The sequence below is a fragment of the Danio aesculapii genome, chromosome 16 (assembly GCF_903798145.1).
Source record: "Danio aesculapii chromosome 16, fDanAes4.1, whole genome shotgun sequence".
Classification (NCBI taxonomy): domain Eukaryota; kingdom Metazoa; phylum Chordata; class Actinopteri; order Cypriniformes; family Danionidae; genus Danio; species Danio aesculapii.
The window spans coordinates 18,846,367-18,907,314 of record NC_079450.1 but is presented as its reverse complement, the minus strand read 5'-3'; the positions used below and the strand labels follow the sequence as shown (position 1 = coordinate 18,907,314).

The 60,948-nt window shown below is 37.2% G+C and overlaps 1 protein-coding gene across 1 annotated transcript; it reads right to left on the bottom strand.

Moving 5' to 3' along the window:
- Positions 1 to 1,027: 1,027 nt before the first annotated feature.
- Positions 1,028 to 55,841, bottom strand: plekho1b (pleckstrin homology domain containing, family O member 1b). Its single transcript, XM_056474850.1, has 6 exons — positions 55,479 to 55,841; positions 52,970 to 53,116; positions 32,256 to 32,396; positions 16,639 to 16,743; positions 7,239 to 7,340; positions 1,028 to 5,704 (listed from the first exon to the last, which is right to left on the bottom strand). The coding sequence occupies exons 1-6, from the start codon at positions 55,503 to 55,505 to the stop codon at positions 5,018 to 5,020; spliced, it is 1,209 nt and encodes a 402-aa protein (XP_056330825.1). The 5' UTR covers positions 55,506 to 55,841; the 3' UTR covers positions 1,028 to 5,017.
- Positions 55,842 to 60,948: the final 5,107 nt, after the last annotated feature.

The window sequence follows — 60,948 nt, the reverse complement described above, 5'->3', positions numbered from 1 at the left end:
AAAGAAGAATGTAAAAATAATAAAACATATATAATATATATTTAATATGTATATATATATATATATATATATAAATTAAAATATATTAGAAATATTGTTTTTTTTAAGATTTTTTATTTCTGTTAATGTTTATTTAGTTTATGTAATGTATTTAATTATAATAACCCTGATTTTGAGATTAGCAGGATGAAATTAACATTTTCCTTAAACAATTTTAGTAAATTTACCTTTTTTATAGCATAAGAGTCTTTATTGGAAATTTAAAAAGAAAAAATATATCATTTGTATGTGTCAGTGCAGTCATTGCCATTTATAGTTTTGGTATAAACACTGAAAAAAATGATTCAAAGATGATTCCTTGCATTTACTAAATTGTTTTTAAAACTAAGTGGTTGTAAACAATTTATTTGGGCTGAATTTAAACAAACAAATTAAGTTGAACATTACTAAATTTTTCTTTAAACACATATAAATTGTTTGTAACAATTTTTCGGAAATTATTTTTATAATAATAATACATAAAAATTTCCTAATATTAAATATGAATAAAAATTTTAATGATGACAAACAGGCAACACGGTGGCTCAGTGGTCAGCTCTGTTGCCTCACAGCAAGAAGGTTGAAGGTTCAAGTACCGGTTGGGTCAGTTGGTATTTCTGTGTGGAGTTTGCGTGTTCTCCCCATATTCGTGTGGGTTTCCTCCGGGTGCTCCGGTTTCCCCCACAGTCCAAAGACATGCACTATATGTGAATAAACTAACTATAATTGAATAAACTAAATTGTCCATAGTGTATGTGTGTGAATGAGTGTGTATGGATGTTTCACAGTACTGGGTTGCAGCTGAAAGGGCATTTGCTGTGTAAAACATGCTGGATAAGTTGGCGGTTCATTCTGCTGTGGCGACCCCTGATGAATAAAGGGACTAAGCTGAAGGAAAATGAATGAATGAATGATGGCAAACAACACAAACAACTTATTTTTGTTTTAATTTTCCAGTAAACATATGAAGACTCGTAATTCAGGGAGGTCAAATGAGGATCACTTTAATTGCACAAGTGGTTGTGTCTCAAGTACATCAGAGATTATCCTGTCCTGAGCTTACAAACAGCCACGCACAGGTTTCTGCTCTTCAAAAACCGACCACCATTTACAATTAGCTACAGAAATGTGAAATAATGTACACAGAGATTTTTACAACCGTCCATATGAACATGATTCGAAAGCGAGTATCTGAGTTGTTGACCAGCAGCTTGTAATGAACCGTCCATCTGAGAGATCGCGTGTGTTTATGTAAAACGGAATTGAAAAAATGCTGAAAACATTGAGGTTTTCAATGGCCGACTCAATGGTTTGTTCCTTTCTGATTGCATAAGACTTTTTTTTTCGCCAGTGGCAGTGTGACGCACTAGCTCACAAATGTAATGTCCCTATGCAAAATAACTAGTCTGACCACAATAACACAGAGAGATTTTCCTCTTCATTCACATTTTATCAAACGTCTGCAAGACAAAAAGAGCGGATGAACAATAGTATGGCATACATAAATAGCTGAAAAGTAAAAGCGTGAAGGAAACATCAGCTCTAAGCGATCACATAGTCAACATGAAGTAAACGTGTCGTAAATGAGCACGACTGTTGAAGTACAGGTGTAGTTTGGCTTTTGTTTCTGTTCTCCTGTGGGAAAGATTGGGTTTATGTAATCTAATACCTGACAGATGCTCGCGTAATTCGATTCACCTTCCGCTGGCGCTGTCAGAAAAATCAGATCATAACACACCAGCAGCTGACCAAACAAAAGCAGTTCATCTGATTAAACCTGAAAAGATCCCACAACAGCAGCGCTGTGTTTCAGATAAGAGCGTGCGAGGTACAGAAAACCTTTGGCATCTGCGTGGCGATAATGCGAGACAATAGAATTTCAAATGAGAGGGGTAATGAATAACATTTAAAGCGTTCACCTGTACTTAAACGAAATGACCGTCTTTGTGCTTTATTACCTTTGGAAGCGTACATGTAGTTTCCAGAAGCGAGGAAAAGTCCGGTTGTGTTTTCAGGGAAGTCAAACGTTTTAAAAGCAAAAACTCTCCTCAAAGTCTTTCTCTACAAAAACAAAAATAGCACTTTACAATAACATGTACAAAAAATATAACACTGTTTTTTTTTTTTTATCAAGTCTTCGTAACAGAACAGGTTGACCTGTACCAATAGAATTGTGCAAACACATTATTTAGCTACTAACTGTAAAACAAGGTGGTTTTTATACTGGCAAGACATACCCTTTGGTTGTTGAATGCAATAGCATACTGCACACTGCCAGCAACTCCTGATTCCTGTGGGTTTTTCAAGCTCATGTGGGGGAATCTCATGAAAGCATGTCACATTTTACTCCCGAAACTGCTAATTTTGTTTTGCATTAAGAAACTGAATTCTGCTTGACCATTATCATTAAAGCCCAATCCCAATTCTATTTTTGTACCCCTTCCCCTTGGCCCTTGAAACAGAGTGTGTAGGGGAATTGCTTCAAAATTTACCTCTAAGAAACGGGATAGCGCTATAGCAACCGCACACATCATCAAATGTCACCGCGAACTCTTGCTTCATATGAGATCGATGACGGCGACAGAAGGCAATGATATCATGTTAATATATCAATATAATGTGGCAATAAGATCGTAACTGTACTGTACTGTGCGTGACCATATTCATGTAAACACACAGAAACAACATTAACATTATACTAGACACTGTAAAAAGGTCATTCCCAGCCACTAGACATTACTGACAGGGTATCTGAGTACCATAGAGTGACAGAATGTTGTGGGACTACTATACAGGGGTTATTATTAGGGATTATAGATAGCCAAATTTAGGTAAAACACGAACACGGTTATAAGTGTATTAAAGCATGTGCTTGTTTGTTGTATAAAATCGTAATAATGACAAAAAAATACTAATTTGTTTATCTCCTGACTTGCATGTGCAGCCATGTCTCCGCTGTAGGTGGTGTATTTTCATACCCCTTGGTTTAAAGTGTGGTCCTGAAAAAATCTCTGTGTCAAGGGGTATCTAGCCCTTCCCTTTAGCCCTACGCCTTCAAGCTAAAGAGAATTGGGACACCCCTACCCCTTCATGTGAACGCGCAAAAAGAAATGGGTTAAGGGGTTAGGGCTGTGTGATTATTCGAAATCGAATCGCGATCTGAAATTTTGCGATTATCTAATCACAAGATGCTGCGATATGAAATATATAAATGTATTATTTAATTTCTCCTGCCCAGAGCAAATGCGTGACTGCTGTCTGAGCGTGACAGTCTTACTAGCCAATTGAGTGAGGACACATTCGTTCTGTCCAATCAGAATTGCGCAACCATACTAAGCGGAACACCCACAATAAAAAAAACAAACAGTAAACAGTGGGATGATGGCGTTTGCCGCTTCAGAAGCATTAATAGACGAATTCATATCAAATAAAACACGCACGTCAGTAATATAGGAATATTGTGATTTCAAAGTCACAGACATCGAACAAAAACAGGTCATTTGTAAGAGCTGCCGCAGAATTGTTGCCACATTATGAGGAAATACAACAACCAGCACCTAAAAAAGCACCACAGAGGCCTATATGAGGAGTATCTTGCTAAAAAGTCAACTGATAGTGTTGCTTATGACACTCAATCTAGTAAATGTTGGAGTAAGTTAATAAGTTTTAAGTTATTTTTTTAACGCTCACTGCAGTCAGAAGCTAGGATACATATTATTGAGCTGAATCTTGACTATCAAATTAAATCGCAATATCTGTGAGAAAAAAATCGCAATTAGATATTTTCCCCAAAATGCGCAGCTCTATAAGGGGTAGAATTGGGATTGGGCTTAAATGTCCAAAATAAATGGCATAAAAATGGAAAAAATACAATTGCATAAAAATAAAAATCCATAAAAAATAAGCTGCATTTACTTTCTTAAGGAAATATAAATTCTGTTCTTTGTAAGAAATGATGTTGTGAAGCGTTTTTGACATGTTTCATGAGATTCACCCATGCAACCTTGCATAGATCCCCCAAAGACAAAAAAATCCTGCAAAGCAAATAATAAAATCCTGCTTTGAAAGCATCTCTCGCGGTGCAGGCAACTTGTAGGCAAATTTCTGAAAATTGAAACATACAAGCGTTCATTCAGAGTCTTTGCAGAGTTTAAAATGCAGTTTGCATGTGCCCTTTTGAAAATACTCTAAGGCAGCTTTTGATTTCCAAAGATACCATCATTTTTTTTTCGGAAATACCACTTAGGTGTAAAGACTTTGAGCTACACGACCCATATTTCCCTACAGTAGATTGTCTGTTCTGCCTCTTAGGTTTGAAAAGATAGCTTGCCAGTGTCACTCTCGTTTTACAGCATTCTCCATATAGTGCAAATGTTTAATAATTATTCATCCTTTCCTTTACTGCATGGAGCCTCATCTTTAATGGCAGCTGTTTCTTCAACACTGGCACCAGACGTCATCTGTGTTCATGTTCAATGGCTTTGTTCACTATTAAGAGCCCATGTGACGAGTGCTCTTTCCGTGAGCCTTTCCGCCAATCCGCCTTTGGCTGATTGCATCTTATTATGAGCTTGGTTTGTGTTAACAGTAGAGCAAGTGTGCTGGGAGTTGTTATTATTATTATTATTACTACATACAAAAATGACCCATGGAGTAAAACAGACCTGGCCAGATCTAAACTAAGCTCCTCCAGTGTATTATGAAAACATTCACATTGCGAAAGACTGGTGATGACAACCGCCATCTGCTGTTTCTCACCCTGAAGCTTTTACAGTCCCAAGTTGACACCACTGTGAAAACTGATACAGCGCAACAGTTTGTGTTTGGTTAAAAACCCACCGGCCCTTGGATTTCTGTTGATATCAGGGAGCGGAAGAAACTAGATTTGCCCTTGAACAATTCGTACATACAGGTATAGCTCATGGTATTCGTTGATTCCAGCAATGCTAAAGCAGGAAGAGTGCATTGAAATATGACCTCACATCATGCTTTTTCGGTGGTTGGCTTGTTGAGGGCTGTTCAGTTTGCCGTTCTGTGTCGGACTGATTGTGGCAGAAGAGTCAAGCTGCTTGTATAAAGCTCGGAGTTCTTTCACTTCCTCCAGGACGTCCCGAGCCTGACCCCATGTAGACGCGGCCTCCTCTAGGAGCCGCTCGGCCTCCTTCCGCTTACCCTCGGGACTGGAGCTCTTCCCAGCCGGAGAGCCCTTTCCTTTGCCCTGCGCCCGCACCTCGGTTAGCAGCTCCTGAGTTCTCTCCAGCTTCAGTGTGATGAGGTCCTGGAGCTGGCTGATGGGCTGCACGGGTGCAGACGTGGAGCAGTGAGGAAGAGCTCGCGCCTCACAGTGCGTCAGGATCTCGTCCATGGAGGCGCAGCGGTTCTTCTCGGATGTGGCTGGTTTTTTGCGGAGCTGTGGCGTCCGGTGGTTCTCCGACCAATCGAAGGCGCTTTCGCTTTTCCGCGGTAGGCTTTGGGACTTTCCTGCTGTCTCATTGGAGGATGAGAGCTTGGAGGTGTCCGTCTTGGAGCGTTGGGAATCTGGGGAACGCCTAGATGAGGCTTTATCCACAGTATCCTCACCAGAGGCCTGACCCTGTTCTGCTGGGACGTCCTCCTCCTGGATGAGATCCAGTGTCAGCATGCCATCTGAGTTTGTGGTAGAAGCCTGAAAAGGTTGATGAGAATTTAGACAGATGTCTTTTAGAAGGTTTAATGTAGAAATCAAACCTACAGGCGTGATATGGTAAGCATAAAAATTAGGGATCCATGATATGAAAGATTTTAACCAATACCGATAACCAATTAATTAAGTCCTTCTTGTGCCCGATTCCAGTATGAATACAGATAATCAATAAGTATATTGTTCACCCATGTGCACCCATAAAAACCTAAACTGATATTTTAGCACCTTTTGGCTAAACTGTAGAGAACATCAGTCCTTACTACTTAAAAAAATACTTTAAAGATATTTGTGCTGATTTCTTATTGGATAATAATGGGAACAGGGAATATGGACTGCAAATTAGCCTTCAGTTAGAAGCCTAAATGTAGAGCATTGACTACTTGAAATTGTAGCAATGTTATACTGCATTGACACTGTTAAATAAACTAGCTAGCTCTCTGCAACTCTCACATGGTCGCCCACTGAAGCTAAGCAAGGCTGCCAGCAGAGGGAGCTCAACTTGCGGTCTGTGTGGGTCCTAACGCCCCAGTATATTGATGGGGACTCTATACTGCTCAGTGAGCGCTGTCTTTCGGATGAGACGTTAAACTGAAGTCATGGCTCTCTGTGGTCGTTAAAAATCCCAAAAAGGAAAAGAGGTTTAAAAGGTTTAACCCTGGTATCCAGGCCAAGTTTGTCCTCCTATCATCCCTATATCATAAATGGCTTCATCGTTCCTCTCCAACAATCAGCTGGTGTGTGGTGTGTGCAGTCTGGTGCAATATGGCTGCCGTCGTGTCATCCAGGTGGATGCTGCACACTGGTAATGGATGAGAAGATTCCCCCCAAAAATGTGTAAAGTGTTTTGAGTGTCCAGAGAAGCACTATATAAATGTAATGAATTATTATTATTATTAAAATCATAACCAATAATAATTTCAAAAAGTTTTATTTTGAATATGTTCAAATTCTAATTCATAATTATAATGCATCCAATACAAATAAAAATCCATTTATTCAATCTCTAGTGGATGAAAATTAGCTTAGAACTATACAAATATTACTATTTAAATATAACTACTAGAACTAATATTAGAATTAGATATGTAAACACATATTCACATACTTGTCAAATACATAAATAAAAATCTACTGACATTTTTCAACTTTGTAAACATTTATAAATAGCATATCCTCAAAAATAGAGTGCATGCTTAAAACTACATATGAATCTTGGATACGTCAGACTGATTTGTTGATCTTTCCAGCAAATGCACTTTATCAAATATTGTTATCGGGTTTTGTTTATTTCTAGAAACAATAAAAATCCCGTAACTTTTACCCATATCGCCCGATAATTTTTCTGTCTGATAAATATCACACATCCCTAATAAAAATGAAACCCTTAGAAACCTAAATTGTCTTCAAAGTGAAGAATGAGAGTATTTTCTAGGACTGTTTTGAATGTATTATTCCAGTCCTTTCCCATTTCCCAACAAGCCTTTCACATGACATCCAGAGCAAATGGACTGCTTACCACGGCCATGAGGTGCCCGCGGGTGGGCAGACGGCGAGTGTGGGGTATTTTAGCTCTGTCACGCGTCGGATGGGCCAACAAGCTGTCCTCTTCCACCGTCACCTAAAGGGGTCGAACAAAGAGAGCTGCGATGAAGCCCAACTGAACAACTCGGTCACATGGAAACTATTAACAGCTACATGTTTCACACCAGCCTACAGGAGCAGGAGTGCTATATCGATTGGCCAGTCAATGAGTCTGTGTATTATTTGTTTGTTATGAACACGCAAGCAGATCGACGTACAAGCTAGAGGAAATAATCTGAGAATTTGTTACGGTGGGAAAATAATATGATTCATCATATGTGTGAGCACAGCCTGTTGTTTACTAGAAAGCTTAAGCTGTAATGCTCAGATTCTGTTTGTTGGCCAGAAGTGTATGGCTAATCTTACTGTGTTTTTCAAGGGTTTATGGGCTAAGGGAGGGCTGCTACACAAAGCGTTTGTTTGTGTAAGTCCTTTGGTTCTGCTCCCACTACTCCATGTGCAAATCCAACCAACATCTAAACTACCTAACAAGTCTTGTCGTCTTGTTGCCTATCCAGTTATTAGTAATAACTTGACTTCTAGTTGATCATTTGTTATCAGAACTGGCTTTTATGAAAGGCAAAGGCCTCAAGATGACGCTACTTTTACCAAAATAAAATATGAACATGCCTTGATTTTCATTATTTAATTAGGACAGTAAGATTTGACTTTGCTCAGACAAAAGTCTTGTCACTTAACAGAAATAATGTCCAGTATAGAATATGAAGTCATGCTGCGGTGGAAACAGAATGAATATTGTGTATGACTGCCATGAGCTTGGAGGACTGCATTCATACATCTCTGCAATGACTCAAATCACTTATTAATAAAGTCATCTGGAATGGCAAAGAAAGCGTTCTTGCAGGACTCCCAGAGTTCATCAAGATTCTTTGGATTCATCTTCAATGCTTCCTCCATCTTACCCCAGACATGCTCAATAATGTTCATATCTGGTGACTGGGCTGGCCAATCCTAAAGCACCTTGACCTTCTTTGCTTTCAGGAACTTTGATGTGGAGGCTGAAGTATGAGAAGGAGTGCTATCCTGCTTTTCCCTCTCCTGTGGTTTGTAATGTGATGGGCAGCACAAATGTCTCGATACCTCAGGCTGTTGATGTTGCCATCCACTCTGCAGATCTCTTGGACGCCCCCATACTTAATGTAACCCCAAACTATGATTTTTGCCTCACCAAACTTGACTGATTTCTGTGAGAATCTTGGGTCCATGAGGGCTCCAATACATCTTCTGCAGTATTTGTTATGATTTGGATGCAGTTCAACAGATGATTCATCTGAAAAATCTACCTTCTGCCACTTTTCCAAATGATCAACTAGAAGTCAAGGTATTATTTGTTGCTTCAACAACTGCGATTGACACTGAGACTTTTGTCAGGTGGTGTACAACAATGAACTAAAAGTACTGACTATTGACAAACTATTGTGTCAGTCACTTGTGAGCCACTTCAGGCCATCTAAATTTGCATAACTATTAGTATCAGGCTACCAGAGGTTGGGCAGTCTACGTCGGCCATGTTTGTGGACAAATGCAAAAGTGCACAATGTAAACCAATGGAAATCACAAAAGGAAAAAAAACACCATTTTAAGTAATATCTTTTGAAAAACATCTCACAAACTCTCTGGATGAAATGGATTAACATGTATATATCTTTAGAAATGCTCTTCATGTGTCTGAGAAGCTGATAATAGGCATTTCATAACAATCAAAGAGACGAACAAGTTCATTTGTAACTGACAGGGTCTCAACAGGCTGCCGCAAGAAAACATTTTCAGAGTTGATTTGTAGAGGAACCCCTTACAATTTATTGCTGATTAGTTTATATATGATACACTAAAATCAATAGAGATCAATGGGAATCAGGCTCCCTTGTCCTAAATACTCAGAATATATTGTGCTGTTACAACACATTCCAGTTCTCTATTAGACTCGCCACCTTAAACCTCACTCTCATATGGGTCACGGCACCAATGTAACCCCCTGGTTCAACTTTCACCACTTCAAAGTTCGATTCAAACCAGTATCTCCTGTATAAAACGTAGGCGCACTAACAGTAGCTAGTGCACTTTTGAAATATATAGTATATATTTGTGTATCGTGTTGCTTGTAGCTGGAGAATACATATTCCCAGACACTGGTTACTAAACCTGCCTACACATTTCTCACACTTTAAACATGCAGCAGAGCTTGGCACTGAATAAGCAGTGCTCTGACATACTGTAATGTGCAAAAACCAAACCAGAAAAATCAGAAAAAGAGTTGGCTGATCTTAATTTTTTAAAAAGCCAAAACTGAGAACACTTTTAATTGATGTGTTTGCACTTTAGAGCACAATTTCCCATCTTAAGCACATCAGCGAATCAGTGGCTGATCACCTTATACATCCTATTGTTTGAATTCCACAACCCTTAGAATAGTCAGCACGTGCCTGTTGACATTATAAATAAAACATAAATCAATGTCAAATGCAATCAAAAGCTTGTCAACTGGAGTCACATTAACTCTTGCTCAGTGTAAGAGCCATAATTTGATTTAATATAATTTATTAATAGTGCTCAAATACATGTACAGTTATATTATATTACACATGTTGATATATTTAGTTGTACATCCGCTGATTTCACCCTTTCACTGCTTTGTTTGTGATAGTTTGCTCCACCTTTATTAGACTGTTTTAGGTTATATTACTTAGAAAGAAAGAAAGAAAGAAAGAAAGAAAGAAAGAAAGAAAGAAAGAAAGAAAGAAAGATAGAAAGAAAGATGGTGCAACACAGTTTTTTGACCGGGGTTTATTGTTATTCTGCATGAGAATTTAGTACACGTCTTTAATTGGAATGAAACCCGAGTCAATTTATTGCCTGACTGATTTCCTTAAAATTCTGATAGTACACTCAGCAAAATTTAAAAGTGAAATCCAGTCGTTCCAATAGAAACTGACACATCTCAGTGCCTTTGACAATGGACCTTTTTACAATTGTGAATTTCGTAATTTCCATCAGTTCACAAAACAATTTAATGCAATTTTTACTACCTTCATTTTATTTGTAATAAATTTTTTTAAATAAAAGAGTACCTTCTATATGACTGACTGGTCCACATTATCACATTTATTTAGTGTGTGAAAGTTGAAATAAAAAACAATTTCCTTAAAGAACTTACTCAAAAAGAATTTACTCAATATTTACTGACCCTCAAGTGGTTCCAAACCTGTTAAAGCTCGTACACACCATGATGCTTTTCACTCACGTTTATCGTCAGTTCTTTTCGAGATTTTTTTTGCATTCAAACCCAGGTGATTTTGATCGGCATTGAGGAGAGTGAATGTGCAAAATAACTCCCTGACATTAGATGGCTTAATGAACGTGCAAGTCAAATCCTGTTTGCTACTTTCCACTTCAACTGACATTGTAGTTGCTGTTGCGTTTATCATACAGCTCAGTGTGCAAATTACACATTGACACCTTTCTCAGTAATGTTAGTTGTAATAAATGCTTCAGTGAATAAAGTTTATGTATTTATTTAAATCAAATCTTATTTATTAATAAAATGTATTTAAGTTTTCAGTGTTTTGTGGCATAGGCTATTTAGTGTATTCTCACCTGATTAGCTGTTTCGGCTTACTTTAGGTCAAACTATGCAACTAATTTGACTTTATTTTTAGGCTATATGTAGAAACAAACACCTATTTCGTAAAAAAACAGTGTTGTGAACTTTTACGGTGTTTTCAGGGGTGATCAAGCCTTAATTAGGGGGGTTAATCCCCTCTAAAACCCCTGTAATTTGCACCCTAATACAGCTCTTTGTGCTCAGGAACGAAAAAAAAGCTTCACATTCATTTAGCTGCAGTGCATTTGTAATGTAATCAATCATTTGTAATGTGTATTTATATAATGCATTTATCATGTATGGCCATACACCCAAAGCGCTTCACAATCATGAGTGGGGTCTCTCCACACCATTACCAGTGTGCAGCATCCACTTGCACAATGCGACGGCAGACACAGGACAACGGCACCAGTGTGCTCACTACAAACCAGCTATAGGGGGAGTAGAGAGACAGTGATACAGCCAATTCGGTGGATGGAGGTGATTGTGAGGCCATGATGGGTAAGGGCCGATAGAGGGAATTTGGCCAGGACACAGGGGTTATCCGAAAGACGTCATCTTCTCCATTGAATGAAATGGAAACTGGGATCATCTCGATTGTTTTGTGCTTGAGCAGCTCCAATTGGTGTTTACTGTAAATTCAGCAGCCCCGGGTGCGTGAAAAAAGTGGCAATCTAATTGATGGAGAACTTTTTCACGCAGCGTATCAAAACCAAAAAACGAACATGAGGTGTTTCTTTAAAAATGAAGCTTTTACGCCTGCCATTTTGCACATTGGTGTGCACGGTCATATTAGTGCCCTTTGTTTAGTCACAAGGTGTTAAACGTCATCCAAAAACGTGAGGAAAAAGCATCTTGTTGTGAACAGGCCTTTAGGCTTTCTTTCTTCTCTTGAACACTAAATAAGACATTTTAAAGAAAACTGAAAACCACCGACTTCAATAGTAGCAATATTAAATAGTATGGAAGTCAGTTGTTATAGGTTTCCAACATTTTTCAAAATGTCTTCTTTTGTAATGAACAGAAGAAAGAAACTCAAACAGGTTTGGAACAAGTAAAGGGTTCCAATAAAGCACTGCCAGTTAAATGTGACCCAGTCCTGATTTTTTGCTCATAGGTGACGCAGATCGGATCTGTTCTAAGACCGTGTAAACACGAAAAAAGCGCAAGCATTAAAATATTTAGAGATCGGTTTCAGACGTCCTTCATATGTGGAAATAAATCAGATATAAATCAGATATGTGACACCTATCATGTAAACAGGCAGATCGGATTTAGTGAGGCATTCCATTTTGTCATTAAACTTGCGACAATGTAGTACTTCTCCGCGGTTTAATGGCATAGAAGGAAGACGTGTGTGGAGACCCAGACATGGTAAACGACAACAACAGAGAAAACACAGAGGAGGAATGTGGTCAGTCGCCACAATTTGCTCCCACCAGACCTGAGATCTCTCTTGTACCGTATATAAGTGGAGGACACACTATGTATACCCCATAGGTGCAAGCTGCGATGATGGCCCTTTCCCTCCTCATCCACCACAAAATCATTTTAAAGTTGGGCGAACTTCGCATATTTCACAGAGCTAAAAGCAAGACAATTTCTTCCATCGTTGCTCGTGTGGCGCAGATGCTAGAACCTGTTTTTACGCATGCGTGACATCGTAAATTGTATGGCAAGTGTAAACAGATGAATCAGATATGGGTCACAATTAAAAGAACGTGTAAACGGTCAGGAAAAAAAATCTGATATTGGGAACAAAGAAGAATTGAGCAATTGAGACCTGACAGTGTAAACGAGGCCTAAATGATGAGTTTTAGGTGAACTATCCCTTTAAATTTCACATTTCTTTGTCACGTTTGTATTTATTTATGCCATTTTTAGCTGTGTATAGTAAAACGATGTACTTCACATGGTATACTTAAACATTTTTGGCCAATGTTAGTCCCCATAATCTTTTTTACTTGTATACAAAACTGGTTCTGAGGAAGATCTCTTGGGCTGCTGTGGTGAGCTGATTCATTCCAATTCTAGTGGTATGAAAAAACCTGCCTGTCTGTTTAACTCTGCCAGCTGTAGGGGTTGAAGCGCACCACATTTACATGTGAACAGGAAAGCACACAGTTTCTCAGATATATTTAAATCAATCACTAGTATACATTTAGTGTGCTTTCTCATATTTAGCCTGCCTCAACCGTTCCTGTGTATGTTTTCGGTTGCAGCCTGGATTCCCACAACATGTGCGGTGTTAAACTGGAGGACGATGACAGCACTGACGGTTCTACCAGATTAAATGTTGTTCGTTAGCTGAAGGTGAAGGTGAAGCTAGGCTCAGATCTAACTGCTTTAACGCTGAAAGTCGTGACTGGCGTCTATTTTTGGTGGAGTGATTCATTTTCTCCCACTGTGTGCCGAGTGTGATTATAGACCCGCTTTTAAATCGAGCAAATCCTTGTGCAAACAAACTGTGAGAAGATCAGGGAAGGGAGGGAAGTTGGCGATTACAAATTTCTCCAAGGATCTGTAAATGACAGTCTGGATTCTGATCATTTTACATCATTTATATATATATATATATATATATATATATATATATATATATATATATATATATATATATATATATATTTTTTTTTTTTTTTTTTTTTTCCATTTTATTTATTTTGAAGAAAATGTTGTGCTGCTAGGGAGTTGTGGGTGGTTGCTTGAAAACTGCTATGCAGTTACAAAGGTGTTCAGAGCTTCTTTTTGTTCATGTTGGTTGCTATGTGGTTGCAAGATAAATGCACACTGGGTCAAGTTTAAATTAAATACAAATAAAAAAACCAACAACTACCATGCTAATTTGGGCATCGCTATGCAGTTACACAAGTGCTCAGGCTGTATGGTTGCTGTATGGTGTTTTGGATGGTTGCTACAAACACACACACACACACACACCGGCCACTTTATTAGGTACACCGTACTAGTGCTGGCTTGGACCCCTTTTGCCTTCAGAACTGCCTTAATCCTTCGTGGTATAGATTCAACAAGATACTGGAAATATTCCTCTAAGATTTTGACATAATAGTGTCATGCGGTTGCTGCAGATTTGTCGGCTGCACATCCATGATCTGAATCTCTTGTTCCACCACATCCCAAAAGTGCTCTATTGGATTGAATTCTTGTGACTGTGGAGGCCATTTGAGTACAGCGAAATCATTGTCATGTTCAAGAAACCAGTCTAAGATAGCCCATCTGCCTCAAGGTTGGACATGTTGTGCATTCAGAGATGCTCTTCTGCATACCTTGGTTATGACAAGTAGTTATTTGAGTTACTGTTGCCTTTCTATCAGCTGAAACCAGTCTGGCCATTCTCCTCTGACCACTGGCATCAACAAGACATTTTCGCCCACAGAACTGCCGCTCAATGAAAATTTTCTCTTTCAGACCATTCTCTGAAAACTCTACAGATGGTAATCCCAGTAGATCAGCAGTTTCTGAAATACTCAGACCAGCCTGTCTGACACCAACTACCATGCTACGTTCAAAGTCACTTAAACATCTTTCTTCCTCATCTGATGCTCGGTTTGAACAGCAGCAGATCATCTTGACCATGTCTACATGCCTAAATGCATTGAGTTGCTGCCAGGTGATTGGCTGATTGGAAATTTGCGTTAACAGGTGTGCCTAATAAAGTGGCTGGGTTTATATATATATATATATATATATATATATATATATATATATATATATATATATATATATATATATATATATATATATATATATATATATATATATATATATATATATATATTATTATTATTATTAATATATATAATTTTTTATATAACATATTGAGTAAAATTAAAGCAGTTTTACATTATTTACATTATGCTTTTTATTGAGTAGTGTAAGTACTGTAAAAAAAAATCACTAGTTTATTTTTTAGTTTTTATATGGTACTTTGTATAATGTATACCTTTTTAACATGCATCTACATTGTCTACACTTCAATTCATTTGAACAAAAAATTTCAAACATTAAAGGTAATTTGATTGAATGTCCTTACACATAAACTCATACATTTTATGCAATAGATCAGGTTCAGTTGCTTTGTGTGACTGAATTGCATCCTTGTATAATGCTTTGCATAAAATAAAATGATCAGCTGACTTTCACCTTGCTTTTTTACATCATATTTTGCCTTCAAACCAAATTCTCAAATATGGTGGTATAGTTTAAATGCCTTCTGGCAACTGTGCTACAACAACATGTGTTTAATGTTTAAGAATGCAGTCAGTAGGAGGACAGTCGGTTGTTGTTGCCATTGCAACCACCATTCTAAGATGTTGTGTGTGGCTATCTGTGCGTTGCCAAAGTTTTCTAAGTATTATTTTTGTACATTGCTACGTGGTTGCTAGAGTGCTTTGAATGGTTGATACTGGGATATTTTTTACTGGGCAAGGTTAGAAATCCTTTGTGATCATTTAGTGTGTTGTGGACTGTAAGCTGAGCAATGTTATGCAATTAAAAGATATTTCTGGTATGTTTACAAGTCAATGATGTATAAAACAACATTTAAAAGTCGCATTATCCATCTGGTATTTAACTTTTACACAGTTCTACATTTTAAATTTAAACTTTTTGGTAAGGGAAGGTCTGAAGCTCTCAACCACCATACAAGGTGTGTGGATAAAATGCAAATGTAGTAAAATAATAGGGAATTCCAGCAAACACTTGTAATAGAGGAGAAAATGTAATGAAATAAAATAAATGCCAATGCGTTTTGGCTTACAAGCCTTCCTCAGGGCACAAAAACATCACTTACAAAAAAGACTTAAAAGATTTTTGTGATTTTTGTGATTTTGTTTGTTTGTTTGTTTGTTTGTTTGTTTGTTTGTTTGTTTGTTTGTTTTTGGAGTTTGTTGACAGGTTTTTTTTGAGTTCCTTTTGAAATGTTTTTAAATTTGTTACTTAAATTGATTGTGTTTGATTATGTGGATTCATCAATTGGTTACCATTTGTGTACTTGGTTCCTGCTGATTGATTGGGGTGACGACTTGAGTCTGGTTTATCAGCTGTTTCTAATCTGTAATTAGATGTTCTAAGATGGAGATGTTTATATGTGATGTTTTTGTGTCCTGAGGAAGGCTTGTATGCCGAAATGCCTTGGAATTTATTTTATTTACTCTTTTATTACAAGTATTGCTGGAGTTCCTTATCCATTCATTTTCTTTCCCTTCATTAATCTGGGGTCGCCACCGTGCAATGAACCGCCAACTCATCCAGCACATGTTTTACGCAGCAGAGGGCCTTCCAGCTGCAACCCATCACTAGGAAACATCCATACACACTCATTTACACACATACAATATGGACAATTTAGCTTACCCAATTCACCTATACCACATGTCCTATGAGCACCCGGATGAACCCCACACAAACATGGGAGGAAATTTCTTATTTTTCTACTAAATTAAACCTTTTAAAATACAATTTCCTAATCAATGACTGCTAACTTCAGGTCTTGGACATGGCCATTTATAGCCTTTTTGTCACCCTAGGCGAGATTACTACTTAAGTATACTATAGTATTTATCACTTAAAACTACATAATGATCTAGTTAAAACTACATAATGATCTAGCATACATTAAGCTGTAAATATGCCACTGGTCTGGGAGAAGAAAAAAGCAATGACAAGCAGCTAGAAGCATTGTGTAGCTCACCTCATCCAATATGCGATTCTTGGCCCTGGTGATGGCTGCATTTAAAGCATTGATCCATGACTCCTTCTCCTCCGGACTGACAGCTAGAAACACCAGATTTGGGACCTGCATGCGGAGGATGAGAGATATTTTAATATGGAGTCATGCAGGTTACAAAGCAATTGAGCAATTTCAGCGTTATGGATGTGACATTTGAAATAAAATCTCAAAACATAAATTCACAGAGAAAGTATATGTTAACACTATATTGAAACATCTGTTTATATTTCCCAAAACAACAAAATATTATGGCATCAGAAAGATATCTATCTGTAAACATGTTTTATATTTAAATGAAGAAAATAAACATGCTTTATGCATGTGACCAAAAAAGTTTGCGAGTTTACAGTATATACAACATAAATTGTAGAAATTCTGTTAATTAAAGTGCACAACCCAAACGAAACAATGCTAATCTAAAGAATAAATGTTGGCTCACTAAAGAACAAAAACGATTGATTTTATTTGATCTCACATTCCTGCATTTATGAGGGAAAAGCTTTGTTTTGGATGTCACACCTCTCCGTTATGAATGTGACAGATGTGAAATTGCCACTTGTATGGCTTTGGTAAATCAAATATGATTGTTGACCGAGACATTTTTGAGTATTTATACCAAGTGGCAATATCCCACTTTCCCTCGTGGAGCTAATGCAGACCTAACTGAAACTGCAGTTCATCTAAATTTCACTAGGGCTTTATCCAAAATAGAGCACATTTCTATTTACTCCACTATTAAAATGGACAACTTTACAGCAAAAAAAAGGTGTTTACAGCCAGGTAAGAACAAAAAACGTTTTTGGTGCATACAGCTAATATTTCCCTTCATGTCAATTCTAATTGTTTGAAAACATTGACCGAGACATTTTTTAGCATTTTTACCAGCAACATCCCGCTCTCCCTTGTGAAGCCAACACGAAAGTAACTGTAACTGCAATTCATCTAAATTCCACTAGTCCTGGCTCCATAATAGAGCAAATTTCTATTGGCCCCAATGTTAAAATGGCCAACTTTACAGCAGAAAAAAATGGTGCTTACAGCCTGGTAGAAAAACGGTGTATAAAGCTAATATTACCCTTCATAACAACTGTGAGGGAGGTGAATTTTTTATAACTCATCTGTTTCCTTTATATTAAGTAACATTAAATCTGCATAATTAAGGGCGTGGCCACTTGAGTGACAGCTAGGTCTCGCTGGTCGACGTCACCTCATCTCAGCTGATTCTGGCTGACTAGCTGCTAAACTCGACATATACATCATATTTTTGTGTTGTTTTATGTGGCTTTACACAGTCAGTTGCCTTTTGGGATTAGTTCTTACAATTATCAGATGATAGGGCATGCTGTGTGCACTTAACTGTGCTCACAAGCCATTCCTTTTCCCTGGTGAAAGAAATTCTTATATACTTACTGTATATACCATATCTATAAATGTATTTGTTTTAAGAGAATTTATTATTTATATTTTTCTTTAGACCTTGAATGCACTCCAGAATGTGACAGATTCATTAGCTGTAGGGAGCCTGGATTTAATAAATAGCTTTTACTAACACAGACTGTATTTGTCCAAGTATTTGGAAGTAATTTGCGTTTTTCTCCTGTAGAAAATGTCAATGTTTAAAACAATGTTTAGTGGCTCAATGTATTACAACAGTGTTTTTTACAAACTAAACACTTTATTGATATAGTGGACAACCAAGCACATGTGGTCAGAACACAAATGAATCGCAGATAATAAACTATTCCAAAGAAAGGCCCATCTAAGCAAAATGCTAGCAGGCATCTATAGCTCTGCTCACGCTCCACCTTTTTGCCCTTTTTTGGTATCCCCCGGTTGGCACGATGACACGTGGACAAAATGGCAATGGTTGGCCACGCCCAGTTGTAGCTTCATTTGCGCTTTTTAGAAACCTATGGGTGACGACACGGATACTACCTCTATATTTTTTACAGTCTATGAGTTTTACAGTACTGTAAAATACAAGCCTACACAAAATGTTTAGAAAGAGTTAACGATTTTTTTCATGGCAAGGTTGACATTTGCATGGAATTGCTCCAGTGTACAGTTTGATATATAACCACTGTTGCCCTGAACTCTGCTGGCATTTTATTTTCTGCCTACAGACGTGGTGAAAATTCCTTCAGTCTTGTGCTGGATGGACACAAACATGCAGTGAGCCAAGCATAAATGAGCAGGTACAGCCATATGGCTGTGTGTATGGACAGCTGATGCAGCAACAGCATGAGGCTGAAAGCACCATATTAGGCAACAGCACTGCAAGTCTTCCAAAAAGAGTGTGCTGGAGCCATGACAGGCGGCCCTTCTGTTGATGCTGCAGCTGTGCAGATAACACTCTGCTATGTGCCCTATGCTACGTATCTGTCCTGTTGTTGACATCACTTTGACCATTAAAAGGGGAATATCGTGGGAAACTGAAAAACGCCTTGTCTGTCCTGATCAATGCATTCTTTATTTTACAACAATGCATTAAATTGATTAAAGGTGGGGCGGCATGGTGGCTCAGTGGTTAGCACTGTCGGCTTACAGCAAGAAGGTCCTTGGTTCGAGTCCCAGCTGGGCAAGTTGGCATTTGTGTGTGAAGTTTTCCGGGTGCTCCGGTTTCCCCCACAAGTCCAAAGACATGCAGTATAGGTGAACTGGATAAACTAAATTGGCCTAGTGTATGAATGTGTGTGTGAATGAATGTAAGGGCATCCGCTGCATAAAGCATATGCCGGAATAGTTGGTGGTTCATTCCGCTGTGGCAATCCCTGATAAATAAGGGACTAAGACAAAAAACAAAATAAATGAATGAATGAATGAATGAATGAAATTGGCCTTAGCGTATGAGTGTGTGCATGAATGAGTGTAAGGGCATCCGCTGCATAAAAGATATGCCGGAATAGCTTGTGGTTCATTACGCTGTGGTGACCCCTGATAAATAAGGGACTAAGCTGAAAGAAATTAATGATTAGAGTGACCATAAAGGTCTGTGCATAACATAACATGAAATATTTTGTCAAACTTTGATCTTGAATTTTCAAGAATCCACATTAAGCAGTGAAAAGATAAACACTGATCATTTCAAATGTTTCTTAAAGATATAGTTTATCCCACCCACCCCCCTCCAAAAAAAAAATTCAAATATATTCCCACTCTAAACCTAAAGAACATATTTTAAAGAAAGTTGAAAACCTGTAACCATTGACTTCCATAGTAGGAAAAATCAAATACTATAGATGTCAGAGATCACATTTTTCAAAATAGCATATTTTGTATTCAATAGAAGAAAGAAGCTGCTCAAGGTTTGAAACAAGTAATGGGTCAGTTAATTATTACATAATTTTAATTTTTGGGTGAACTAGCCCTTTAAGCTCCCTCAACTAGCCATCAAATCAGCACATTCAACTGATTTCTGAAGAATCCTGTGACACTAAAGACTGGAGCACTAGTGCCTTTTAATTTAAGTGAAAAAACATTTCCGATTAATGAAATGCAGCTTTGAAGATCCTAAAAAACTTCTGAAAATGTGCATAACCCGATTTTTATGTTTTTTTAGTTCATACAGAGACAAAAATGGTATTGTTTTCAAAAGCATTTCAGGCACCCAACACATCATTAAGTACGTTTACATGGACACCAATAATCAGATTTTTAACATTATTAAGACAATACTCTGATTAAGAGTCTACCATGTAAACAGCGATTTTTGATTCATTTAATCAGATTAGGTCATATTCAAACTTAACAAAAATCAGATTGGAGTATGCCAATTTTAGTGGCATTATTGAAGTGCTGTACAAACATGTATACACCGCAATCAAACTATTACTGTCGTGTAGGATTTTTGCCACATTTTGCGACAGGGTAGTCTTTACACATCGCTGTTTGACACTATTCTTAAGGAAGGACCACAGACACCTGCATCGCAGAATGCAGAGGTTTTTACCCTAAACATCATGCGGTATAAAATACCATTAAAACAACACTCTTCCAGCTATTCATACTTGCATTCAATATCTTGTTTGTCAGGGGGGCATGCATGAACTGTTCCCGATTGAAAGTGAAAGTGCCAAATGGCAGTTAAAGTCAACAAACTAAAAATAAACACCTGAAATTACATGAAACTCCGTAGGAAATGTGGTTACCGTGGTGACGCAACGACGTTAATCGAATTATGTGCTATAACTTGTAAAACGGGATCATGAAAGAAACATTTAAAAGGCAACTCATGTAAACACCTAAATCATATTATTGTCTTATTTAGATTAAGGCAAATAATTTGATTACTGATGTCCATGCTTTTACAAAGGGATCAGCATGTTTATTGTGTTTCTAAGGTTTCCTAGGGTGTATCTCAAAGCATTAAAAGCAGCTCAATTAATTATTAAACTACATAATGCTTCAAATGTGGTAAACCCGGCTCTTATAACTTCTAAATCTTTGTTAATAGGAACAAAAATCTTGTTTAAAAGCATGCAGAAATCATCAGCGAGCGAGAGAAATGAGTTGATGTTGATGGTGTTGGTGAGGTCATGTATTAGGGTGGCTCCCCTGTAGAGAGCTGCATGTGGAACAGCTGTTGTATGTGGGGCAGAGGGACTTATTAACCATGTAGTGCTGTGTTCGGGAGGGTGGGTGATGCTGGATTTTGCTAAGACCCTCCATGTTTGTTTCCTGGGGATTAACCCCTTGTCTCAGTGCTGGATTTAAAGGATTGGTCAGATGTAACCCTTAATGTTTCTCCTGGCTCTCTGAAATCCAAAATTTGTGATGTAAAGTCTAGACAGCTGGGGGGGAATACTTAAATTTTTTACAAATACTGTAATTCAGACATTGGAAAATCTCTGTTTCTGATTAAAGATGCAAGAGACTGTGATATCAAATATGAAGTTTTTAAAGGGCTAGTTCACCCAGAAATGTACCTAATCATTTATTGTCACTTCTTTATGAGTTTCTTTCTTCTGTTGTACAAAAAGAAGATATTTTGAAGAATGCTAGTTGCTGACATCTTCCATAGTTTGAAAAAAAATACTCTGGGATTTTATTTTCTAAACATGTCAGTATCTCTACAAACTGTCAATCTAAATCTTAGGGCCTTTCAATTGCAAAGCGAATGTAAATAAGTACTTTGTATAAACACCTGAGGATTAATGTTTGTAATATTGGGTTATCAAGGTATATGTGTATTCTGTACAGCTTTTTTATTTATTAATTTAATGATATTTTTTTTACAATTTCTAAAGTTATTTTTATTATTGTTGTTGTTATTTCTTCTTTTCTCTGATAGATAAATGTAATTGCATCTTGTTTAGAGGGTAGGGGTGGAAATAATATTTGTTTAAATTTGTTATTGTATATTAAATTTGTTATTTTTATATCTGTAAAAGTTTAATAAACAGATTTAAAAATAAATAAATACTCAGGAAGTTAATAGCCGCGTTTCCACTATCGCGCCTTAAGTGGGCGTGCTAGTGCAAGCCAGGGCCAGTCGCGTTTCCACACTCATTTCCGGGGCCTGATCGGGCCAAAGCAGAGCTTCCTCAGGGCTTTTCCATAAAACACCTTATAGGCTAGGGGTCTTTGTTTTGCTTAAGATCGTCCTTATGTTTCCCTTTTAAATGTAAGGGTGTTGCATAAAATAATAAAGTAGTTTTAATTTAACAAGTGATATTTCTTTGCTGCATCCTCCTTGATGTTTCAATAACGCGTAATAATCTTTACACCACATTAAAGACACAGCAGCCAGTAACTTCAGTTGTCGAGAGTTTTTGTCAAGTTTAAAAGGTGTGTTTGTGCATGAAACGTGTGCGTTTAAGTGCATCTATATGTGTGTGAGAAATCGGGTGAAAGAGCACTCTCTTTACAGCTCTGTTGATGCCGTGAGCAGCTGGGTTTCTTTCTTTATTTCTTTCTTTATTTTGGAGATAATACAAAATATGAATACAACAGAAAGACATAAAACTTTACAAATTATGTGTCCACTTTTGTAGGCTCAACACAATAGTGTCATATTAGATCTAGATAAAATAGCCTAAGCTATATTGAAATAATTAAAAAAATTACAAATATTGGATATATTAAAAACAATAAATAAACCATTATAAAACAAACAAAAGCTATAACAATGTAGGTATATTCAATACAAATAAATCAAACCATTTTAAGCCATTTTGAACTTTCATTTTACAAAGGCCTATCTCAAAAAAAGATTTTCGATATTTTCTAAAAACAATAAACAAAATTTTGAAATATTATTTATAAAGTATTTGGATAAGATGATATTAATCAAATTGTGCTAACAGAACATTTTTGAGGTGAGAAACCACCAGAAACGACCTTCTTTTCTGTCATCCAGCCCTGCGCAGCGCTGCTTTACAAATGGATTGGAAAAAAATGCACATATACATATAATGTAATGCTGTACAGTAACTTGTCATTTGTTTGTTTCGGTGTCTTCATTTTAATCGTTTTTTGTGATGATGCGATGGAATGCTTTATCTGCTGAACTGGGCGGGTTGTGTGACATTTGATTCGGGGGATGTTCTGGGGGCGGGGTTTGCATGCAGGTTGTGCTGCAAGCTACTAGCCCGACGGTGGAAATGTGACATGATTTTAGCCTGACTGCACAAGCTCCCGGGCTATTGTTATAGGCCCCAAAGTGGAAATGCGGTTATTGGATGCCAGCTACCAACATTTTTCAAAATATCTAACTTTGTGTTCAATGGAAGCAAGAAAATCAAACAGTTTTTGAACAAGTGAAGGGCGAGTAAATAATGACAGAATATTCATTTTGGGTGAACTATCCCTTTAATTTTTTAACCTAAAATATGCAGAATTGTTTCTTTTATTTCTGAACTAATCCCAAAAATGGATAGTCATGCCCCAATTCCTATCTGATTGCTTGAGCCAGTAGATTACTTTGATTTGAATTCATAATTACATTTTAAATTCCAATTTAGAACCTCAGCTTGAATGGTCTTTAGATTATATTGGCAAACAGTATTATGAGGAGGCAGAATTAAATTAAACATCCCAATATTGTATTGATTTTAATTATATCATATCCAAAAATGCTACACTTTACCTTTAAGAAACATAGAGCCTTAACTGGTAAGATGTACTATTTGTGTTGGTCTGAAGCAGGAAGGATATTGGTGTACTAGTGAAAGCAATAAGCTGAGCTGTTCTTACTGAAAGCCAATTACACAGGATAGGAGGACTACAGAGGTCGATCCAAGTTTGTGCTTAGAAACCGGTGTGCCAACTATGCCAGAGTACAATTTATTGTCTAATTTTGTCTATGACCAATGTGTTTTAGACTCAAGCCTTGGTGGTTTAGTTCACACAAGTCTGTATTTGCAAACAGGTGTGACTCTTGAATCATCCTGTTGGATGAAGCAGTTTGCATACTGTCGTTATGAAGGGTTCTCAAAGTTTCTGATTTAGCATCAATGTCAAAGCACAGTAATAATTGGTTATTACAAAACTTGATTTTAATAAACATGCACATACATAAATCAACCATTTAAAAAGTTAAACATATTTTCCATTGAAAAAAATACATTATAATAGTGGATAAATGACAAGTGTCAGCCATTTTTATGAATTGATTTTTATTTGATTTTATTTTTATTTGATTTCGTTGATTTTTTTTATTTTTATTTGAGTTTAAGTAACATGGTGCCAAAATACAGAGCAGTCTAAAGTCTTTAAGCTGCCCTAAAGCGGGTCTGTGTCTGCTCAAAATTCAGTGTAGAGACACTTTGCCGCATTAACCGGTTTGTGTAAATATACATTTTTGAAAATTGAAGCCGCTTCAGCTTTGGTTTCTGTGCCTATTTGGGGTGTAAAGATGCTTTACATCTCATTACAAATAAAACAGAGCAGTTTCATGCTGGATTGAGCAAAATGAACCCATACATATGTCCAATCATATTTAAAAAAACTCTAATTTCCAACTTTTCTTTTCTGGAAACTGACATCCTCGTCCATACAAACGCTCACAGTGAGGACTGCCGCCTGATTATAGCAACTGTCATATGCTGACTGGATAAAATATTGCATTGGGGTGAAAATGGTTTTATATTCACACATTTAGACTTTCTCCTTAATATAATTTTAGAAAACCATTTCTTTGCAGGGAAATCATATTAGCAGCCAATGATTATCAAAGAACAACATTGTTCACAGTCAATTAAATAGTGCTAATGTTTTTTTAGAAGTTATACTTGCATTAATCATTACCAGTGTTGGGTAAGCTATTTTAAAAAAGTAATCGATTACAAACTACTAATACTGGAAAATTGTAATCTGATTACATTACTAATTACTTAATGTAAAAAGTAATCAGATTATTAATTACTTAACTTTAAAGTTACTTTTAAAACATATAAAATATACCTATAAAATACAAAATAAACTGCAGCTCTTTCAGTAATGTCACATTCAATGAAAAACATGACAATGGGTTCATCAAAGCAGCTTAAAAAGACTTAAAGAGATAGTTCGCCCAAAACCTAAAATTCTCTCATCATTTACTTGTTCCAAACCTATTTGTCTTTTTTTAACACAAAAGAAGACATTTTGAAGAAAACTGGATACCTGTAACCACTGACATCCATAGTATCAATAGGCACTGCAATGTTTAGGTGTTCTGTGTTTGTCTGATATAATTAGTCTACCGAAATGTGTATATTCCATATAAAGCATGAGACTTATGGCTCAGTTCTTGTCGTGTGACTAGCGGTTTTCAACTGGTACGCCTGGAAAACGACAGCATGTGCAATATGCACTCCGAATATGTGTGCGCAAGCCGCGCGCTGTTATGAAGCGGACAGGAGACAGAGGTAAGGAAACGTTAGGGTGTTTATTAAATGACAACAAGGAGCACATGAAGGATAGCCAGGAGGATCAGGAATGATGTTGGGGTCTTTTCCTCCGTGGCTGGGTAACAGGAATACACGAGGATGGACAGCACACACCAGATACAGCTGACAGAGGATGACACAGACTTGGAAGGACTGGAAGACAGGACGATTCGGGAGGACCAGGAAGACTAGGAGGAATACAAAGAGAACAGGTAAGTAAATCGTGTGTTTTAGCTGAGGATGACTACGCTGAGTGGTCGCTCAGTTGTCCGCTTTCGTCGAGACGAGCCCGGACAATGAGCGACTGGAGTGCTGTGCTTTTATCTGGTGCTCGTGAATGTGATGCAGCTGTGTGCTCATTAGAAGTCAGGTGATGGTGATCTTCGTGAGTGGGGGTCGTGAGAGCCTGACCAATCCATGACAGTACCCCCCTCCCCAGGGCCCGCTCCTGAGGGCCGACACCTCCGACGCCGTGGTGGTCTCCCTCTGCCTCTAGGCGCTGGGAACTCAGGGTGGCTCTCATGAAACTCCACCATGAGACTAGGATCGAGAATATCAGCTCTGGGAACCCATGTCCTTTCTTCGGGGCCGTACCCTTCCCAGTCCACCAGGTACTCCAACTGGCCACCACGACGTCGGGAACGCAAGATCTCCTTCACTGCGTAGACGGCTCCTTCTTCTAGGAGCAGTGGAGGAGGGGGTTCCTCTTCGTGGTCAGGCTCTGTGGAGGGAAGAACAGGATCGTGATAGGGTTTCAGGAGTGATACGTGGAATGTAGGGTGAATACGGTAGTGAGAGGGTAATTGTAGTTTGTAGGTGACGGGGTTAACCTGTTCCACGATGGTGAAGGGACCAACAAATCGGGGACTTAACTTGCGAGAGGGCAGTCGCATGCGTATGTCCCGGGTGGATAGCCACACCTTTTGTCCGGGTGTGTATCTGGGTTCTTCAGACCTTCTCCTATCGGCGGTTACCTTGCTTCGACGGACTGCCCTCTGCAGATGTTGATGAGCCTCGTCCCAGACTCTCTCGCTCTCCCGGAACCAGTGATCCACTGCGGGGACATCAGATGGTTCGCCATCCCAGGGAAAGAGCGGTGGTTGGAAGCCCAGGACGCACTGGAATGGCGTGAGTCCGGTGGAGGGTTGCCGCAGTGAATTTTGGGCATATTCTGCCCAGCCCAAATACTGGCTCCAGGAGTTCTGGTGACCACTGCAGAAGGTCCTCAGGAACCGTCCCACCTCCTGAATCTTCCTCTCTGTCTGCCCGTTGGTTTGGGGATGATATCCAGAAGAGAGGCTGACGGCCACACCTAGGAGCTTGAAGAAGGCTTTCCATAGACGTGAGATGAACTGTGGACCTCTGTCCGACACAATATCTTCTGGAATACCAAATGACCTGAAGACTTGATTAAAGATATTGTCGGCAGTTTCAAAGGCTGTGGGAAGACCTTTCAGAGGGATTAGTTTGACAAACTTTGAGAATCTATCTACTATGACTAGAATACAGGTATTACCTTCTGACGAAGGGAGGTCAGTGATAAAGTCCACTCCTAGGTGTGACCAGGGACGGTTCGGAATCGGCAAGGGATGGAGCTTTCCAGCGGGTAGATGACGTGGGCTCTTGGATTGGGCACAGTCCTTACAGCCCTGAACATATTGCCTCACATCCCTTGCCATGTTTGGCCACCAGAATCGTTGGGATACTAGCGAGAGAGTATTGTTGATCCCTGGATGTCCAGTGCCTAGCGAGGTATGTAAGGAGTGGATCAGATCTACCCGGTGTTCAGGTGGTATGAACTGCCGATGAGGAGGGCATCCCGGCGGAGCAGGGGCTTCCGGAGTGGCAACGACTGGAGGAGCGTTCCAGGTGATCGGACAAATGGAGATGTGTTCGGGAAGAATCTTCGTTGGGAGTTCTTCATGATCGTGATGCTCGTGTAAACGAGAGAGAGCGTCTGCTCTTAGATTCTTGGGTCCTGGACGATAGGAAATGGAGAAATCAAAACGTGAGAAGAAAAGTGACCATCTGGCTTGACGTGGACATAGTCTCTTGGCCTCTTTGATGTATTGGAGGTTTTTGTGATCTGTGATCACCTGGAACGGATGTTTGGCTCCCTCCAACCAGTGACGCCACTCCTCCAAGGCTAGCTTGATTGCTAGAAGCTCCCTGTCTCCTATGCTGTAATTCTGCTCCGCCGGGCTCAACTTCCGAGAGAAATAGGCACAGGGATGCAGTCGGGGCGGTGTATCATGATGTTGAGATAATACTGCCCCGACGCCGGTGGTGGATGCGTCCACTTCCACCACGAAAGGAAGATTTGGGTCAGGATGAGTCAGGAGTGGGGCCCTTGTGAACTCCTTCTTAAGAAGGCGGAAGGCTGCGGCTGCTTCTTTGGTCCACTCCAGTCCTTTGGGGTTACCCTTGAGGAGATTAGTGAGAGGTGATGTAATCCTGCTGTAGTCCTTGATAAACCGTCTATAAAAGTTAGCAAACCCAAGAAACCTCTGGAGCTCCTTAATGGAAGTGGGTTCTGACCAGGATAGAACAGCCTCAATTTTCTTCCCATCCATACGTATACCGGTTTGGTCAATGATGTATCCCAAGAAATGAATCGACTTCTGGTGGAATGAGCATTTCTCCGCTTTGAGGTAGAGGTGATGTTCTCTCAATGTGTGTAGGACCTCCGCAACGTGTTGGCGATGTTCGGCCTCACTCCGGGAGTAAATGAGGATGTCATCTATGTACACTATTACACAGTGGTGAAGAAACTCCCGGAGGACTTCATGAATGAAGTTTTGGAATACGGAGGGGGCGTTGACCAGACCGTAAGGCATGACCTCATATTCATAGTGGCCAGTAGGGGTCACGAATGCTGTCTTCCATTGGTCCCCCTCACGTATTCTTATCAGATTATACGCGCTGCGGAGGTCCAATTTAGTGAAGACTTTAGCTTCTCGGAGCTGTTCCAAAGCGGCTGGTACCAGAGGAAGGGGATATCGGTATTTTACTGTACCGTTATTTAGGACCCTGTAGTCGATGCATGGACGCAGCCCTCCGTCCTTCTTGGCCACAAAGAAGAAGCTTGAGGCGGCTGGTGATTTTGAGTGACGTATGTACCCCTGACTCAGAGCTTCCCTTATGTAATCTTCCATTGCCTGATTCTCTGGAAGCGAGAGCGGGTAGATCCTACCTCTTGGCAACTGGGCATCTGGAACTAGGTCGATCGCGCAGTCCCATGGCCGATGCGGCGGTAGCTGGGAAGCTCTCTTGGGGCAGAAGACATCATGAAAGGAGCTGTACTCCTTAGGAATGTGGATAGACTGCTTCTCAGGAGGGCTCTCGACCGATGTTGCAAACAAAGAAATGGGGTTCCGACCTTGAAGAGGGAGATTTGGAAAACAGGCAGGTGTACATCCAGATCCCCATTTCTTTATCTCTCCTGTGCCCCAAGAGATGATGGGATCGTGCTTCACCAGCCACGGGCGCCCTAGAATGATGTCCATATTTGCACCCTCCAGAACCAGAAATTGAATCCTCTCTTGATGTAACAACCCCACTTGAAGAAGGATGTCTTCGCATTGTCGATGGATACGGGTCGAAGATCGAGTGCACTGGGTTATCGGTTGTATCTGGTATATATGCGAGGACGCCTCAGTACGGAGGTGGAGTTGACGACAGAGGGATTGGGAGATGAAGTTCCCTGCTGACCCGGAGTCGATGAGGGCTGTGACAAGGAGAGAAATAGAGGCAGTAGTTATTTGTACGGTGGTAGTAAGTGGTTTACATTGTTCAATATTCGTACTGAATACACTCACTGAAGTCCGAATGGGACGAAGGGGACACTCCATACGGGTGTGTCCACTGACACCGCAGTATAGACACAGACCCCGGGTCAGCCTCCTCTGTCGTTCCGCTGATGTCAGTCTTCCAGACTCTATTATCATGGGTTCTGGTTCTGGAGAGGCTGTTGACTCAGGCGATTGGAGGAGTGCAGACGAGGGGGTGATGGTGTCCTGTTGATAGGAACGGAGACGATCGGAACATCGGAGAGAATGTTGGATGAATCTCTCCAGACCCATTGTATCATCTAATGTGGCCAGTTGGATTCGGAGAGTGGGTTCCAAGCCGAGCCGGTACGTGGTCAACAACGATCTCTCATTCCATCCACTTGCAGCTGCTAGAGTGCGAAACCGGAGAGCATATTCCTGTGTAGATAGAGTACCTTGCTTTAGATGATACAGCTGCTCTCCAGCGGCTACTTCCCCATCAGAACGTCCAAACACCTCTTTGAAATACTCCGTGAAGGTAGTGATGGAATTCATGACCGGCCCGGCTTGGTTCCAGATCGTCTCAGCCCATTTAAGTGCAGGTCCAGAGAGTAGAGATACGATGTAGGCGATCTTCGACTTATCTGTGGGATATAGAGAAGGTTGCATTTCGAATATGAGGGAACATTGTAACAGAAAACCATTGCACTCCCCCGCTCCGCCTGAGTAGGGCGCTGGTCGGGCCATGGGACTGGAAGGAAGGGCCGAAGAAGAAACTGTGGAGGCGGAAGTGCTCGGTGCTGGTGGTGCGTTGGAAAGTGGAGCTGGTGGCTGTAGAATCCGCTTCAACTGGTCCACCAGCTCTTGAAGGTGATCGGGGGTGCTCATGTTGTCGTCGTTATGGGTCCGGGCTTCTGTTATGAAGCGGACAGGAGACAGAGGTAAGGAAACGTTAGGGTGTTTATTAAATGACAACAAGGAGCACATGAAGGATAGCCAGGAGGATCAGGAATGATGTTGGGGTCTTTTCCTCCGTGGCTGGGTAACAGGAATACACGAGGATGGACAGCACACACCAGATACAGCTGACAGAGGATGACACAGACTTGGAAGGACTGGAAGACAGGACGATTCGGGAGGACCAGGAAGACTAGGAGGAATACAAAGAGAACAGGTAAGTAAATCGTGTGTTTTAGCTGAGGATGACTACGCTGAGTGGTCGCTCAGTTGTCCGCTTTCGTCGAGACGAGCCCGGACAATGAGCGACTGGAGTGCTGTGCTTTTATCTGGTGCTCGTGAATGTGATGCAGCTGTGTGCTCATTAGAAGTCAGGTGATGGTGATCTTCGTGAGTGGGGGTCGTGAGAGCCTGACCAATCCATGACACGCGCCTCCACTGGAAATAACAAACTTGCAAAAAGACGCAATATGTGATCGACTCTATAAGCAGCTACGCTTCTCTTCACATTCAGAAGGTATACCTTTACTCCTGATCCTGCACTAAAATCGAATTTAGCCTGTTTAGCCTGAGTTGGGCCACCGCGTTTTTGGGTGCCGGTGTCCTCCCTAGTGACAAGTATTGTCATAGAATGCTTTCTGTTCAAGTGCTTGAAAAAGTTGCTGGTCGAGTTAAAAGCAGTGGAAAGTTCTTTAGAGACTGGACATAGGCTGCTTTTCACATCAATATTTTAGTTTTTACGCTCAATGAAATCAAAGTAATGCTTGTATTTCCAGAGCAACCACTCTGGCCAGAAACCATTTCAGCTCGCATTGTGCAGCAATTTAAATGTGCTTGCTTGTTAACTACAGCGGAAAATGTTATCTAAAAGAAGCATTTTTTCTTCTAAAAACTATATTTGTAACATAAGTAAAGCAATTACATTGACTTCAATCACTGAAATCAAATTACACAAATTTAAAATGTAATTTGTTACATCACTGCGTTCCCCAAAAATGTAATTAGAAAACAGTAACATGTTACTGTGAAACGTGTTACACCCAACTCTGGTAAATAATATAAGGACTGTCACAAGTTGCCACTGCTCAAAACTGAACAAATGTGCGAATATAAAACCAACTTTACCTTAAAAAATATTGCCTTTAATTTCATTTTTGACCATCGCCAAAAAGATATTAAAATCAATCAAACAATATCCTGATCCAGCCCGGAGTTCAGACTTTGAGAAGCCCTGATCTATGTAAATGTATAACTAATTAGAGCTGCACGATTCTGGGAAAATATCCGATATGTGATATTCATGTTGAGTGATAACAATATTTCTTAGGATATAATTAACCTGCAAAATGCTATTTTATCAACAGTTCTGAAAATATGATTTCTGTTATGATCATACTAAAATAAACAGGCAATAGATATTTTTCTCAGCTAATTAAATAAACTATGTCAAGGTGCAGACATTTAGATTTTAAGACACCACGAATGACTGAAAATCTTAGCAGAAATGCTGATTCTTATTGGCTGTTGTCAATTCCTCGCTTGTCTCCCGGCATTATTTTTTATTTTCAGCTCTAGGTTCACCTAACAGCACCTTCTGAATGGGAGGTGGAAATGAAGAGAGTAAAGGCCCCATCTGATTGGTCAGTTTTTGGATAAACAACCTATGCATGCAAAAAAAGAAATGCTTGGCACATAAAACTAATTTATTTGTGGATATTCCTTATACTTTTATCGCAATCATTTTTCAATATATTGTGCAGTCCTATAAGCAATAAGCACCTCTTTTCTGTTGTAGTTTGCTTTGGTTTTGCTCAAAAGCGTGTGAATGTGTGTGGAGAGACAGATCTCTGAGTTGTGCAACAGGTCATCAGTGTCTAACAGCATGACTGCAAACTGACTAATGAAGTCTCCCAGCAGTGCTGTAGTGCTGACTGGAGCATAAAGCCATTAAGCGTTATCCCAGTGTCCTGTAGAGACTGACCGTGTTGCCTGGCTGCCGTGAGCGCAGAAGTGTGAACTTGCTGTGGTTTTTTTTGCTCCTGCTTTTGGCCTTACGAAGCTCCTCAGACTTCTCATAGTCTGTGAGATCCACCACCTCCTGGATTTTCTTCTCATCTTTTACCTGCGGGAGAAAGTACATATATGATTTCAGCACTTTTTGGTACATATTTTATTTACTACACAATACGATGTGAAACGATGTGATACGATATGATACATCGATACACCTTTATTGTCAGACTTGGATCTAAAAATTTTCTAGCATAACAGCAACATGCATAACAGCAACTTGCATAACATCTATGTTAAGCTGTTTGGACACAGTTTACATTGTGAGCTACAGAAATAACTATATACTGTATAACATAATAGACTAAAGCTGCCCTAATTGAAGATAGTATATGCTGGAAGAAATGATTTACGTTTTATGAAATAATACTGATTGTGACCTAGTTAATATCAGATACTAAACCATAATTATAAACTTTTTAAATGTGCAATAAGAATTTCAGCCCCTGCACAAAACATGTCACAGCAACAAAGACAAACACAGTTGTGATTATGTGATGAGTTGTAATAAAAAGAAAGAGTTATGATTATGAATGTATTGTGGGAAAAATTAGGCTGAGACATTTAAATAATTTTTAAAGTAAATACAGATTAATGAAACTTATGAAATTCCCGAAACATTCATTTATTCATTTTCCTTCAGCTTAGTCCATTTATTCATCAGGGTTTGCCACAGTGGAATGAACTGCCAACTTATCCAGCATATATTTTACATATATAACCTTCCAGCTGCAACCCAGTACTAGGAAACATCCACATACACACTCATTCACACACATACACTATGGCAAATTTAGTTTATTCAATTCACCTGTACCGCATGTCTTTTGACTGTGGGGGAAACCAGAGCGGAGGAAACCCACTCCAACACGGGGGGACAACATGCAAACTCCACACAGAAATGCCAACTGACCTAGCCAGGACTCGAACCAGCGACTTTTTAGTTGTGAGGCGACAATGCTGACCACTGAGCAACCATGTCACCCTTTGCCAAAACAATAATTGTGATATAAAACATCTTTTGTATATAAAATAACTTGTTTCTTATCAAGTCTTACCATAACTTACTTTCTTATCTAAAGGGAAAACTTGCCTTTCATTATTTTTCTAAGCAAATAAATATACGTAGAGCAAAATAAAACATAAGTGAAATATCATTGCAGACTGCAAATGCAATTAAGCTGAGAGACGAGCCTTTTGATGACATTAAATTAAAATAAACACTGACACTCCATTAACAAACAGTGAGTATGTTTACATGGATATCAGTAGTCAAATTATTTGCCTTGATCTGAATAAGACAATAACATGATTAAAGTGTTTACATGAGTTGCTTTTTTTAAAGTTCCTTTCATGATCGCGTCTTACATGTTATAGCACATGATTTGATTAACTTCATTGCGTCACCACACTATTCATGTTTCCTCCAGAGTTTCGTGTAATTTCAGGTGTTTCATTTTTAATTTGTCGACTTTAACTGCAGTATCCCACTTTTTTGCATGCCCCCGTGACAAATGAGATATTGGATGCAAGTATGAACTGTTGGAAGAGTGTTGTTTTAATGGAATTTGATACTGCAAGCCATATGGGGGAAAACTCGCATTTCACGGTGTATGTGTCTGTGTTCTTCTCTGATTCGGTAGGTGCAAAGAATAGTGTCAAACAGCTGTGTGTGTGTGGACTATCCAGTCACAAAACGCAGCGAGAAGTCCTTCTTTATGGTAATAGTTTGATTAAGGTGTTTACACGTCTGTACTGCACTTCAATAATGCGACTAAAATCAGCATACTCCACAAGTCTTAATTCGATTTCTCTTTATTATGACCTTAATTGGATTAAATTAATTAAAAAATCGCTGTTTACCACTGTTATGGTAGACTCTTCATCAGAGTATTGTCATAATAGTATTAAAATCAGATTATTGGTGTTCAAAACGTACTCACTGATAATGGAACCATTAATGAAATCATTTCACCCATATTTTGACATTGTTAAAAATGTTATCTGACACATGAAAGTAGTGGTGTTTAACGATTAATCGTGGCTAATCGCAAACAAAATAAAATGTTCACATATTAATATTTAGAATTTTATTAAGTTTAACTTTTTTTTTATTCTTACTTTTATATAAATATTTTGTGTAAATATAAATAAACATTTGTACATTTATATAAAAATATACATGGATGTTAGTATATATATACAGTTGAAGTCAGAATTATTAGCCCTACCAAACCCACCTCTCCCCCCCTTTTTTTTTTTTTTTTTCTTTTTTAAATATTTCCTAAATGATGTTTAACAGAGCAAGGAAATTTTCCCAGTATGTCTAATAATATTTTTTTTCTTCTGGAGAAAGTCTTTTTAAGGTCAAATATTATTAGCCCCTTTAAAGCTATATTTTTTTCGATAGTTATACAGAACAAACCATCATTATACAATAACTGGCCTAATTACCCTAACCTGCCTAGTTAACCTAATTAACCTAGTTAAGCCTTTAAATGTCACTTTAAGCTGTATAGAAGTTTCTTGAAAAATATCTAGTCAAATATTATTTACTGTCATCGTGGCAAAGATAAAATAAATCAGTTATTATAAATGAGTTATTAAAACTATTTTGTTTATAAATGTCTTGAAAAAATATCTCCATTAAACAGAAATTGGGGAAAAAATAAAGAGGGGGGCTAATAATTCAGGGGGGCTAATAGTTCTGACTTCAACTGTATATGTGTGTGTGTGTATATATATATATATATATATATATATATATATATATATATATATATATATACACACACACCGTTGAAGTCAGAATTGTTAGTTATTTTTATTTCCCAAATTCTGTTTAAGGGAGAGATTTTTTCAACACATTTATAAACATAATAGTTTTAATTACTCATTTCTAATAACTTACATATACATACAAAAAAATGACGTAAAAGCATTACATTGTTATTATGTTAGGTAAAGTTATTTTGTATGCGATTAATCTCAAATAATTGTTTAACAGCACTACAAAAAAGCAGACAATTTAATTGCACGGAATACATTTTTTCGGCCCAACGTGTCCCGATTTACTGATTGCACTGTGTGTCCTTACAGTATTTACCACTTGTGTTAATTCAAAGTGCACATTTTTAGGGTATACAGTGTTTGAGCCCTGTGTTTAGTTTCGACCAGTTGTGTCAGTAACATCAGTAAAAGACATCCAGATGAGCAACAGTGCTGACTTTTAACTGGGACAGACGTCAAAACATAGCTAGTAAACATCATTGAGCAAAACATGAAAGAAGAGAGCCTTTTAACCCAGATTCACAGTGAACATCTGGGTCTGATTTGGTATCACCTGCCAAAAGTTCTCATTAAGTCATAATCAATTTCCATTAGCACTAAACTGAGGACCAAAAAACAGCTATCTATCAACACAAGGCCACATCTGGACCTGTGCTGTAGCCCAGAGCTGCTCAACAGTGCAGTGCTGGCATCACACCCAGTGCAACATGGGGTGTCACCACAGGGAATGGCTGTACAAATAGTACATCTACTGTTCCAGCAGTACAAAGACGACAATTAACTGGCAATCTGATCCAGTCCTTTTTTTGCAAGAGAGGACAGTCAGAGCACAGTACATTTGCACTCAAAAACCAGACATTAGAACTATTCAATGCTATTAGATTCAAGATTATACTCAAGTTTGCTTGCTGTGACTTTTAATGCACAAAATAGTGAATCAAAAGGAGGCTTAAAACGATCCATTTGAAGTAAAATGGGGCGTGATACCACATTAAAGCTTTATTTGAGGATCTTTCTTTCAAACGCATTAGCTGTAAAATGAGCCTGATGGATCTGGGGACGAATCTGCCACTGTAAAAGTCTGTAATCCGAGACCATGCTGAGAAAAAAAAATCATTGAATGAATGTGAACTTAAGCACTACTTTTGCTCTTTGCTGTTTTAAACTGAGTAGGAGCAGCTTTGAGTCTAAATGAGTGCTTATATATTAATTTAACAGCATGTTTTTATGCTTTATTTAGACTTGACTATTCAAACTGCCTGAGCTGGCAAATGCTCAAGCAACAAGGCAATTTTCGCCTCGGTCACCTTTTTAACTGCAAATAAAGTGTGTCATCTATATTTAATACTATGTACATTAAGCTTTAAACAGGCGCTTCATTTTGCGGAGGACACACACACACAGCGCGAACACACAAATAAATAGCATGCTAAAAAACCAAAAAACAGTCGGAGAAAAAGGTTTGACAAACCTTCCTCTTTTCAACAGCAGGAGCAAAAGGAAACAAGTGCTACTGTGAGAATAATTTCACAGTCTTGCCATGCTGTCTGATATGCACTCTGTAATCATGCTTCTTTCTGTTATGTAACTAAAGCTGTCTAGAGCCGTAAACAATATTTTTGTCATGTGTGATGTTAGAGAAATGTTCCAGGTTCAGAAAAAAACAACCTCTACAAACAGCATCTGTGGCGTGCTGTTGAATGCTAGAGAAAATCAGTTTGACGCAAATTTGTGTTTACAGCAATGCCATTATAAGGGCAGTCAAAAGGGAAATGTTTCTAAACTACAATGGCTTTAACACTACTTTACAGTTAAAATAGTAGGATTTGAGTACTTAAATAGTTTATAGTATTGGCAGTTTTAAATATATACAATTATTGGTCCCACTTTATATTAAGTACACATCAAAATATAAATACAATGTACTTAATATGTTTGTGTATTGAAGAACACATTTGGTGCTTCTGAGGTGGGATACGGGTAGGATCAAGGCTGATTTATACTTCTGCATCAAGCGCACGCGTATGCTCCGGCGCAGCCTTCACATGGTCATAGCCCTCACATAGCCCTCGCCGACATTGTAACACACCTCTCAAAAAATTTAACTACAAGTCGCAATGGCACGTATCGCAAGCTTTGTGATTGGTCGGCTTGGTAGTGGTGACGAGTGTGGGCGGCGCTGAGAGCTGCGAGCCCGATCGAGCATGTGTTTACCGTAGATATTTACATTAGATGCCGTCTACGCTTTTGATGTCTATTGGAAGGAATGCGTCAATAGAGCCGCTGTTTTAGTACAGGGTAGCGCTTCTTTGAAATGAATGTGAGACCAAGGTGCAGACTAGCCATCCAGAGCCAGAGATATGTACACATATATACATATATCTATAATCTGGAGTTTGGTTAGTATGCAAATATTTTTTTAATTTATGAAAAATATCATTTTACATCACTTTTGTACATCGATGGATAAGTGACTGCATGGGCATTCCTGACAAAGAGCTTATGTTTGTGTTCATGGAAATGTATTATCCTCCCTCCCTGTTAAATTTGATCTAATCCGTGTCCTGAAACACACCCCCTTTCCTGCTTTCACTTCTTATACTAACGGAGGAAGCGATTAGTTTGTGTATGAATCCCTGTTATGAACGACTTGTTCACTTAGCTGACAATAATACAAGTTTCTGGCACCACAGCATCTTGTTGTCATATTTCCTTTACATTGTTTGCTTATTTTGTTAAACAAAACTAGCATAAGCCTAATATTTAGTGTGAGTTGGTGCTACTCTGCCTTATGGTCAGTGCAGTTAGTGACTGTATTATCATCAATACTTGTTGAGCACAGTAGTTCATAACATACAAAAACGTAAAAAACTAAATCTTACCTATGAAATGTTCTACCTTTGTGCTTTGTTTTCTTTGTTTGCTCATTACTACACCCGTACACAGCACTAAAGTCCAGCATCTTCACAATGGCTTTAGTCTTGACTAGTGCGGCTGAATGACATTGGTCCTGGGAGCACTGTACAAATGTGGCAGCGCTATCGGCGCATGCTTAGGGTCTGTATGTGATATCTAGTGTATATATCAATGAGTGTTTACAAGTGATGAGTCCCATGAAGGAGTTCCAGTTGTAACCTTTTGTTTTGTGTTTACATTATGATTAGGCCCACACGGAATCTGTGCACGCAGATTTCCGCCGATTTTTGGCCCATCATTAATTCTGTTTATTTACTTGTGTAAATGTGTGTAAATCTATATTTATTCAGTAATTTATTTAATTACATGAATATTTTTGACTAATATAAAAATGTTCATCTGATTTATGTACAATGCAGTTTGTAAAGTAATATTTTCTGTCTTTTAGTAGATATATTATATGAGAGACTTTCTTTGTTTACCAAATGAAGTGAATCTAATTGGATTTGCATTTTAAACATTAAATAAAAGTTAAAAAGACATTATTTTTTATTTCACGTATTAAGGTTTTAGTTATGATACTCCCAAAATAATTTAGCAGAAATCTGCAGATTTTTACCAAAATTCTCTGCAGAAATAGAAAAAAATGTCCGCAGATGCCGACTGGTCCTACTTATGATTAAAGCTGTTGCACATCCTCCAGTTCCCACCTCTGAATGAGCGAGTTTGAGCTACTTGTACATTAAGGTAGCGTTCAGAAAAAAACAAAACACCCGACAAGAAACTAGACACAGAGGAACATAAACACTTACTGCCAACTAGTGTTTCGGAGGTGTTATTGCAAAGCAACACAAACAGCAAGCAGAAGTATAAATGCATGACTACACGCAGGGCAGGCGTTGTGAGTCACGTCGATCTCTTGACGCAGAAGTATAAACCAGCCTTTAGGGACAGGTTTGGTGGTCTGGGTAAGTTTATGGGTGGGTTTTGGTTTTGGTGTAAGGGATGGACCAACAGTGTAATTATAAATGTATTTACAGAAATTAATTACAGATGTAATTACATACAATGCAAAAACAATGCAATTATTTACACAATAAATACATTGTAACAAATTATTCATTTCAGTGTAAGTACAGTACATATTAGTTATAGCAACTTAATATAAAGTGGGACACAATACTCATAAAAAGTCTTGGGTCAGTGGCCATTACTCTAGTCTTTAGTGTCAGATAATCCTTCAGAAATCAATCTACAATGCTGATTTGGTGCTCAAGAATCATTTCTGATTATCAGTGATAAAACAATGTATTTTGTGGAAACTGAGGCTGCGTTCCAGTCCACGTTTAGACACACACTCACAAACCTCCCTTGTTCCCTCAGGGGAATCCCTGCCTCAAATCAACCAGCATTCCATTTCATCAAGTAAATGAGGGAAGTTTACACTGACATACACTTGATCCCTTGATTTTGACTGAGGGAGCGAGTTGGCTTGATATGTCCACTCCAGCACTTATATGTGCCAGAATGCAATGCATTTGGGATGTCACAACAATCTAGTTCCCAAGTGCTCAAGGGTTTAGAGCATTCCATTTAAACCCTTTCAGATGTTCCACCAGTAGCGGACACTTGTGTGACATATAAATCTGAGTGAATGAGATATAGGGAAGTTTGAAAGTTTAAAAATTGAAAGTTTAAAAATTGGATCAGAATGCAGCCTGAGATGCATTTATTTTCTGTTAGCTGTAGGGCAAATATTATGATATTTTGTTTTTCTGCGATTATGCATTGCGTTATGAATATAAGTTCAACCAGGGATGATTTAAACAGCTCTATTTGGAAATATTTCATTCGTTTAGATAGATTGGAATGAAGTTTTTTACTATGCAGTGCATTTGCATAAATCAATTACAAAATACAACAGTGGAAAGATAAAAGTGAAATAAACAGAGCTTCATGGTTTTAACAGTATCTAACAGTCTAACAGTATTCAGGTACAGAAAACTGAACAATCAAACATAAAATATCATGGTCCTCATTGTATAAATTATTTAAAAATATTAATATCTTTATCTTTTAATCTTTAATGAATAATCTAATCCTGCAATGTGACTGTTGTGGATACGCACATTGCAATATCGCTGCTCAAACGATATATTGTGCAGCCCTAGTGTCCTGGGTGTATAGAAAGAACAACATTTATTTTAAATGTAGATTTTTCTGTAATGTAAATGTCACTTATGATGATTTTAATTGCTAAAAATAACATCATACTAACCCCATATTTTTGAACAGTAGTGTTTATCGATAGATGTATTTTATACTGAAATACTAAGATACAGAACCGGTTGAAAATGCAAAACATGTGCTCATATACTCAACAATTAAACTGCATTCTGTAGAATTTTCTCTTTTTCTTTTATTTAGAGAGCAGGTGAACCATTCACAGTGTTCGTTTCATGTTTCACTGTCTTTCAAAGAACCGATCAAGTTCTGAATTGAGCTATTCAATTTCATATTTGCTTTCGCCGTTAACCATCTAACCTTTCATAAATGTCAATCAGAACCACAAACTCTTGCAACAGAGGTGGCGTCATTGCAGAAGCCAAATACCCTGAAGAGGAATTTGAAATGAATGCTCTCTGGCAATGTGTCCCTTTGGCCCACACATGAAAAATTCACTGTAAGAAGTGTAAATCTGTCAATGAAACGGCAAATACTGATTTATGATATAAAAGCTGCATGAGAGAACTTGCAGGGTAAAAAAAGTATGTTGTACAAAATATACTGTTACTTTAACTTATTAAAACAAGTTGATGTTTTAGATTAACTTTAAAAGTTATATAAGAGGTCTTAAGACTATAAGATCTTGACAAAATTACTCATGAAGTTATTTATTTTACAATTGTTTTTACATTTAAAGGGACAGTTCTCTCAAAAATGACAATTATATCTTCATGTATTCTCCCTCATGTGGTTTAAACCTCACAAATAGTAAGATGAAAATCACTATGGAAGTCAATGGATATCAGCTACAAGCATTCTACAAAATAGCTACTTTTGTGTTTAACTGAAGAAAGAAACTCAAATATGTTTTGATCAAGAGAAGAGTGAGTAAATAATAAGAGTTTATCCCTTTTTACGCATAATATTAACATGTAAGTATAAAGGATGTGGATGGCAGCTATGATTTTGATCATAATCTATGTGTTCTGGTACAACATAAGCATTACATTTACATTAATTTAGCAGACGCTTTAGTCCAAAGCCACTTACAATTGAGGAGGCATTCAGCGATTCAACAAGAAGATGCAATACTCACAAGAAGTGTTAGTTATACAAAGCAACGTAATTGTGCTCAGAGAATTTAGCGCTAGAATAACGGTGCTTTCACACCTGTAGACCGATTGTCCGAAACAGGGATTAAAATTGTTACATTGTTGCTCTTTGTTCTTGGTTTCTAAACGGACCAAAATAGCTAAAACAAGTCACGTGAGAGTAAACTCTCCTCACATTGGTCAGAGTTCCATGGTTTACTTTCCAGAGTCCCGCTCAGCTGTCATGCATCTTTATTTTAATTAATGACGACGAGAAATAAGACATTATAAGAGAAAAGCTGCACTTTAGTTTTGAATGGTGACACCCACAAACATCGTCACCAAATATAAATCAGAGGTAAGACGTTCTCATACTGAGCCGTTGGCTAGAATTATGCATTACAGGCTTTACATTATAGAGAAAAATAACAGATAAACCAACGAATCCTAACGAATAAACAGCTCGCGTTAATAGTTGCTTTCACTTTCGTATTTAACATGAAATGCACATTTACCGGTTGGAATGATGACATCCCACCCTACTCATAATTCTCTCTTCATATAGCCATATGCCTATTACATATCTATAATTAGTCTACCTTTATTACTGTGTAATTCCATACAAAGTGTGACGTTGCCTGGTTGGTTCCTGTCACATGACTCGTGGTTCGCTCATGGCACTCTGTAAAGTTTAGATTTTTTTCAACTCGCTGCACCTGGAAAACGTGAGCTTGACGTATCACATGTGCATCTCTTCCTACTTACTACCTGCGTGTCTCCATTTGAAATAACAAAATTGAGCACGCAAAAGATGCTATATGTGAAAGTCCCCTTTTGTTGATTCACAATATCAGACCTGCACATTGCAAGACCTTGTTTGTGGTTGAAGTTAAATTAAAAAATAAATACTTCATGCGGGTCTATCAAAAAAGTCCAGCGAGCCGCAAAATGCCCAGGTCTGCCATAACATGTTTTATTGTGTAATGATTCAGATTCCATATTTCAATTTAAAAGTGCATTTTTAAAAAACTTGTGCAAGTAAACTAGTTCAAAGCATTTTAGACCCTGTTTACATCTGTATTTAGCATCACCCACTTATCAGATTGGGGCGAAAAAGTATTTTAGACTCCAGCAGCTACAATCAAACTAAAGGCAGACTGAAGATGTGACTTTTTTTGTCAACATTTATTTTAGCTCAGCTCTGACCACAACAGACTTGCAGCCATTTTGTGTCGTGACCCCTAAGCTGAGAACCACTGTCGTAAAGTTTATAATTACAGTCTAACAAGCTTTTAATTTTGAACTTTTTGATGCTATTTCTTTTCAAACTGCTGTTCCAGAGTAAAAGCAGCCTGCAGCTAACAGGAATTTCTCACTGCAGTGCTTTTGAATGCTTTGGAAGAAGTTGCAATTGCAGCAATAATCATCTGACACAGTGTGACCAAAATCCCTTGTGATGCTTTGCGGAACAGAAGAATATGCTTTAAGAAATCAGGCAGTGAAAAGAAATGGTTTGATGACTATACAGGGCACAGCAGCCTCCAATGATCTCACTTTCCAGCAAGCGAGTCAGAGCAGTGCCGGTCTTGACATGTGAAATGATTCATTCGTTGATTTCATTTGGCACTCACTTGTGTTAATGTAGCTGAACGACTGCGCCTCGCTACTACTTTAGAGAACGCAGATGCCAAACGTAAAAAGAAAAAAAGTCTTTCGTTTGGACTTATGTGACATATAATGTGTACAGAAAAGTCTGTAGACATATTACATCCCATTTAGGAATCTGATATATTGCAGTATATGCAAATTACGTATATGATATACTGCGGGGAAAATAAGTATTGAACACATCATGATTTTTTCTCGTATTTACGTATTTAATTATTTTTATAAAAGGCTTTTTTTGGTGATGGCAGCTTAAAGACGCTTCTCATGTGGAGAATGAAGTCAAATGAATTGCTCAGGAGGGAGTTTTTCACAGACTTCAACAGGTTGTAAAAATCTTGATGGTTCTGTGGGTCTCGTCTATCAAATCTGATCTTTATTTTGTATTTTATACTGGATATAAGTCAGGTGATTGGCTGGGCCATTTAACAGTTTGATTTTCTTTCTCTGAAAGCATTTGAGAGTTTCCTTGGCTGTGTTTTGGATCATTGTCTTATTGAAATGTCCACCCTGGTTTCATCTTCAACATCCTGCTAATATAGATGTTGGACTAAAGCAGCTGATATTAATTTACAATAATGAAGGGCAGAGGGTTGCTGAAGAACTACTGAGCGATTTCAGCTGCTGTCTGGGCTTTCACTGACTTTCTACAGTTTCCTTTCTTCATGTGTTCAACACTTCTTCCCAGCGCCATTTAATTTTATTTCACATAACTTCATTTGTAAACGAATTAGATTTGTTTTTTTTTATACTGTATATGGATTTCTTTGGTAGCTATCAACCTTTGGTAGGTGGAATTCCAGGAGTTTTCCAGGAGACAGAACAATACGGGAGATGGGCAGGAGATGGGTCTGAAATTTGGGAGACTCCAGGGAAAAACGAGAGTGTAGGGTGAATACTTATTGGAAAATGGAAACACTGTGACGTCAATGCTGTCGTAGGATTATCATTATAAGCAAGCAAACCAGATGAGCCAAGGAGGAAAGGACACTGTAATAGAGGAAGTGATATGTAAGAACAAGTTGTCCCCAGTACATGCACATCTACCATCTATACATGTGGAACCAAAAAAGCAGAAGAACAATACAAGATGCTTTCAACATAAAGACCACAGTTTCCATATATGGCCGTGAGTGGGCAAATAAGACACAAACAGCTCTTGTCTTCTTCTGCTTTCATGCTGAAGTGGCATTTATGGTAAAAGAAGTTCTTTAGTGACGTGAAATAATGATTTATTGGAATCGCAAACGAGAGATAAATTACAAGAATAAGTGAGGCGAAGTGGGGAAAAGCTCTCCTTCTCTGTTAGCTCTACATCTGCCACATCAACAGTCAGGAATCTGACCCCAAACAACACAACATCTGCTCCTGAGAGCAGTTCTGTAAGATTTTTTTTTTTCCAGGATGCATTCTTAGCTTAATGCCGTCCTTCAGTCTCCTATCACCTGACTGAAATATGCCAATTTGATTTAAGTGGAATCACAAACAATGAACAGCCTGCGGGTTATTAGTGCTGCTCGCTATTGCACATACCTTTTGGAATTTCTAGAAACCACATAACCCTGCAGAATGTTAAGGGAAGGTGTGCTTTTTACTTTTCAAAGCAATTTAATTTAAAATGTGCAACAAAGCTAAATAAATTTACATTAAGTGTGAAACCTGAGCAACATCAATAGGATATAAAGACAATTCAGGCCATCAAAGTCACACGAAAAATATAATAAATATAAAAAAGTAATTTATCAGTGGAATTTATTTATCAATGGTCGCCACAGCGGAATGAACCACAAACTATTCCAGCATATGGTTTTACGCAGCGGATGCCCTTCCAGCTGCAACCCAGTACTGGAAAACATCCATACACTCTCACACACACACATTCATGCACTACGGACAATTTGGTTCATCTAATTCACCTATAGCGCATGTCTTTGGACTGTGGGGGAAACCGGAGCACCTGAAGGAAACCCACACCGGGTAAACACAGGGTAAACATGCACTAACCACTGAGCCACCATGCCGCCCAATATAAAAAATACAGACTAATAACAAGAGATATAAAAAGTAAAGATATAAAAATATATATAAAAGTAAAGATATAAAAAGTAAAATTATTTTTGGGTAAATTTTTCCTAACAAATTAGCAGAGACAAAAATTCTCAAAAATTATATATATATTTCAATTGTAACTTAATGGTCCTATTGTGAGCGACTAATCTGTATTTTTTATATTGGAATATTTTGTTATCCCTTTAGAATGAACAAGTAATTTTGTAATATTTAGTATATTATTTAATGTCATTTTGAAAACCCATTTTCAAAAATCTACTTTTGTCAGGCCCCTAAAATGCTTCTGTCATGTGAATGAATGACAGAAAAAGTAATTTTTGGAAGAAAACACTGATCAACAACCAAAACAACCAAGTCCCAAACGATATTTAGAGAACTGTTTAATGCCAATAACATATGTGTGTATATATGTAATGTGATTTTCAAGTAGCCTTCAAGAAACCACCTGGAACCAATTTTTTTCAGTATACTGCATATGTTTTCTGCGAAAGATTGTATGAAATATGTGTTTAGAAATCAAGGGACAACATTTTAGGGCTAGAAGATATGATCAATATTGATATTTATTGACAGAACACCATTCTCAATGTTGATAAAAAAAATATTCGGTATGTAGTTTCAGTGTTTTCTCTAGGATTTTTTCCAGCTGTGGTGGCAGACTCTGTTGAGCCATTTACGCAGATCTACCAACTACTTGTGGCGTTATTTCATTGACAGATGTCGTGAGCACAGTATTAAGTATTAATCTCTGTGCTTGAGCGCCGATTTCCTCTGCTCGTGCACAAAACTTCTTGCGCGCCCTCAAATATACGCTTCTCAAGTGCAGATCTTCTTGTGCGTTCTCAAATAAACGCTGATGAAGTGTGATTTTAGCGCGTTTATGTAACGAGTATGTCTCCAACATTTATTAGATTTGCAAGGAATATTTATGAATGTCTCCAACAGACCTACAGAGCGGCATTAATGCGTCCTGAAGTAAAGTGAAACGGCTATAAACTCCAGCAAGATAAAGTCATTGTATGCAGAACCATAGACTTTTAACTATAAATAAAGTATAATTATGGAAACTGTGTTCATCATAACTGAAAGCTACATCGTGTTTGCGGGCCTCACACATCACGCACCTGTCAGTCAGTCAGTCAATCAGTCAGTCAGTCAGTCAGTCAGTCAGTCAGTCAGCCCACAAAAGGGTTAAACAAAGGGTTAAAAGGTTAAACAAAGAACGCACAGCACTACTACGATTACAGAAACGTTTGCGCTGTTATAATTCACTTACATTTTAATACATTTTTGGTGCGATTAAAACCCGCTATTTTCAAAAAAACGACCGAATGTTTAAAATGAGAAGCTGTAATGTAGCCGTGGCGGGATGAATTTTGGTGTGGCGCTCTGCCATGGACGAATGAATGTAGCGGAAACCATGAGTTTCGTTATGAAGTGCTATAGTTTTATAAAATTGTGGCTGCTGAGTGCGCACCTTCATATTAATACCAAAAAGCTTAGGGTGTAAGTTTGTAATTTCCAATGAAGGCGTGATGCATTGGAGCGACTTGCACATGTTGTTCAAGCACCACACAAGTGATACGTGCGTGTTTTCCAGCCGCACCTAGTTGAAAACATCTGAACTTTTCTGAATGCCGCAATTCATTTAGATAGAATTAGCCAGTCTGCTTCACATGGAATATACACATTTCAGTAATAACGGCAGAATAATTACCTCAGACAAACACAGCGCACCCAAACACTGCAGTGCTTTTTACTTTTATCCACAAACTTGCATCAGAGCAGCAGCAATGGTTTCTCCATTTGTCATCCTCTAAGAAAATGCTTGATGGTCGCTTAGTTACAAGAGACACCAGGGGTGCGTGAGCGCAAAGCTAATTGTAACAACACATGCAAAAATGAGTGCCATATAGCAGCAGTGAGGTGATTGTAAATAAAAAAGGATGTAAGGATGTCGCCAGAGTGCCTTTTTGGTTTCTTTTCTTGTGCATCCCAGCCACTAGCTCCACATATGAAATAGTTTTTAGCAAAGGGGGTAATATAGTCATTCAACTTCACAACTTGTTATGTTGCAGTATGTATTTGAATAATGATGGTTAGTTCCTTTACTTAAAAGCTCAGATTTGATTAACAGAATTTGTTTTGTTTACAGAGCTTGAGGTTTACTGTATCATTATTATTGACACCTTACAGATCTTGATCTACCTTTACTATTGCACACACTTGGTAACATTTTATTTATCACGTTTAAGAGTCTCTTAAACACTTAGGTTTATTTTATTATAAAGAGATCAGATATTTTAGTTTAAATATTTGTGTATTTGATTATTAAAGCCATTTGTCTTAATAATGTTGGTAAATTAAAATAAAGTGGTTAAATAAAAAAATCTTAATATTGCTAAATGTATTGTTAAAAACAATACAAGATATTGAAACATGATATCTTGTTTTTTTTTTGCAATATAAAAAAAATCTTTTTCAAATGAGCTACTCATTTAGCACTAGCGACAGTACAGTATTAAAAACTAAATGTATGTTCGAGAAATATATTTAATCACCTAAGGCTGGGATATTCATAATGCCTTATAAATACGGGGATCGCTTTGACATTATCTCCTAGGAAACATGATACCAAAACAACAGCATCGGATCATTAAAATCTGTTGTCCGTCTAGACAGCTGGAGAGAAACATCTAGACGACAGCATGATGAAACCTCAGTCTGTTAAGCACTAAAAGGGTCAATCCTCCCTCTGAGCTGTGAGCCAGATCCCATATGCTGCCTCGGCATTGTTTGATCTGATGCTGAGCACAGCAAACAGTCTTCTGCGTGACCATGACTCAACCTCAATCCTGCTTTCCTTCCCTTCGTCCTCCCACACTGCAGTAAATCAGCCTCGCTGCTGAGAAAAAAAGCCTCTTTTCTATTGCTTCATGCTTGCTGAACTTGTTAAACGTCTCAGAGAAAACTGTTCATCCAGAAGTGAAGGGGACCACCGTATGGAAAGCACATGCTGACAGTATGGACTTGAAAATGACTGCTGATTGAAGATTTGCATATTGCCGTGTTTGACCATTCATCACATCCATCTGCAGTTGCGTGAAGGTGTTAAAGGGAGAGTTCACCCAGAACTGAAAATTCTGTCATCGTTTACTCACTCTTTACTTGTTCCAAACCTGTTTAAGTTCATTTCTTCTGTTCAACACAAAAGAAAGTTTTTTTGAAGGAAGCTTCAATCCATTGACTTCCATATTATTTGATTTTCCTGCTTTGGATTTTTTCAGTTTTCTTCCAAATATCTTGTGTTCAACAGAATAAAGAATCTCATTAAATTTTGGAACCACTTTAGGGAGAGCAAATAGTACAGTTTCATTTTGAGGTGAACTATCCCTTTAAGCACTATAAAGTCTTGTTTACACTCAATAGTAAGATACAATGTGGATCAAACTAAATACAGTGGTCCCTCGTTATTCGCTGGAGTTCATTTCATTTTCTTCTCGGCTTCGTCCCTTTATTAATCTGGGGTCGCCACAGCGAAATGAACCACCAACTTATCCGGCATCTGTTTTATGCAGCGGATGCCCTTCCAGCTGCAACCCATCACTGGGAAACACATACACACCCATTCACACACACATACACTACGGACAATTTAGCCTACCCAATTCACCTGTACCGCATGTCTTTGGACTGTGGGGGAAACCAGAGCACCCGGAGGAAACCCACGCGAACGCAGGGAGAACATGCAAACTCCATACAGAAACGCCAACTGACCCAGCCGAGGCTCAAACCAGCGACCTTCTTGCTGTGAGGCGACAGCACTACCTACTGCGCCACTGCGTCGCCTATTCGCGGGAGTCACGTTCTAAAAATAACCTGCAATAGGTGATATCCGTGAAGTAGTCCGCTTTATTTTTTTACAATTATTATAGATGTTTTAAGGCAGTAAAACTCCTCACTAAACACATTATACACTTTTCTCAGACAGGCATTAACATTTTTACACTTTTCTCTCTTGTTTAAACACTCTCAAAGTTCAAACCTTTGTAGAAAAATAAGTCCAGTATTATAAAATGCAAACAAAGGTCAAAACCATTTGATCTTCATTTATTCCGTAATGGCGCCCTACAGCTGCATAACTTCTACCTTCCTTTAGCATGTTCAGAAGTTTAACTTTTTGTGCGATTGTTAGCATTTTCCTCTGCCATTTGGGTGCTATCGCAGGTGCCTTTGATGGTGCAGAACTTTCTGACTTAGTGGTTAATTTGTATGATCTCATTCGTACAGTTTAGTACGATTTGCTTATCCCCTAATGACGGTTGGGTTTAATGGCGGCGTTGTGTACCACACCTCCTTTTTAAAATCGTACATTTTCATGCGATTTTAAACGTTGCAATTAGTTAATCGCAAGAGGCAGCATTATGAAATATATATGTATTATTTAATTTCCCCCACCCAGAGCAAATGTGTGACTGCCATCTGTGTGTGATAGTCTTTATTAGCCAATTGAGTGAGCATACTTTCATTCTGCCAAATCAGAACTTTTCAATCTGCCTCTTATCAGCCATGTTAGTTTGCTGAGTGTTCTGTATTTTTATAATCATTGTTTTTTTGTTTTTTTTTGTATAATAAGCTACATTATCTCCCTATTTTCTCCACATAAAAGGGTCATTTTATGTGCTCTAGAGAAAAATTTGTTAAATTTCTGAATATTTAAAAACAGGAGTAAGTTAATATCTTTTCAGGTTCTTTTTTTTTAACTAACACTCACTACATTTTAGCAAAGCTATCATACAGATCATTGAGCTGAATCTTAGCTACAAAATTAAATGGCAAATCAAATCACAAATTCAACATCTGTCAAAAAAATCGCAATTAGATATTTCCCCAAATCACACAGCCTTATCTGAGCCAATAAACTGCCAAAACGTAAAATAGTTACGTTTACTCGTGAGATCAGGCTGGATTTTCTGATATCTGCTGAGCACAAAAGAAGATATTATGAAAAATCATTGGTTAACAAATAGCCATTGATATCAATAATAGGAAAAACTACTATGCAGGTCATTGATTACCGGTTCTCAACATTCTTCAAAATAGCTTCTTTTGTGTTCAACCGACGAAAAAAAAACTGAAAAAGGTTTCCTACAAGTAAGACTAAATGATTTTGGGTAAACTTTTCCTTTAAATGCTGTGGGACAGTGCAGCAAAATCATGGATTCATATTTTACTTTGTTTTACCAAAACAAATTACAGCCAAAATCATAGCTGCATCCTTTTCATTTGCTTGTTTTCCCACAAGCTGTGAAAAAATAGCACGCGCAAAAGGCATATTGGAAAACATATTAATACCAGGTGGAAGCACGTCTCAGCTGACCACTTGTGATCAGATCACTGCAAACACATGTTAATACCAAGTGGAAACAGGGCCTAGGTGTAGCTCTGTGCACCACAGTAAGCCTGACCTAAACAGAAAAATATCAAGGGGACACAGTCACCTAAAAATTCAGTTCCAAACAGTTCCATTGTTTACTCTCCCTCATGTCATTATAAATTTGCATGACTTTTCCCTACTCCATGGAACACAGGAGTTTTTTATTTATTTATAAAGTTCAAACTGCAGTTTTTCATACAGTAAAGAAGAATGACTCACATGAACTACTTGCATAGTCTTTTTTTTTTCTTTTCTTTCTTTTTTTTTTTTTTTGGAGTTTGACAGTTCCTCCTTACCATCTACTTTCATAGATATCAAAAGACATGTATATGATCTATTATTTCAGTGCTGCTACTTTGAGGAACAATTAAGGGAACTTGTGATTCCCTTGATAGAACTATTTGCCAATGCCACTAACTTCCTTTGTCACAGTCAGAAGATAATTTATCATTCATCAATATAATCAGTGTCATATTTTCCTTCTGCGTATGTTATGAATGGGTAAACACCTTGTTTTTTGACTTGGTTAACATGGTTTGACTTGGATCATACTGGATATTTGAGCATTGTTAATTAATATTAAGTAAAGGGGTGGTCCAGGGTGTATTTTTTTATGGCTTGGTTGTGTTTATAAGATGCAAAGCAATGTGTGCTCATGCTTGAAAATGTTATTTTTTCATATATCTTATTTTGATTATATACAGCTACTCTGCTAACGTGAAAAGGACTGTCACATTTCCTAGTTCCTCTGAAAGAGCCCTCAAGAGGCTCTGATTGGTCTGCTAACATAATGTGCTGCGATTTGCGGATAAGCTCCACATCACCAGGAAAAGCATCACGCCTCCACAAGTACATGCTTTTGCGCTGTGTAAATATACTGTCAGTCAGTTTAGCTGTTAGCCGTATCAGTTTGAGCCTGAATCAGACAGAAAATGAAAAGGACACCGCTGAACCTCACGCCTGCTATCTAAAATAACATCTGACAAGTGTCTTTTATTCGTAATAAGCATGTGTAAGTAAAATAAAACATTCACATATCTTTTGCGAGTTGGTTATTTGAGATGTATAACTCAGTTTACGTCCTCGCTACAACATACCATTAACACTAGACACTATGCATGTTATAGATCAGTTTTAACTATTAAAGATATTTACAGGTTGTGGCTCACAATCCACAGCTTCTGCTATTGTGGTTGGAGCTGCTTCTTTGAAGAGTTTTTAGCCGAATTCAGCAGTGAACTGGGAGAGATTCTGGAAGATGTCCTTTGTCAAATGCTAGCTATATATTTTTTATAATTCTCTGGAACATAATTAAAATTAAATTGTGAGCACTTCTCTCTTTGTGTCGTGTCCTTTGAAAGCCCAAATACAGAAATAGAACAAGCTCTGTGAAAATAGCAGTGTTTGGGCGGCATTTGAGCTTTTTCTGCTATAACATTACAGCACCTCTGGCCACGCCCCTTTGCTGCGCGGGGTGTATGTGTGTGGTGAATGCGCGTAACCTGAAGCGTTTGTGATCTCATTAGCCCAGATGTATTTTTTGTAGTCCCCAAACTTTGTTTGCTGTAAGCTTTGCTAAGCCAACTCTGTAAAAGCCAATGTCTCTCTTTGCATTGAACTTTGAGCATATTACATTCAGAGATGTTGTTTATGTTCACACAGCTACATTACACATCAACTAAAGTTTAAAATATGACATTGTAGTGGACCACCCCTTTAAGTAAGTCTATCTGCATGTAGTGATTATTATCAACAAATATTTGTTGTCATTATTATTATTAGTTTTTTATGGTCACACTTTACAAAAGGATCCATTAGGTAATGTCTTTACTAACATAAAAATTAATGAACAATACTTGTACAGTATTTATTAATCATAGTTCAACATGTACAAATTCATATTTAAAATCCAAAGTAATAGTTCATTCTCTATGAGTTAACAAGAACTAACATTGAATGACTTCATTTTTATGAACTAATCTAAACAAATATGAATAGAACCTGTAATAAATGTGTTGTTCGTTAATTGTTAATACATTAACAATCTCATAGAACCTTATAGTAAAGTGTTACCTTCATTTTTAATATTATCCATGGCATGTATAGTTTGAACCTGTTCAGTTTGAGAGAATCATTTCTAAATAATTCTTGATTTCTTTTAATGCACAGTCAAAACCATGCTGTTTTATATTGTTTAAAGTAGCATGGATCGAATTTCCATTTTTGTTTGTGGTTTTCTGGGAGCAGGTCACACAACCCATCCATGCCTTTAAGCAACTGAAGACACATTACTCGCTTTTTCACACACATATTGAAAGCGGTAACGAATATCATTGTAAGTCTGAGCCACAAGCAGTATCCCATCAATCAAATGATGATAATGTGGAGAAAAGCATGAACAGCAATAAATAAAAAATGTCCAAAACGAACCTCTTTTTCAGAAATGAAGAGTTGGTCTCCTTTCAATATAACAAATCGGTTTTTCCAAATTTCCCTGAAAATTCCTTTGCCACAAAACTTGCGAATCCAGCCAGTTTTGTCGGGTTGCACAGGCTGTTGATTGGCATCCTGAGGGCCCTAGAGAGAGAAAATTTAGACATGCCAATGAGACTTCACCTTAGCAGTGAGTTATGATGTAATTGTATGTTTCCAAGCATTGTCTGGGTCTATGATGCACAATATGCTGCTTACAAAGGCTGTTGACTAGGTTTAAGACATAGACGTAATCTCTAAAATAGGGGGAGCCTCTCTTAAAGACAATATCTTTGTCATGTAGATCATATCACATTCCTGCTGCTTAGTCAGATTTCTCACACAGGACAAACACATACACACACCAGTGTTTCCTCAGGGTTTGTTTTTTTACCAGGGTAAAGATCTTGCAGTCTAAACTGAATGTGATGAGCTAAATCGTAGTGTACATAGAAAATAGTGGAAAAAAAGACAAAAATATCTTTCTGTTAAGCCTTTATTCTGTAAAAGACTTTTAATTGCTCATTTATATGCATGTAATTCTGCATATACACATTCTTCGCTGGCTGGAAATTTATTGAAGGTGCCATTTATTATGCTTTTAGCCATTTTGGACAGTAATTTAATCATCTCATTAATAGTGCATGTTAATAGTGCAGTTTGTCGTAGTAGAGGATTAGCATTTTCAAACCATGGGTTCCCTTGGGAACTTCCCTTTGGTTTTTAGAATAGATGTTTTCAATTAATTAATAATTAATTTTTGTTTGGGGGGTAAGTTTTAGTTTTTATACATACAAGCATTTTTATTTCTTAATCCAATTAAAATGCCTTTCTTACACAGATTTCTTTAATATTATCCTCTAGATGACAGCTTCAGTTGTTTCCTGGATATAGTAAGATCTGTTTAGTCAACTAAACAAGCCGAGTTTAACAAATAACCAATGTAAAACTACATTAGCAGTCCAAAATATGTAGGGAAAAAAATTATATATTAAATCTGTGTGAAATCTATGTGAAATCTTCAATAGAATTAAAATGCAATTTAATATATATTAAGCCCAAATAAAATATTTAAAAAACCAACTCTTTCAGAAAGTCTTAAACTTTCAGAAGTCTTAAAGAGCAGTTCTGGATTAAATAAATGCAGCTTTTGTGAACAGAAAAGGCTTTTAACAAATCTTAATGCTTCCAAAGATTTGACCAGAGCTTTCAATTTTTAAACCCAAGTAAATATTAAAAAAAAAAAACTCTTTCAGAAATAGTTGTAAAGAGCAATTCTGGATTACATTTTGTGAGCAGAAGAGGCTTCTAACAAATCTAAATGCTTCCAAACTTTTGACCAGCGCTTTATACTTAATAAACAGCGTATTAAATAACCCAAATTTAATATCTATATTTACTAGCAGGCTGCTAAATACAACCAGTGTATACTATATTTTATATTAAAAAATATGCAGACAAATAGGCCAGTTTTTAAAAGTTCATTTTAGTTTTTAGAATGGATGTTTTCAATTAATTAATTCATAATATTTGTTTTGCTTTTAGTTTTTATATATCAATGCATGTTTATTTTGTATACGATTACTATAGTAAAATGCCTGTCTTACACAGATTTCTGTAATATTGTCCTCTAGATGACAGCTTCAGTTGGTTTCCGTATCTACCCCTAATTTTTCCAAACGTTTGACCAGTGGCATTTATTTGATCAAACATATGTAGTAAATAAGCTGAGTTTAACATATAACCAAGGTATAAATACAATAACAAGTTAGCAACATTTCACAAGTCCAAACTGTGTAGGAAATATATATATATATATATATATATATATATATATATATATATATATATATATATATATATATATATATAATCTATCTGAAAATTTCCATAGAATTAAAATGCAACTTAATATATTTTAAAAATGCAGATTTTGTGAGCAAAAAAGACTTCTAACAAATCTTAATGCTTCCAAACTTTTGACCAGAGCTTTATACATAATAAACAGCATGCTAAATAACCCAAATGTAATATCTATATTCAGTAGTAGGCTGCTACACACAACCAGTGTATATATAACTATATATTTTTAAATTCAAAATACGCAGACAAGTAGGCCATTTTTATTATATTTATTAATATTGTTATTACTATTGTTATGTTATCATCATTCCAATTTGACACATTAACTGTAATTTAACAACTCATACTCAGTTTAATAGAATAACGTCAGAATTGCTCATCCGCTTTTTAATCAACTAACATTACAGTGCGAGAGAATATCGACTTTTACATTTGCATCTGGAACAAGTATTTACGTTTTTATGGAAATGGAATTGTAAAATGTTGCTAAAGATAGTTTTAGTAAACTGAAGCAGTATACATGCTCTGCAGTGGTTCATATACTAGTGCACAAAGGCTCGCGGCGCTCCTCACTGACAATAGAGGGGCTCGGTGTCTTTCTTACCCGCTTTGACGAACTGTTCTTCTTCATGGCTCAATAAAACTACGCTTCCCGACTCTCTCCCTCCACGAACAATCCAGATACAAAAGAATCCACTGAAAATCCTACACTCGAAAACGCCACACGCAAAGAAAAGCGCGGTGTTGAATGAGAGTCGCTCCCCGGTTGTTTCTTTACGCCTCCTCCCGTGAATTTACTCCCATTCAGCGTCCAACGCGCCGGTCACCATTTACTGGTTATTTCGGACAGACCTCAGAAATGTTATGGTGAGTGTGTGTTAGTGGCATCCTCGTGAGTTGTTGGTCCTCTGCCGTCACGCGTGGAGTTCTGGTTGTAGTTGTGTGAGCTAAGAACTTGAGGATGTGTGGTCCCTCTCTTTGTCCTCCACAGCTCCACCTATGGACACCACAATGATGTCACTGGAAAGACTGAGGGGGGATTTGCTGTACTGAAGGGAATGTGCGAAGTTTTTTACAGTCATTTTAGCTTGCTTGTTTATTAGCTATTAATGATCGACATAATAATTATTACATACAAATATTGCATAATAATAATTATTATATGCGTGTGTCTGTATATATATTATTTATGTATATATAAATACACGCATGGATATGTCAGAGAATTACTATAGATAGATAGATAGATAGATAGATAGATAGATAGATAGATAGATAGATAGATAGATAGATAGATAGATAGATAGATAGATAGATAGATAGATAGATAGATAGATAGATAGATAGATAGATTCAAATTCTCTATGAATTTAAATATCTATGTAAATACTATTTGAATCATTTTGTTTTTGCATCGTTTTGTTTATATCTAACTAAGGAATTAGTTAACTTATTAGTTTTTACAAATTAAAGTAGATGGAACATCAAACATTTAAGTTGTCCCCAAAGAACCTCAAGAATTCAGCTCATTTTAAATAGGTAGTATGAACAAGCAGCAAACGTAATTATTTGTTTCTTTTTACACATAATATATATAACACACACACACACATGTTACAGGAAAAAAGTTTTATTTTGGGCTAATCGTAATTAATGTTTGCCCACCACTAAAATACTGTATTTTATATTAAATGCTGTAGTGTTTTTGAACCATAACGTGTTATATAATGTTTACTAAAGTGAACTGATAAACTGTAATAAATACTGTAAAATACTGTAATAAATACTGTATAGGCCTACTTTAGTTTTTACTACAGTTGACTACAGTTTACTACAGTAAACCATTGTGTGTAGTAATACAGAAGTGTAATGAGGCTGTACTAGTGCTGTTAATTATAGAATATCGCATGGCTATCAGCCAATCAGATTCAAGAACCAGACAGAACGTTTGTACAATTAGATAGATAGATAGATAGATAGATAGATAGATAGATAGATAGATAGATAGATAGATAGATAGATAGATAGATAGATAGATAGATAGATAGATAGATAGATAGATAGATAGATAGATAGATAGATAGATAGATAGATAGAAATTAAATATCTATGTAAATACTTTTTGAATCACTTTTTGTATCGTTTTGTTTTTATCTATGAGTTTGTACTACACTGTAAAATGCTGGGTTCCACACAATCAATTTGTGTTGGGACAACATAAAGGAATTAAGTTAACTTATTAGTTTTTACAAATTTAAGTAGATGGATTTTCTAAAAAAAAAAAAAAAAAAAAAAAGTTATTTACTATGCTATGGTTAAAAAAATCTATAGTCTTTACTATAAATTACTGTGGTATTTTTTTCATATGGGTAGTACAATATGTGAGTTTAATAGTTGCGTTTATTTTTCAGTAAGTGCACATGCACTGCAGAGAGTATACTGGGTTATATAAGGTAACTGCATGGGTTGGTTTAGGGGTGGGTTGAGGATTAATCCCTAGTTATGTGTAATTACTGTAAGCGCATAACTACATGCAGAACAGGACTGTTAAATAAAAAAGTGCTACCAATATTAACATTAAATACTAGTAATAACATGTACTTAAAAATGTATTATACTAAGTACATGCAGGTATTCAGCATGTCAAAATTATATATGTTTTAGTTGAGGAGCAATATTTTCCTGCTGGATTTGTTAATCAACATTGGGAAAATGGACAAGACAATGAGGTTTATGAATTGAAAACTTATATTAAATTTTTTTTTAATTATTAATTAGTGAAATAGGAACAGTCAGAAGGACTGTTTAATATTACTGAATCATCTTTACTGCAATAGTTTTACAGCTATTCTAATGGTCATATTTATATTACACATTTATTCACTTGTTTTATGTGTATATTTGCTGTTTCTTTGACGCCTAGTCCAACTAATTTAACATTAGTACATCAGGTTTAGTAGAACAGGTCGAACAGAAAGAGCCACTGTAACTATTTTTTTACATAGTAATATTAGTTTTAATAATACATACATTATTTATATACACTATATATTATTACTATTATTTATAGGGATGTATAAATGAAGATTTACTCACCATTAACTCTCTCTCAAATAGTTCCTAAATCTTTAGAATTTTTTTTTTTCTGTTGAACACAAAAGAAGATATTTTGAAGAATGTTGGAAACCGGTACCCACTGACATGCATAGTAGGAAAAAAATTATGTAATACTATGACAACCTATTTCTCACAATTCTTTAAAATAACGTTAGTGTTCAACAGAATAAAAGAAAGTTTTGGAACCTGTGTGTGAGTAAATGATGACAGAATTTTCAATGTCGAGTAAACTACAATATATTAAATATTAGCCGGTAATTTATATTTTTCATCTGCAGATTAAAAAGCGCATTTTGAGATTTCAACAACAGGCAGTGTGAAGTGTTAGCATAACACTCCTATAAAGTGATGTAACTCAGCAGCAACACAAACATGTCCACCTGTCGTCTTAAGCCCATCGCAGACCTTCTTAAGAGTTTATAAATAGTAATGCATACTGGGTTGATAAGCTTGCTGATGAAATGCCCCTATACCTTGTATGCTCTTATAGTATTTCCTTACTTCAAAGAATGTTCTGGTCATTAAGCCAAGAGAGATAATTAGGTTACGCGACAAGATAAAACCTGGATTGATGCTGTTTAAATACAATCGCAGATGCCAATATGAAGATCATATGTGCACATGAACTGTTACTTACACAATCGATTTGTGTTGGGACAACATAAAGGAATTAAGTTAACTCATTAGTTTTTACAAATTTAAGTTGATTAGAATTTAAAGCAGTTAAGTTGCCCCCATCCCCCAGTCCAAAAAAAGAACGAATTGTGTTGTTTCAGCTCATTTAAAAAAAAATTATAAGCATTTTTTGAGTTTACTAAATTTTCTCTGTAAATAGAGATAGTTATGTGTGAAATGTCACACATAACTATCATGCAAAGTTATAAAATAAAATAAATAAAATAATAAATATAATAAAATAAAATAAAATAACTAAAATGCAAAGTTCCATAAAGTTTGCATGAACTGTTGATGATACTTTTATTTCAGTATGTGGATGTACTTATAACTGAAATTAAATATTGTGTAGGGGCAAGGGGGCATTCCCTCATAGCAAATTAACGGTAAATGGGGTGTGGTTAAGAACATTGTGGCTGAAGCTGTCAAAATGACGTCAACAGAGAAGAACAGCCACTCCAAATTCAAAAGCAAATGGTCAGGTTTTGATTGAAGATTACCAAAGTAAACTGTAACATAAGGGACAAGGACATCGGAGGTGAGGGATCCACATGCAGTTTATTTAAAAGAGTAGCCGGGCAGGCAACGGTCAAAACAGGTACAAACTGGCATATAAACAACCCAAAGAGCATGGTCAAAAGCAGGCAAGAGATTGGTGCAGGTGGCAAACAGGATAAACAATAAACAAAACACGGGAGGACTAGACAAGAAATAATGCTTTAAAATGCTTACAGAAAACAAGACTCAGCAATTTATGTTTGAGAGGTGAATATATAGTCCAGATAATCAGTCCATCATGAGTTACAAGCTGTGTGCGTGTGTCAGTGTTCGGATGACTGTCAGCTGTAGCAGGAGTGATTGGAGCAATGACTTCTGGGATATGTAGTTTATATAGTGGCAGAATTGTAGTGCGAGTCATTATGCATGTTTTCCAGTGATCTGCAAAGCCTAGATTGCTGGTGATCGTGACACAAAATTTTTTTTATTTCAATGGATTACCTTGCACAGATTAATTGTTCACCTAAAAAATAACAATGTGCGTTAACAAACTAAACATTGTAAATTTTTATTTTACGCAGACTTTAAATTACTTTCTTCCTCAGTTTAAGCTTTCGCAGATCTTCACGCACACATCTACATGCCCAAATGTATTGAGCTGCTGCCATGTGATTGGCTGATTAGATATTTGCATAAATGAGAAGTTTCATTCATTCATTCATTTTCCTTTGGCTTAGTCCATTACTTATCGGGGGTCGCCACAGCAGAATGAACCACCAACTTATTGTTTTACGCAACGGATGCCCTTCCAGCTGCAACTTAGTACTGGGAAACACCCATACACATTCATTCTCACACATACACTAATTTAGTTTATTCAATTCACCTATAGCGCGCGTCTTTGGACTGTGGGGAAACCATAGTACCCAGAGGAAACCCACACGAACATGGGGAGAACATGCAAACTTCACACAGAAATGCCAACTGACCCAGCCAGGGCTCAAACTGTGTTTTTGTGTATTGTCGATCTGTGTATTTTTCTTTTTTCCATCCATCTTTCCTTCATTCCTTTCCTTTCTTCATTCCTTCCTTCATTCATTATTTCCTTCTTTCCTTCATTCCTTCCTTCTTCCTTTCTTTCTTTCTTTCTTTCTTTTTTCCTCCATTTCTTCCTTTCTTTTTTTATTGCTTTCTTTTTTCTTTCTTTGTTTGTTCTTCATTCCTTTCTTTCTTTCTTTCTTTCTTTCTTTCTTTCTTTCTTTCTTTCTTTCTTTCTTTCTTTCTTTCTTTCTTTCTTTCTTTCTTTCTTTCTTTCTTTCTTTCTTTCTTTCTTTCTTTCTTTCTTCTTTTCTTCATTCCTTTCTTCCTTTTTTCTGTCATTCCTTCCTTCCTTTCTTTCTTTCTTTCTTTCTTTTTTGTTGTTAATTCTTAATCCTTCCTTTTTTCTTTTCTATCTTTATTTTTTCTTCCTTCATTCCTTTCTTTTTTTCTTTCTTTCTTTTTTCTTTTTTCTTTTTTCTTTTCTTTTTTCTTTCTTTCTTTCTTTCTTTCTTTCTTTTTTTCTTTCTTTCTTTTTTTCTTTCTTTCTTTCTTCATTTGCTTGTTAATTCTTAATCCTTCCTTTTTTCTTTTCTATCTTTATTTTTTCTTTCTTTCTTTCTTTCTTTCTTTCTTTCTTTCTTTCTTTCTTTCTTTCTTTCTTTCTTTCTTTCTTTCTTTCGTTCTTTCTTTCTTTCTTTTTTCTTTCTTTCTTCATTTTTTTCTTTTTCTTTCTTTGATGTTTC

Excerpts from the sequence above, each read along its gene's own strand:
- plekho1b (XM_056474850.1), bottom strand. The coding sequence starts at position 55,505 with ATGAAGAAGAACAGTTCGTCAAAGCGG. Across the intron at positions 53,117-55,478 it reads AGAACAGTTCGTCAAAGCGG|GGCCCTCAGGATGCCAATCA; the intron begins GTAAGAAAGACA and ends TTCTCTCTCTAG. Across the intron at positions 5,705-7,238 it reads GCGGGCACCTCATGGCCGTG|GCTTCTACCACAAACTCAGA; the intron begins GTAAGCAGTCCA and ends CAACCTTTTCAG.